The sequence below is a fragment of the Chelonia mydas genome, chromosome 8 (genome assembly GCF_015237465.2).
Source record: "Chelonia mydas isolate rCheMyd1 chromosome 8, rCheMyd1.pri.v2, whole genome shotgun sequence".
In the NCBI taxonomy this organism is placed as follows: Eukaryota; Metazoa; Chordata; order Testudines; family Cheloniidae; genus Chelonia; species Chelonia mydas.
In genome coordinates this window covers 42,220,523-42,292,611 of record NC_057854.1, presented here as the reverse complement: position 1 = coordinate 42,292,611, position 72,089 = coordinate 42,220,523, and the positions used below count along the sequence as shown (strand labels likewise).

Genomic DNA, 72,089 nt, shown 5'->3' with positions numbered 1-72,089 from the left:
TGAGAGTCATTAGATAGAACTGTTGCAGATGGTCTTCCTAGCTTTGCTCATTTTAACATATAGGAATTATTAGAACTTGAAGAAATGCCTGTGGTCAGATGTGATACATTTCTTTTAGTAGCTGAACTTGTTTCTTGCCTGAATATCTTTGTTCAAGAATCTTTCAGCCCACAGGTTAAACCCACACATGCTTCAAAGTGTTTTAAGTGTGGACACAGCCTAAGGATGGCATTGGCTAGCACTCTGGAGCTTGCTGGAGTTCAGCTCACGAAAACAAATTTGTAAAGTATGACTCTTCCCAATTGAAATTGAAGCAAACTTAAGGCTCCTTTTCAGGGGTCTCCTGATATTCAAAGATGAGGCAAAAAAATTGCCCTTATACTTTAAACACAATCTGAGAGAAAAGTAGAGTTTTTTATAGCACTTGGAGAGGGAGAGATCAGTTGAAGCAGAGTAAAGAGCTGAGGGCACTATGGAGGCACTGGCTCTAGCTTAGTGTTTATGAGTTGAGTTTTGCCCTGAAAGCATGGAGTCAAGCTTTCTATTTTGATGAAAAATAAAATGTGTCCTCCTCAAACTTACAGCACTTAGTCTTTCAGTACAGATTGAATTTCCAGAGACTTTACAAGTAAATCTGTTCATTAGTTTATGGCTTAAAATTAGTTGTAAAGTGGAACTTTTAAGAGATTTAGCACTCAATGTCAGAACATTCTTTGTCCTGAATGCCCTCAGTGACAGAATGACATAGGCTCTCTGAACTTTCCCTGTAGTTAAACCCATTGAACTCTTGTGCATAAACTCCATTTGAAGAAATTATGTTGCAATTAAGCTAAATTATTAACAGTTGTTGAACCTAAATTATGATTCTAGACTAATAGAGAGAGCCAGGTCAATTGCTCAGGTCACTCTTAAGTGACACAGTAGCAGGGACCTATGTGATCTGGCTTTGGGCCCATCTGCTGCCCCAGTTTCCCTCTCTCAGATGAGGAGCTACTGGCTTCCAGCACTTCTTAACTCACTGTGTTGACTTAGCCCTCCATTTAAGTCATGAAAGTCCACCCCCTCCAGAGTTATCAAAGTCATAGGAAAGACATCAAAAATCAACATTTCACCTGACTCTGGCTGGGCACAGTCCTTCTTTCAAGGGTCTTTCCTGTTCACCAGCAATCCTTACTTCCAGCCCTTCTGGGCCTCAGTCTCACCCCCCCTCCTCCCCACTCCTTGTTGGTGGTGGGAAGGGGGTTACACCCCTCACAGAGTGACACCATAGGGGGAATCCACACCCACCTGCCACTATGTGTTCCAGCAATGGAGCCCTTAACAAGTGGGCTGTCTGCCCCCATAATCTATCCAGTCCTGTCTCTCACCTTCCTAGAGCCTCCTCACTGGTCCTTCCCTGGCTAGTTCCCCACTCTTTTCTGGAGCACTGCGCCCCACATCTGCTCTCCCTGGAGTCTCTCCCCTACATGACCACAATCAGGTCTGGTTTACAGTCCCATTCTCCCCATCACATGACTCCTGTACATGTACTCATTCCTACCACCTGGGGAAATGGGCTAAGCCTGGCACAGTGCAGCTGAACTCCATCCTCATTAAAGGAGCCATCTTGTGACAGGACCCATTGTGATATCAGAAGTAACTCAGCCAATCATCACCCTTCCTTGACAGCCACTTTGCATGCTGCAGTTCTGTTGGCTGACACGAGTCAGTGGGGCAAGGGGGACTGTACCCAGTGTCAAGTTCTCCTGTGGAGGGGACATAGCCTTGCAGTGGTCATGGAAAAGGTGCCAACTGACAGTGCTGTTAAAAGTCCCGTGGCTGCATCCTGGCAAATCAAAGGCCAGATTCAGCACTATGACTTGACTGTTTTGCACTGCTCCAGTGAGGCAGCACAATTGTCAGTCTGGCCTCACTGACTGGGCTGCTCCTGCCTCTTTGTGCTTGCTCCAGAGTTCTGCAAAGCAGCACACACTGGTGGATTGGGAGATGCCCTGTGATGATGTATGACAACTGAGCAAACACTTGAGAGTTGTTAAGGGCTATTGGAGAGGTCTGGAGGTGGGAGGGCTGGGTTCACTGTGCTCCAGCGAACCCTATTGATGTAACCATCACCTGGGGGCCATTTCTAGCTGGCACAAGCTATGAGGCAGTGCCTGGCAGCCTGAAGGTCAGGGGGCACAAAGATGGCCTTGTATTGACTGCTCCTCAGATGATCTGGGAGAACCTAGCCCTTGAGATTGCCCAATTAAAAGCGGTGATGACCAAGCTCTTGGTAGGGTATGGTGGTGTTGGTGATGATGTATTGTAATGCATTTGCACAAGCAGCCAAAGCTAAGGGTTCAGCCTAGACTCTGTCACTTCCTGATTTGTCAGGGTTTAACAGTGCAGCATGAATGTTATGTTGGGGTGGTTTGAAATAAGCAGGTAATTGGGGTCAACCCTGAACCAATTGGCCCTGTGGACTCTCCGGATCTGCCTTTTTTCCTCTATTTTGCATGTGATTTCAAATTATGGCACATTACTCTCCCCTTCTAAAGGGTTGTCTCATTACTATGGGCTCTTCCTGCAAAAATCTGTGCCTGTATTCTTCTATGTGTGAGACACAGTAACTTCAGGAATACAAATCCATTGGCTTCTCAAGGAATAAATAAACAGGCCCCGGCTGAGGGCGTTTCCCCAAGAAATCAAATAAACCAACAATATATGGAGATACTACATGCTTAAAAGGAAATCTTTGGAGCTGGTTAATTTGTGAATCCAGCCCTACTTAACTTTATTTAATTACTCACATAAAGCCAGCGGTTTCAAACAAATGCACAGTGAACAGATTCCAATCTAATTAGCCTGTGTTCACATTAATTAGATTCATTGTGTATTTGATGCTCTTCCTTCAAGCTTCATCTCAGAGCATGTGCTCACAGTTAACCCAAATTTAGTGAGCAGTTAAGAGAACTACCCGAGAAGCTCCTGTCTTCTTATGCATGTGAAGGAAAATCAATCTGATCTGACAACCTAGAGCCAATCAGAGGAATGGGATAAGGATCTCAGAACACTGAAAATATTGTAGCTTTCATGGTGGTGAGATTTTGGCTCCAGCAGCGAAGCCTGAAATGGCAGATAAAAAATGTCAGGCAAAATCAGAAAAGCCTGTGTGGCCCAGTGGAAATAACAAGTCTGCAAGGAGGGAAGCAAATGCTTCTGTGAATCACATTACTGGAAGAGACAGGGAGTTGATAATGGATAGCAAATTAGACGCGAGGTTTTCAATATGATGCCACAGCAAAAAAGGCCAGTGAGCTTTGGGCCACATTCACAGAGAGATCTCATCCCACAGCAGAGAGGTAACAGTCCCTGTATGGATCTGGTGCAGCTAACTAGGATCTCCCACATCTATTCAGTCGGGGGCAGTTAATTGCCAGAAAGGTCTTGACAAATTAATGAGCAATCTCCAATGGCAAATTGCCTAGCCATTTACAACAGGTGATTTCACATCATCACTATGGTAAAAGTAAGTCGGGAGGAGGGATTTGAAGGAGGACAGGGTAGCAGCTTTATGACTGAGTGCTAGGAGGAAAGCATGAAGATACCAGGGACAGAACTGAATAAGCATGAGGAGGAAGCTAGCATTGCTGGTGGAGGGTGATGACTCAAGAAGAGCAGATAAGTAGAGAGTGGCAGAGTTCAAAGGACCTGAAAGGTGAGGGGAACGTGATGCAATTGAGGAGGGTGAGCCAATAGCGGGATTCAAAGAGGTGTGAGGTGGGTGAAATGACAAAAGCAATGCCCAAGTTAGTCTGTCTTGGATGAATTGGAGAGTGTTGATGCAGAGAGGAGGTGGTTTCCAACTTGATTACACTACTGTGCTACTCACACCCACTTACCCCTGGTGTGTGAGGGAATCACCACTGAATTTGGGCAGAACCTTTCATGGCACGTCCACCCACTCATTCCAGGCTAAAATTGACTCCTTGTGCATGTGCGTGATTGTGATTGACTACAGTCCAAGAAACCAGAGACTGCTTCATACACCTTCAGCTCCATCCTGTTGACAGCATTATAGCCACAAGAGAAATGGCTCTGTGTTCTGCTGGTTCAGATGTCTCAATTAATTTGACAGAAGAAAAATGGTTCACAAACTGAATGTTGCTCCTGTGGTGCGCTTGCTTCCCCTCGGTGTGAAAGGAAAGCCTACTGCACGGCTTTGAGACAGCAACACAGAGACAAGCAGGCAGACGCAACTTGGAATATTGAAACTGGGACACTCGGGAGAGAGTGATCCAATTAACTATATACTGAGCTAAGAGTCCTTTAAGAGACTCTAATAGCAGGACTGTCTGGGGAAGTTGAGACATGCTCAATGTTCCTACCCAAAGCTTATGTTAGGGTTCCCTTCTAACTCTGAACTCTGGGGTACAGATGTGGGGACCCACATGAAAGACCCCCAAAGCTTATATTTCACCAGCTTAGGTTAAAAACTTCCCCAAGGCACAAATTCCTTTCCTTGTCCTTGGACAGTATTGATGCCACCACCAAGTGATTTAAACAAACATTCATGGAGGGGCCACTTGGAGCCCTATCTCCCCCCCAAATATTCCCCCAAACCCCTTCACCCCCTTTCCTGGGGAGGCTTGAGAATAATATACCAACCAAATAGGTTAACAAGGTGAGCACAGACCAGATCCTTGGGTTTTTAGGACACTAAAACCCAATCAGGTTCTTAAAAGAAGAACTTTATTATAAAAAAAAAAAAGTAAAAGAAGCACCTTTATAAAATCAGGATGGAAGGTAATTTTACAGGGTAATAAAAAGATTTAAAACACAGCGGATTCCCCTCTAGGCTTAACTGCAAAGTTACAAAACAGGAATAAACCTCCCTCTTGGCATAGGGAAAATTCACAAGCTAAAACAAAAGATAATTTAACACATTTTCTTGCTATTACTTACAATTTCTGTAATTTTAGATGTATTATTGTAGTAGGAGCTGGATTAACCTGCTTGGTCTCTCTTTTTGTCTTAAGAGGGAACACACACAAAAGAGCACAAACAAAACCTCTCCCCCCCACCACCAGATTTGAAAGTATCTTCTTTTCCCATTGGTTCTTCTGGTCAGGTGCCAACCAGGTTATTTGAGCTTTGTAACCCCTTACAGGTAAAGGAGGGATTTTATGCTACCCTTAGCTGTATGTTTCTGACAGCTTATTTAGAATGAAATAAATGGAAAGCCAAATGTCATTGCATTTGGGCCGGGTTCTGTGTTGCGGATGTATCTGCCACTTTGCTGGGAGGTACCTGAGTATGCTCTTGATCAGCTTTGACTGGCTCCCACTGACACTGCAATGCTTTTCTTGTTGGGGAATTTGGTACGGGTGAAAGCTATATGGATGAGGATACTCGAAAGCCCTGGAGACCAGAGACCTCTCTCCTGAGAGGAGATGCAGCCTGGTCAGCAGCAGCACAAGCATCTCTCAAAGCACCCCGAATGGACCTGTCAGTGTGAGAGCTATTTATGGTGCATTGAGAACCAATGGCTGCCTTTCACATCTTCTACCAGGGAGCCAAAATAGCTGAAGTTCCCTCTGGAATAAATGTGCTGAAGCTTGTGGTGTGAAAGGCATGCATTCTCATCCAGCTCCCTGGGTGAGTGACTCGTCCCTGGATTGGGGAGAATTAGCCCCGTGATGGGAGGTGGCAACAATGGATTTTCCCCCTGGAAGATCAGGTGACTTCTGGGTCCTGGGGACTCAGTAGCCTTGAGCAGAGTGGTGGGTCATTTTAGCAACACTCCAGCATGGGGGCGTGGTCAATGACCAAGCCCTGCAGTGGCATGGCGTGCGGGGATGAGGTAACTCCACGTGTGTAGTGAATGACATTGCTTCATTGGAGAAAAGTCATTTGTTTGAAGCTATTGCTGAAAAAGCATCCTGTGGGCTCTAGGGACCTTGTTAGGGATCTTTGGAAGCTGAGGATGGCTGCACTGGAAAGCCCCAGAGGCTGCTTTGCAGCACTTCTGTGAGAAAGACAATAGGATGGATGATCCCTTTCTGGGCTAGCAGAGTTCAGCCACAAGGAGAGGAGCATGTTACAGTTGTGACTGACACTCCCAGAGCTCAGGTACGCAGCCTATGAAAATGTTCCCTCTCCTGAGAGCAGGGAGCAAATAAGCAACAGGGAAAATAAATGCAAACAAATCTCTCTCCAGGAGCTCTGTTCTGCTTTTTGGCACCTTGGCATGTGCGCTCTCTCAGCCTGAGGTGAATCTGCCTCCTGAAGCCTGGATCTGCTGCTCCTGGCATTTCTTATTGTCCATGCCTGGGATGGGTGCATGGGTGCCTCAGCACATGAGAGACCACTGAGAAGTATGTATTACTAACCATACGGGGGGAGGGATAGCTCAGTGGTTTGAGCATTGGCCTGCTAAACCCAGGGTTGTGAGTTCAATCCTTGAGGGGGCCATTTAGAGATCTGGGGCAAAAATTGGGGATTGATCCTGCTTTGAGCAGGGGGTTGGACTAGATGACCTCCTGAGGTCCCTTCCAAACCTGAGATTCTATGATTCATAGCTCCAGCCCTAACCCTAATGTGCATATTAAACCTAAGACTAACATAAACCCTCATCCAAACTGTAAACTTAATCCTAATTCTAAACCAAACTCTAGCCCTAATGCTAAACCCAACACTAAAACTATTGCTAAATCTAACCTGAACCCTAATGGGAACTCTAATTCTGACATTAGCCTTAGGTCTAACCCTAAACCGAATGATAAATTAAAAGTGATTTGGCTGGAGGACACTTGTACAGGTGACCCTTGAAGCTCTCTTCACCACTCTCCCTCCCATGGAATTGGGATCTCTGGGATCTCCATCGGTTGGACACAACAGAGAATGCAGTTCTGAGACCCCAGGATGGGGTAGTGGACCTGGTCTCCAGGTGGAGAGATTTCCAATGAGCTGTATCCCCTTAGGTACCTAGACCAGGGTTTAAAAAGCCAACTGCTCACATGCTCCCTCCTTTCACCACCTGTCTCTGGACCTCAAGCAACAGCCTGAAGAGCAGACCTGCCACCCCATTTCCCCGAGGAAGCTGGAAAAGAAAGTGAGAGGACCTTGGTAACCCAGAAATCCCACAGTCACCAAAGCGAGAATAAGTGAATGGTACCACCCAGTCTGCCCCAAAAAGCTGGACACAGAATGGATAGGGTGAAAGTTCATGCTTGAAAGCTGTCATTTTATTTGGTTTTATTGAGCTATGCCTCCAAGTTATTTCACAGAATCTCGGAGTTCTTAAGGCCATACATTTGGGGGTCTACCAGAGACCTAGTCAGATACTGACCTGTCTCCTTTACGAGCCAGATAAACCCCAATGTGCCCGCAGCCCAGCAGCATTCCACGCCATCATCTGTCCTTATTCATTTTAATTACTCCCTCCATTCCTCTCATCTCCATGCCCACCTGGTACTTTTTAGTTTTAGTACTTTTTAGTTTTCACCAGCAGGGTCTACACGAGGCAGAGAGAGCACAAACCATTAGCTCTCTCTACAATTCACACCCTTGTAGTCCACACTGCACTGCCATACGGACAAGCATTAAGCCTCTGTGATGGTTTGGTGTGCTAGGGAGCTGTGGCAACATACCAGCGCTCCATGTACCCTGCTTGGCTCTCGTACTGGGCTCTTGCAATCTGCCTGTCATTGACCGGCCACCATGGACAAACTCTGTACCCGTGGCTGGTTGCCATCCTAGGCTATGCTCACTATTGACACACGTCTCTTGCCTTCTAGCATATCCCCGGCAATAGTATACACTGACTCCTTCTCAGATTGGATGCACTTTGGTGCAAAGGATGATTAGGAGCAATTTGCATTTAGTGTCCTTGCACATGTCATTCTTCATGTTTCACCATTACAGGTTTTGCACTAGTTGGGTGAAATGGAGGCATGAGGCTTTTCTCCAGCCTGAAAGGAATTTCCACTGTAATGGAGAGATCACTTAAGTCTGGTCTAGACTACAGCCCTATATAGATATAACTAAGTCACTCAAGGGTGTGAAAAATCCACCCCCCAAGTGATGTAGTTATACCAACCTGACCCCACCGTGTAGACAGCACTGTGTTGGCGGGAGAGCTTCTCCCATTACCTTGGGGAGGTGGATAAACTACACCAATGGGAGAGCTCTCTCCTGTGGGCCTAGAGCATCTTCATTAAAGTGCTACAGTAGCACAGCTGTGCCAGTGCAGCATTTTCAGTGTGGACCTGTCCTTCATCTGTACATGTCTCTGTATCTGCTCTCCCCACTGTCCTGTTCTGCTGCCTGCTCTTCCACTTTTTCCTCACTTGTTCTCTTGGAAGTCCCTGTCCCTGTGCTCTTGATATTTATTTCCTCTCTTTCATTCTTGTTGCTTTCTATTCCTGAACACCCACCCCCCCATGCGCACACACACACACCCCAGTCTCTCAACACTCAATCCCAATCATTTAATTGGCATGCCAAGGTATACATATGATGCATTCGGTCACAGAACCCCCCTTGGGACTGTGACCTGATGTGCTGACATTATCTTTGAGCCCATTTTCCCTGGCAGCTTGGGACTCCAGAACTCTGCCTTGTTGAGCCAGACACACAAGCCTGTTGCAACACAGACCCAGGGTCTGAACCATGCCCCCAAAGCTGCAGACTTAACTGAAAACAGCTTAACAGGTCACCTCCCTCCAGCACCCAGACACCCAGCTCCCAATGGGATCCAAACCCCAAATAAGTCTGTTTTACTCTGTATAAAGCTTATACAGGGTAAACTCATGAATTATCCACCCTCAATAACACTAATAGAGAGAGATGCACATCAGTTTGCTCCCCCAGGTATTAATCACTTACTCTGGATTAATTAATAAACAAAAGTGATTTTATTAACTATAAAAAGTAGGATTTTAAGTGGTTTCAAGTAATAACAGACAGAACAAAATAAGTTACCAAGAAAAATAAAACAAAACACACAAGTCTAAGCCTAATACATTTAAGAAACTGATTACAGGTAAATCTCACCCTCAGAGATGTTCCAATAAGCTTTTTTTACAGACTAGACTCCTTCTTAGTCTGGGCCCAATCCTTTCCCCTGGTACCATTCTTGTTAGTTCCAACTCAGGTGGTAACTAGGGGATTTCTCATGACTGCAGCTCCCTTTGTTCTGTTCCACCCCCTTTTATAGCTTTGGCACAAGGCGGGAATCCTTTGTTTCTCTCTGGGTACCCACCCTTCCTTCTAGATGGAAAAAGCACCAGGTTTAAAATGGATGCCAGTACCAGGTGACATGATCACGTCACTGTAAAACCTCATTCTCCATTTTTTCAGGGTTGGCCTGCAGGTACTCAGGACGGTTTGTGAGTAAACAGAGCCATTTACAACCAATTTTCCTGGTTAATGGAAGCCATCAAGATTCCAAACCATTATTAATGGCCCACATTTTGCATAGTTACAATAGGCCTTTAGAGTAATACTTCATATTTCTAGCTTTAGATACAAGAATGATACATACATACAAATAGGATGAACACACTCAATAGATTGTAAGCTTTGTAATGATACCTTACAAGAGACCTTTTGCATGAAGCATATCCAGTTACATTATATTCACGCTCATAAGCATATTTCCATAAACATATGGAGTGCAACATCACAATGCCAATGTTCCTAAAGTTCATATATCCAACTACAGTGTCACAGAAAGGGTTTCACAGTGGCAATGAGAGTCAATGGGTTTTATACAATGGTTTTTATACATTCTGCATTACTGGCCTTTTCTGAGTTGGTGGCAAGCTGTCACTTATTGCCAAGTTGTTTCGGCTCTCTTCCTTTCTCCTCTGTTTTTACTTTAACCTTTATTTCCAGCCTCCCATCTCTCTGTGCCAAGCAGGACCTCTGCACCATTGCTGGCCAGGCTGGCTATTGATCCTGAACTCAGCAGTGGGCGGGGACAGAAAACTCAAGCTACCAGGCAGCTCATAATTTCCACCAAGCTTTGTTTCTGCACCCCCAAGTAATACCCCGTAAAGCATCAGTTGTCTGAATTCCCATAATCCATGCTGCTCCATCCAGGAGGTGTGAGTGGGCTTTGGGAAGGCAGGCAGCATGGGCCCATGCTCAGAGGTACACATGGGAGCAGCCCCATGCCCTGGAAGCACTGAGCAGAAGCAGAGCACTGGGAAACGGAGAGGAGATGCCCGCCAGTGGGAAAAGCTAGTGCTGGGCTCTGACCCTCTGCAGTGCAGTGCAGGGAATTCCCTTGGAGAGTGGGGATCATTGGAAGCTAATAATAGGCAGGCAGACAAGACTCTCGACATGTAGAAACCCTGAACAGGGTTTGAGATGCAGCTGGAACAGCCTCTGGGGACCAGACACATTCCATAGCATAGCACAGGCTCCCAGAAAGCTGCTTGGATGACTGAAGAGAGAAATGCATACAGAATACAGATGTGTCTGAAATCCTGGAGCCAATCCCCACCCTTCCCCACTCTCCACCCTACCGTGGGGGAAGTCAGCTCCAGATTCAGATACAGGACCCCCAACTGGCCCTTTTCTCTATAAAAGCCCAGAGTCAAACACTCTGAATGTATGGAGGGAGGAATCTACCCAGACACATGTCCCCATAAACACCCATATTGGGCCCTTGTCTTCAGGTAAAGCCTTGCAGAGGAAGGGGAATCCAGTGGTTAGGAAACTAACCTGGGTTCTGTGAGACAAGGGTGCACTTCCAGCTCTCACACTGACTCTCTGAGCCTCAGTTCTCCACCTGTACAATGGGGATAATAGCACTGCCCTGCCTCCGGGAGTTGGGGTGGGGGGGTTGTGAGAATAGATACAGTAAAAATTGTGAGGTGTTCCAATACTATGGTAATAGATCACTCCCACCTTCCCATAGCACATCATCTCATGGTCAAACCATTGAACTGTACTATGCCGTTGACCACCCTGGGCAGATGGGGAAGGGTATGGCACTGTCCCAGCCCAGAGACAACTCCTCACCTTGATTTTTTCGGTAAAACTCCAGTGAAGCTCAGCTGCGGGGCACTGGTGTATACACGGAGCCTCGCTCACAGGAAGTTAATCCTCCTCCCAGCCAGGCACTGCACAGAACCTCCAATCAGGATGACCTAGGGGACTTGTCCTGTTGGTTTATAGCCCTCCACCTTGGTTAAGGCATCTCAGCATATCAAAGATGGCCAGTGATTATTACTATGGCCATTATTAATGTCTGGGTGGCTGCTCTTGCTGTACAGTAATTTATTTCTTATTGCAGGTGAAGCTGTCACTGACGAAGCCTTTGGGAAGAGAGCTCTTTGGTTTTTCTAACCCTTCTGAATTATGTGTGCCTGGTGTGAGGAGTGTCATTAACTCTAGCAGCAGGAGTAAATACCCTGCCAGTGTGTGGGGTGGGGAGGGTGTGAGCTATCCACCCACGTTACAATAAAACTTCATCATGGACAGTGCTTTTCATACACATGGTATCTGTCTGGGGGTTTTCACTAGCACCTGTCACCGCAGTAGCTCTTATCCCAAACTGCTTTGCAGAGTTAAATAATGAGAACCGCAGGTAGTATATGGAGTAATTACAGAGAAGAGTGGGATGGAGCTAGTGGATAAATTAAAGGATTCAGAAAAGGAGTACTTGTGGCACCTTAGAGACTAACCAATTTAACCTTAGTCTCTAAGGTGCCAAAAGTACTCCTTTTCTTTTTGCAAATACAGACTAACACGGCTGCTATTCTGAAACCTGTCATTAAAGGATTCAGTTAGATGGCCAAAGAATAAGGGAAAGAGAAATTCAGGGGCAAAGGCAGTGGGAGAATGTTTGCCAATGAGATTAGGAAAGAAATGGGAAATGGACATGTTGGAGAGCTGCATGAAGGCTGTTCCTGATGGCAGAAACTGTGAAGGAGACTGTCATGCTCTTGCGCTGTTGGTGGTTGAGGACTTCAATACCTCCCAAAGGAAGGGCTGTGTGCCAGCATTCCTCAAAGGATCAGCCATTAGGTTTTTGCTTTGGAAATTGTCTCTGATCTCATTATCAACCTGCCCCTAACAACACAAGGCGGGTAAGGAGAAGCATGTTGTTGGGCATGTCGGCTGCAAAGGTAGTAGTGGAATAATTTTGCTAGTCTGGTACCTGCAACTTTCTGTAATCCCTTGGTAAATCCACACCTAGAATACTCAGTGCAGTTCTGGCCACCCCATCTCAAAAAAGATATATTAGAATTGGAAAAGAGAAGGGCAACAAAAATGCTTAGCGATATAGAGCAGTTTCCATATGAGGAGAGATTAAAAAGACTGGGACTGTTCAACTTGGAAAAGAGATGACTAAGGGGTGATATGACAAAGGTCTATGGAATCGTGACTGGTGTGGAGAAAGTGAATAGGGAAGTGCTATTTGCTCCTTCTCATAGCACTGGAACTAGTGGTCATCAAATGAAATTAATAGGCAGCAGGTTTAGCACAAACAAAAGGAAATACTTTTCACATAACACACAGTCAACCTGTGGAACTCATTGCCAGAGGATATTGTAAATTATAACGGAGTTCAAAAAAGAATTAGATAATTTCCTGGAGGATAGGTCCATCAATGGCTATTAGCAAAGATTACCAGGGATGCAACCCCATGCTCTGGGTGTCCCTAAACCTCTGACTTGTAGAAGCTGGAGCTGGACAACAGGGGATGGATCACTCAATGATTGCCTGTTCTGTTCAGTCCTTGTGAAGCACCTGATATTGGCCACTGTCAGAAGACAGGATACTGGGCTAGATGGATCATTGGTCTCACCCAGTATGGCTGTTCTTATGTTCTTTGTGCTTCCAGATTGGAGACTCTTAGTGACACTCCTGCTTAAAGGAAAACCTGTTTGGGATGGGCTACAGTGAGATTTAGTCCTCAGAGGGCCAGGAGATGATATAGACCAATAGCGAGCCAGCAGGGCAGTTAAGAAGACTTGCTTGAGTCCTCTGAGGTAGTGTTAGGTAAGACTGGGGCAGAGGAGAAGATGTCAGTGCTAGTTTAGAACTCCAGGGCCTTGTCAGGTCAAGTCTTTGGTTTAAAGTGCTATGACCAAGCACTTGTCTTTTATGTTTGCTCCAAGCCAGAGACAGCCAGATTCTGCATTGGTTATTATTTAACTGTTTAAAGACTGTATGCTGTCAAGCTGACGTTATTGCATGGGTCGCCTTGCTCCAAACCAACTGCCACACCTTGTAAATGGAGGCTGGAAGTGCCTGCAACACCATACCCGGACACAAGGGGATGCAACAGTGCTGAGTGGAACTGCGTACAGTAAGGTGTGAAGAAGGGGTTGGTCATGTTTTAACTAATGACCTACTCCAAGTGGTGGATGAGGGTTAGCGTTTGCGATGCTGTAGACCATGAGGTTGGCTGAGTTGACTGCGCATCATAGTAGGGGTGGACGAGCTCACACTTGTGTGTTTCCATTCTCCCTTTCAGATTGCAGAATTTGCCCATCCGTCCCAGGCGATCTGATGGGGTATGGATCTCCCATGCCTCCTGTTCCAGTCTCTGATTTCCTCCCACAGTAGGGAGATAATGAGGCAGGTTGGGCTGTGGATGCAGATGATCAACATGAGCCTGCCCACAGCAGTGTAAAAGGGCTGTAGCAGAAGAGATAATCCTTTATTCTTATCAAGTACAAAGACCTGAATATTTCATCACATAGCCACGGAACTCTAACCCATTTTAAAATGAGGTTTTTTGGCTAATATGATTTCAGTTTCTAAATATTTTCTTGGAAGGGACACTGCTAAGTGGGAAATATCAGTTGATATACTTATGAATTGACACAACTGGGGTTTTTTTTGTTCAAGTACTTCAAATTCCTGTTTTACAGTTAGAACAATGTCAGACATGTAGTTTAACAGAATAAATAAGATGTATAACAAATTTAGATACATATATGAACTTGTATTTGAAGCTACTCGATGCATATCACTAATGTGTGCCTCTATCATCTCAGTGCTTCCTTTCCAGAAGGGTTTTGACTTGGGTTCATATTTTGAGACAACTGATGGGAGAAGAGCATTTATTTTGGGCCCGAGTTAAAACTGTTGTGTAGCAGCACTTTGGATTTCTTTGCCAGAAGCTGGGAATGGGTGATGGGATGGATCACTCGATGATTACCTGCTCTGTTCCTTCCCTCCGGGGCACCTGGCATTGGCCACTGTCGGAAGACAGGATACTGGGCTAGATGGATCTTTGGTCTGACGCAGTAGGGCTGTTCTTATGTTCTTATGTAACTGACATGAATGTTTATCGTGAGAGCAGAGTAAGATTTATGATCCTCAGCCTTTTGCACAGATGTGTCAACAAATCTGGCTCTGCTTTAGCTGCGCTGTCTCAGTCACTCTGAGACATCGTGAAATCCAGCTTGTGGTAGGTTGAGTTAAATATTCAGAGGGCTCTAAGGGCTGTGTGTATTAGTGAGAAAGAGACACAGCACATGGCTACATTGGACACAGCTCATTTCAGCAGGCAGCATCAAGCATTGCCTCTCTGGAATAGTGTCCTAAAATGTCTTGCTCTTCTCCAGCCATAAGTAGAGCACAGTTTGCCCTTCCTGTAAAAATTTTCAGCATGCTGTACAATATTCTTGTCCCGAATAGGGACAGAAAGTTGAAATCTCAAAAACTTTCATGAACCATAAGTCCCTTTCCCCTCCATTCCCCCCAAAATCTATTCAGGTCAATCAAATGTTGTTTTAATTTTGGCCACTTTTTATTCTACTACAATTTTTTCCTCCCTAATTAGCTTCAGTTTCTAAATGAAAGGTCATTCCAAACTGAAAAACTGGATATTTTTTCATTTAGACCATTTTGAAACTTTTTTCCAACACTTTTGTCAAGCTGAGTAAGGCTTCATCCTTTGGAACTCTTGGGTTTGACGGTGCTGCCACTTGCTAATCAGGGACCATGGCATGCTGGACTCTGCTGCATTGTGGCTTTGGGTTCATCTCTGGCCAGCCAAGTGCAGTCACGCAGTGCTCCCCAGTAGGCAGATTCAGATAAGTTCCCTGTGGTACCCAATCCAATACCTAGTGTTGAAAGTCCTTCCACTTCCAATGGGGCAATGCATTTAGAAACTAATGCAAATAGCCAGCCTTACAGTATGGCCAGGAGCTAATGGGATTCCATTACTGGCCTATGAGCTATCCAGCAATTCTTGGTGGTCACTACGTGGGATGTTACTGGGGTCACCCACAAAATCTGTCTTCCTGTCCCATTTGGATTCTGTGCTGAGGGAGCATCTGATTCTGTCATTTGCTTCCTGCTTCTCTCATTCCTTTAAAGAGGTTTTATTTCCTATTAAGCAGTGACAAGTCAGACCTTGAGCTCCTGTTTTCCCTGTGATAGGAACCGTGAAATACACAACAGCCTGGACGCCACCTCTCAGCGTTGGGCTGTTGTCTGCCATTCAGCACTACTGCAGCTGTGTTCCAGTGTGAATTAATCGATGCAAAGAAAGGATACAAATGTAAGTGCTGGAGGATGCCATTAAAACAAGGCCCAGAGTAGAAAGGAGAGAGGAGGAGGGACTGCACAGCAGCAGCATCTAGAGCAAAAATGGCTGACTCCGACAGAATTTCTCCTGGGACTTCTGCAGAGCTGATGCTGCGGGGGAGCTCTTGACATGGGTGGAACATGTGCGCCCCTCTGCAGCTGGCCGGCAATGCTGGCTGGTGTGGAGGGCGATGGGGAATGCTACTGGCAGTGCTGAGGTAAGGCAGTGCCTGTGCTCCCCACAAAGGGTTGAAAGGAGTGTGTTCTCTCCTTGCCTACCCAGCCAGGTCCAGTCGCATTTGGATCCCAAATGACATTGAAACAAAGCTGGTGAACATTCCCCACAGTCCTGTCTACCTCTCCTTCAAAACTGTGGATGTGCCCTTAGGGAAAATGCCACTGTCAGACCCTCATGGCGGATTCTGTGTTGGCTGCATCCTCCATTCTCCATGTGCGAAGAGCAGGATCTCAGCTCCCAGCCCCTCCATGTGGGGCTGAGAGGAGTTGCAGGCGGGCTGTACTGTCTGACCTCCAGGCACAAGGCATCCCCAGCCACACAGCGGAAGCCTTTCCTGATGCCAGTGTGTGTGCGCCAAGCTGGCTGTGCCAGTCCTCAGAGCAGAGACATGCCCCCACCCCCGGTAGCTGGTCTGGAAGTCCAGTACTTCGTGCACTGTCTACTTGCCGCTTTCTTGACTAAACAAATAGTATTCACCTTTAAAGAGACAATCTTTGATGCTAGTTTTTCCAATTAGGCCTGTCAGAAGATCCTTGTTCTGCCATCCCATCTCTAATTTTACACCTAGAAATTTTATTGAATTAGTGTTTTCCTTTTAATGCTGAATTATTGCTTGTAGTTATTACAGCCAGGTTTCCCCCAGGGAGTCTTTGATCCAAATACCCTCCCTAGTGAGCCAGTTTTCAAAACATCAGCATGGAATAAAGATGATTCTTGTGTGGCTGGTTTGTGCGCATTGCTCAGAACCATGTGCCGGGGGCATCGTGGAGCCAATCCACTCCAGAAGGAGGTCTAGGAGAGATGATCCCCCAGGAGGGGCCCTCTCTCCCAGGGCTGCTTTGCACTCATGAGATTGGTGGCACACTCTGTGCTCTCCATTAGGATGGGGTAAGCTGCTCTGCAGCCCTGATCCAGGGGCTGGTGCTGGGCATAGCCCCTCCTGCCCTTCCCTGCTCCTTTCCATTGGGATTTGCTTCCTGGAGGGAGCAAGGATTTAGCAGACTCAGCTTGCAGGGATTGTGATTGTGCTCTGTCCTTGGGTGTGTTGTGTAGGGGATTGTTGTGTCACCCCTGTGCACTTGTGAAAGGGAAGATCACAGTCCAGCTCCAACCATTCATCCAGGCTCTGTCTTGCCACAGAGAGCCATCCGGAGGACAGCTCTCCTCTGAGACCTCCTTCTTCCTGGGGCACATGGTGGCGCTTGTGTCTGATATTCTGCTGAGACTAGGGTGAGCTCTGTGCAAGTAGAGTGGGCAGAATATGAAGTCCAGCTCTGTGCCCTACTCATGGACAGAGAAGAGGCTGCTGGAGGTGAGATCAGGGGCAGGTGCAACAGAGACAGTGGATTCTCTGTGCACATTAATGATCATCAGCCTTACTGGCCCCTGTATAGGGGCAGCTTGAGCAGTGACCTGTCTCAGCTGGAGACCTATGTCACCAGGACATCCAGGCTGCATAAGCAATGAATGAGGAAGTGTCCAGATTGTGAGAGGCCCTGATGGGGCCATGCAGGGGTGAACAAGAAGCCTCCCCCATTGCTGGGCCACACATGGCCCCCCCCCACTCCAGTAGGGCTCAGTGCTCTGGGAAATGCTTAGACTGCTCATTCTTGTTCTCTTCCCACCCCTCAGGAAGCAGAGACCAGCTGGGGAAAAGGGAGCAGGGGAGTGGAGGAAGTAGGGCATTGCCCTTGTCCCACTCCATCCTAATGAGTGAAAGGTATTGTCCACTCCCCATGGGTGAGAGCAGCACCAGAGAGATGGTGCCTGCCTGAGGGATGAGCTCTCTGGCCTCCTCCTGGGCAGCAGGGCTCTGCCCAAGCCCGCGCAGAGATTGTGGCTCATTGTGACACTGAAAACAGGAGACGTATTGGGGTGGAAGTCCATAATGCTGAACTCTTTGGTGTGACACGCGACACTCTTGAATGAACTCACACAGAAAAATGAGGAAAGCCAAAAACACCTATCATCCGTGGGCACGTTGCACCAAGTGATCTTATCTGGCCTCTCATTCCTCGTCCTGAAAGGAACCCCCGCACAACTGCTGCAAAAGACGAGCCTGGGAGCTTAAATTCATAACTCTGCTAGGCACTAAAAATCACAGACTGAAGAGAGATGCTGGATTTATGGTTTATTACAACAATCTATAACCCATTAGCCCCTCCCCCCACCCCTCTTTTTTTTTTTCCCCTATGACAGCAGAAGTGTTAACGGGCCACTTCACCTTGAATGTTCCCTTGAAATAGCTGTTAACTCTTTATGCTAAACAATCTGTCCCAGCTTGTATTAGCTGTGACACTGAGTGCATTTCCCAGACCTGAGGAAGAGCTTGGTGTAGCTCCAAAGCTTGTCTCTCACCCACTGAAGCTGGTCCAATAAAAGCTGTTACCTCTCCCAGCTTGTCTCACTCACGCCAGGACTACGCTACAGCTCTATATCAGTATAACTACTTCTCTCAGGGTGGGAAAATCCACACCCCTGAGCAATATAGTTATACTGACCTAACCTCCTGTGTACACAGCACTATGTCAGCAGGAGAGCTTCTCCCATCCATAGAGCTGCCCTCTCCTGGGGAGGTGGATTAACTACACTGATGGGAGAAGCTCTCCTGTCGGCATAGGAGCATCTATACTACGAAATTAGGTCAAATTTATAGAGGTCGATTTTTTAGAAATCAATTTTATACAGTCAATTGTATGTGTCCCCACTTAAGACCATTAAGAACATTAAGTCAGCGGAGTGCATCCACAATACCGAGGCTAGCATCGATTTCCGGAGCGTTGCACTGTAGGTAGCTATCCCACAGCTCCCGCAGTCTCCACCGTCCATTGGAATTCTGGGTTAAGATCCCAATGGGGCAAAAACATTATCGCGGGTGGTTCTGGGTACATGTCTTCAGGGCTCTCCCCCCCTGTGAAAGCAACGGCAGACAATCATTTCACGCCTTTTTTCCTGGGTTACCTGTGCAGACGCCATACCATGGCAAGCATGGAGCCCGCTCAGCTCACCATCACCGTATGTGTCCTGGGTGCTGGCAGACGAGGTACTGCATTGCTACACAGCAGCAGCTCATTGCCTTGTGGCAGCAGACAGTGCAGTACGACTGGTAGCCGCCGCCGCCATCGTCATCATCATCATCTCCTGGTTGTCTTGGCTGACCTCGGTGAGGTCTGTCAGGGGTGCCTGGACATAAATGGGAGTGACTCCAGGTCATTCTCTTCTTAAGTTTTGTCTCATAGAGATTCAGTCTGCCTGGAAACGATGATGGCTAGCAGTCATACTGCACTGTCTGCTGCCAGCCTACCCCTTGCTCCCCCTCCCTCCCTCCATGAAAGCAACGGCCGATAATAGTTTTGTACCTTTTTTTCATTGCAGGCGAGATATTGCTGTCAGCATTGTCATCCACCCACTGCTTCCGCTGCCACTCTGCTTTCCTGCTCTTCTGCAGGCGCCATACCACAGCAAGCATGGAGCCCGCTCAGATCACCGCGGCAGTTATGAGTGTTGTAAACACCACGCACATTATCCAGCAGTATATGCAGAACCAGAACCTGCAAAAGCAGGTGAGGAGGCGATGGCAGCGCGGTGACGAGAGTGATGAGGACATGGACACAAACTTCTCTCAAAGTACGGGCCCCGGCAATTTGGACATCATGATGGTAATGGGGCAAGTTCATGCCATGGAACGCCGATTCTGGGCCCGGGAAACAAGCAGAGACTGGTGGGACTGCATAGTGTTGCAGGACTGGGATGATTCCCAGTGGCTGCGAAACTTTCGCATGCGTAAGGGCATTGTCATGGAACTTTGTGACTTTTCTTCCCCTGCCCTGAAGTGCCAGAATACCAAGATGAGAGCAGCCCTCAGAGTTCACAAGCGAGTGGCGATAGCCCTCTGGAAGCTTGCAACGCCAGACAGCTACCGGTCAGTTAGGAATCAATTTGGAGTGGGCAAATCTACTTCTGTCTGGGAAGGACAAGGCCACACTTCACTTTAAAACTTATTGAATGCCAGCTTTCTGTTGCTTGGGTAGTCCTCTGGGGTGGAGTGCTTGGGTGCCCGGAGGCCCCCCCATCGTGTTCTTGGGCGTCTGGGTGAGGAGGCTATGGAACTTGGGGAGGAGGGCAGTTGTTTACACAGGGGCTGTAGCGGTGGTCTGAGCTCCTGCCTTTCATGCAGCTCAACCATACACCGGAGCATATTAGTTTGATCCTCCAGTAGCCTCAGCATTGCCTCCTGCCTTCTGTCAGCTGACGCCACCTATCATCTTCAACCCGCCACATGTCCTCACATTCATATTCTGCTTTCCTGGACTCTGACATTGCTTGCCTCCACGCATTCTGCTGGGATCTTTCAGTGTGGGAGGACTGCATGAGCTCAGAGAACATTTCATCGCGAGTGCGTTTTTTTCACCTTCTAACCTTCGCTAGCCTCTGGGACAGAGATGATAGTGTGAGCATTGAAACATTTCCAGCTGTGGGAGGGAAAAAAAGGGAGAGTAGCAGTTAAAAGACACATTTTAGAGAACAATGGGTAGACTCTTTCACGGTGAACCTTGCTGTTAACATTACATAGCACATGTGCTTTCGGTACAAGGTCGCATTTTGCCTCTTATATTGAAGGCCTGCCGGTTTGGTGTGAGAGATCACACACGCAGGGCCGGTCAACAGAATTCAGCTTGCAGGCAGCCATAGTAAGCCACAGTCTTTTGGCTTCTTTAACCTTCATAACATGTGGGAATGGTTTCAAACAGCAGCGCCCTCATTTCCCATAGCAAGCAGCCATTGGGTTGGCCCTTTAAAATGGGTTGGCCATTTAAAAGGAGGGGCTGCAGTTTTCGGGTTAACGTGCAGCACAAAACCAACTAACCCCCCCCCCCACACCCAATTCTCTGGGATGATCGCTTCACCCCTCCCCCCACCATGTGGATAACAGCTGGGAAGATTTCTGTTCAGCCACAGTCACACAGCCTAGCAGGAACAGAATGTTCCTCTGAATGTCCCCTTAATAAAATTATCCTATTTCAACCAGGTGACCATGAGGAGTGACCATCCAAGAGAGCTTTATGGAGATGTTCCTGGAGGATTGCCGCTCCATCCCCAGACACGTTAATAGACTTTTCCAGTAGCTGTATTGGCCGTGAATGCATGCCAAGTCTTCAGGGAAAATTAATCATTAAACACACTTGCTTTTAAACCATGTATTATATTTACAAAGGTACACTCACCAGAGGTCCCTTCTCCGCCTGGCAGGTCCGGGAGCCCATCTTGGGTGGGTTTGGGGGGTACTGGCTCCAGGTCCAGGGTGAGAAACAGTTCCTGGCTCTTGGGGAAAACTTTTTCTCTGCTTGCTTGCTGTGCTCTATCTTCAACCTCCTCCTCCTCATCATCACCTTCCTCGCCCCAAAATGCGCATCCCTGTTGCGTGATAATCCATGGACGGCATCAAAGCACAGGGGTGCGGCAGTGGTGGCTGCACCCCCTAGAATGGCATGCAGCTCATCATAGAAGCGGCATGTCTGGGGCTCTGACCCCAAGCGGCCATTTGCCTCTCTGGTTTTTTGGAAGGCTTGCCTGAGCTCCTTAAGTTTCAAGTGGCACTGCTATGGGACCCTGTTATAGCCTCTGTCCTTCATGCCCTTGGAGATTTTTTCAAATGTCTGGCATTTTGTCTTTTGGAACAGAGTTCTGAAAGCACGGATTCGTCTCCCCATACAACTATCAGATCCCGTGCTTCCCGTTTGGTCCATGCTGGAGCTCTTTTGTGATTCTGGGACTCCATCATGGTCACCTCTGCTGACGAGATCCACACTCACCAGCAGCTTGCCATGCTGGCCAAACAGGAAATTAAATTCAAAAGTTCCCGGTGCTTTTCCTGTCTACCTGGCCAGTGCATCTGAGTTGAGAGCACTGTCCAGAACGGTCACAATGGAGCACTCTGGGATAGCTCCTGGAGGCCAGTACCATCGAATTGCAACCACACTACCCCAAATTCGACCAGGCAAGGTCGATTTCAGCACTAATCCCCTCATCAGGGGAGGAGTACAGAAGTTGATTTTAAGAGCCCTTTAAGTCGAAAAAAATGGCTTTGTCGTGTGGACGGGTGCAGTGTTGAATTGATCTAACTCTGCTAAATTCGACCTAAACTTGTAGTGTAGACCAGGGCTAAGGCTTTGTCTACACTGGCACTTGTGTCATTAAAACTTTTGTCACTGAGAGGTGTGAAATACACCCCTGAATGACAAACGTTTCAACAATGAAAAGCACTGGTGTGGACACCGCTTCGTCGTCGAGAGCCACACCCCCAGCAACAAAGCTACAGCCCTTCATTATGGGTGACTTTATATTTTTGCCGGGAGAGCTACACTGTGCACCTTACACCAGCCTTTGTAAGGTGCATAGTGTATACATAGCACTGGTACAGCTGCACTGCTGTAGAGCGGTACATGAAGCCAAGCCCTAGAGAACACCACATTCATGAATGCACCTTAGGAAGTCCACCAGTGAGAAAGTCTCTGCAGCTTACACTTTACAAGATGCATAGTTAGGCCCAGATCCTCAAGAGTATGTAAGGAGGATCTGGGCCTTGAGCCCTGATCCTGCAAAGGCGGGAGCATGTGGTTAACTTTGCACATGTGAGTAATCCCATGGAACTCAACGGGACTAATCATGTGTTACTAGCATGTGTGAATGGCAGCAGAACCTTCATGAGGCAAGAGCTTCTGAGCAACAGAGAGCAGGGACCTAGAATGGAAATGGGGTGCAGCTCCTTGCAGAGGCAGGCTGGGCAGTGGAGAGTAGCCCTTGGAGAAGATGTGCCTCCAGTCTCACCACAGGAAGAACCTCCACTGCTGTAGCCTCTAATGAATCTGTTAAGGGGCCTGATCCAAAGCCCAGCCAAGTCAATGGGAGTCTCATATTGCTCTCATCACTACAGTAACTGAGCACCTCCTCTTCCACCCATCTTCAAAGAGCCCCGTGACTCGGGCCTTCAGAGGCACTGCAGCAATGACAGAGCCATTGGCTTTGACATACAGGGGGGCATCTCTACAGAAATGTCCTTGCACAGTGCCATGGGTTCCGGTGGGTCATGGCTGAAACAGCTCCATGGAAATGTGGAAATTAATGGAGAAGTGATTTGTTATATAAATAGGGAATAAGCATTTGTGGCATGAAAAATTCTCTGCTCCAATGACGCACTGAGATGTGCACTGCAGTGTTACTGGGGATGTCCTTGTCCTAGATACGCCAAACACAATTACCTCACTTGAGGCAAAAAACATCCTGGCGGCTCTGAGGGTCACTTCATTTTGATCTTTCCTAGCCATGGAAACCCATCTGGGTAACTGCACGTCAGCTGTCAAGAAAGGAGGACTCATTTCCTACAGACATACGTCCACACTCTGCAAATATAAATATCAGCTGTTTGTAAATAGAGCAGCTGTGCAAGATTTATGACCCATTTCAAAGCTTTGCAAAAGCTGAGGGTTTGTTTACGTTAAAAAATTAGTTGTCTTGAATGCCACTAAGGGGTTTGCTGCCAACTGACTTTTTTCACTATCCACTAATATCAAAGCCCAGTCAGTTCTTGCTGGAACCTGTTGACAAGCTAATAACAAGGGGTACATTTTTCCAAAGCTCCTAGGTCCTGTTTTCAAAAGTGATTTAGGCACTTTAAAGCCTGCATTCCATTGAAAGTCAGTGGGATTTAGGCTCAGAAGCATTTAGTGCATGTCTGAAATTATTACTTAGGCTCCAAAGTCACTTAGGCCCTTCTGAAAATTCCATGCAAGATGGCCATTTACTGCAATGATTTAGGAGCAGAGTGAGGTGCCATTGATGTGCTAGTTGTGTCTGAGAGTGCTCTTTCATTCCAAGTCTCAAGCTCCTCCCTCCCCTCCCCCAGAACCCACCTTTTTATTTTTAGTCATCTTTTGGTTTGAAAATATTCAGGTTTTGTCAGCCCATTTCTCAGACCTTCCATCAGCTCATTTTGCAGTGACCGAAACCAAAAAGATCCTGTATTTTCCACTCATTATGATATATTTCAGAAATTGCTTTTGTAGCTGGATTATCCAAATACAGTTTTTAAAAATTTCAGATATACTCTGTAGATTTAGCCTGTGCTTGACAACGAAACCTCTTGATCTAGTGAACTAAATATCATTCAGAAATAATAAACGTATAAGAATGTGTAAGGCATGTACTAAGGCAGGACTAGTTTGTCTTTCTACTAGATTTTTTTAACAATGTATGCCCTTCCAGATGTGTCTACAAATGTGGTTGTATATGGATCATCACACTTTGAAACAAACAATGCTGTCGCTGCATTCATTTCAGTGATTACACGTTGAGATGGTACATTTTGGAATGAGAATTCCCACATAGATGTTACAGCATTTGAAAGGTGTATTCACTGGAATCCAGGATAGCAGAGCCAAGTAAGTGATTTCCCATGGCACAGAGAATTATAACTTTGCATCAGAATGTGACATAAGTTTGTGCTTCCATGCAGCTGCTGCTGTTAGTCACCAAAAAAAAAAAGCGACTTTCAGTATTAGTTAAATTGCTCTTCTCAATAAACTAAACCATAACAAAGTCAGGAAATACAAAGTTAAGGATTTAAAAGGATTAAAAGGTTGTAGCCCAAGCACATTCCAGTTAGGAAATGCCAGAATGAGCATTGCCCATGTAATCTTAATTCGGCCACCTTGTGCATATGCATTAAGGTACGGTCTTTAATTAAATGCAGACGTGACTATCAGTGAAAAGTTTGGCTTACGTGACTTACCCAGCATCACATAGGAACTTGGTGGTAGAGGCAAGAAACCAAGCATCCAGGGTGGCATTCAATTGCCCTAACCATGAGACCATCCTTTCTTTTCCTGCAGTCCCCTGCCTCATTCACTATACACCTTCCAGGCTCTGTAACAAATCAGTCAGGGATCCTACAGACAACCAACTCCTTCAAGGCACAACCCTGATTCATTCACAGAGAAGATCCAGTTTGTGCCCTGAATGAACCACGGGCCTTGTGTAAAAAAGTAATAGGGGATATCATGTCATTAAAGGCTGTATTTCCTAATATTTTATAGTGTAGTTTATTGATGAGAGCAACCTTAACTAATGTCAAACCAAGCTTTTTGTTTGTGAATTTCCTTCATTTTTAATATAAAAAATCTTTTATATGTGTGATGTTTAAATAATAAGGCACATACACATTTGTTGTCTTCAAAGTATATTTGATTGCCATTGATATATTTGTGAAGTTCCTTATTTCACTACTTGGTGCTATAGAATCATAGAAATGTAGGGCTGGAAGGGATCGTGAGAGGTCATCTAGTCCACTGATTCTCAACCAAGGGTACATATACCCCTGGGGGTATGCAGAGGTCTTCCAGGGGATACATCAACTCATCTAGATATTTGCCTTGTTTTACAACAGGCTACACAAAAAGCACTAGCAAAGTCAGTACAAACTAAAATTTCATACAGACAATGACTTGTTTATACTGCTCTATATACTATACACAGAAATGTAAGTACAATATTTATATTCCAATTGATTTATTTTATAATTGTAAGATAAAAATGAGACAGTAAGCAATTTTTCAGTAATAGTGTGCTGTGACACTTTTGTATTTTTATTAGGGCTGTCAATTAATCACAGTTAATTCACACAATTAACTCAAAAAATTAAGTGTGATTAAAAAAATTAATCATGATTAATCGCACTGTTAATAGAATACCAATGGAAATTTATTAAATATTTTTGGTTGTTTTTCTACATTTTCAAATATATTGATTTCTATTACACAGAATCCAAAGTGTACAGTGCTCACTTTATTTTATTTTTTATTACAAATATTTGCACTGTAAAAATGATAAACAAAACAAATAATATTTTTCAATTCACCTCATACAAGTATTGTAGTGCAATCTCTAGCGTGAAAGCATAACTTACAAATGTAGATATTTTTGTTACAAAACTGCACTCAAACAAAACAATGTAAAACTTTAGAGCCTACAAGTCCACTCAGTCCTACTTCTTGTTCAGCCAGTCGCTAAGACAAACAAGTTTGGTTACCTTTATGGGAGATAATGCTGCCTGCTTCTTATTTACAATGTCACCAGAAAGTGAGAACAGGCATTCGCATGACACTTTTGTAGCCAGCATTGCAAGGTGTTTACGTGCCAGATGTGCTAAACATTCATATGCCCCTTCATGCTTCAGCCACCATTCTGGAGGACATGCATCCATGCTGATGCTGCTTGTTAAAAAAATAGTGTGTTAATTAAATTTGTGACTGAACTCCTTGGGGGCGAATTGTATGTCCCCTGCTCTCTTTTACCTGCATTTTGCCATATATTCCATGTTATAGCAGTCTTGGATGATGACCCAGCATGTGTTGTTTGATTTACGAATGCTGTCACTGCAGATCTGACAAAATGCAAAGAAGGTACAGATGTGAAATTTCTAAAAATAGCTACAGCATTCGACCTAAGGTTTAAGAATCTGAAGTGCTGTCCAAAATCTGAGAGGGACAAGGTGTGGAGCATGCTTTCGGAAGTCTTAAAAAAGCAACACTCAGATGCGGAAACTACAGAACCCAAACCACCAAAAAAGAAAATCAACCTTCTGCTGGTGACATCTGACTCAGATAATGAAAATGAACATACATTGGTCTGGTTTGCTTTGGATCGTTATTGAGCAGAACCCGTCATCGGCATGGATGCATGTCCTCTGGAATGGTGGTTGAAGCATGAAGGGACATATGAATCTTTAGTGCATCTGGGACGTAAATATCTTGCGACGCCAGTTACAACTGTGACGCCATGTGAACGCCTGTTCTCACTTTCAGGTGACATTGTAAACAAGAAGCAGGCGGCATTAACACCTGCAAATGTAACCAAACTTGTTTATCTGAGCGATTGGCTGAAGTAGGACTGAGCGGACTTCTAGGCTCTAAAGTTTTACATTGTTTTATTTTTGAATGCAGTTTTTGTTTTTGTATATAATTTGACATTTGTAAGTTCAACTTTCATGATAAAGAAATTGCACTACAGTAGTTATATTAAGTGAACTGAAAAATACTATTTCTTTTGTTTTTTACTGCGCAAATATTTGTAACCAAAAATAAATGTAAAGTGAGCACTGTCCACTTTGTATTCTGTGTTGTAATTGAAATCAATATACTTGAAAATATTTAAATAAATGGTATCCTATTATTGTTTACCGATGCGATTAATCATATGATTAATCACAATTAATTTTTTTAATCATACAATTAATCATGATTATTTTTTTAATCGCTTGACAGCCTTAATTTTTATGTCCGATTTTGTAAGCAAGTAGTTTTAAAGTCAGGTGAAACATGAGGGTACGCAAGACAAATCAGGCTCCTGAAAGGGGTATAGTAATCTGGAAAGGCTGAGAGCCACTGGGCTAGTCCAGTCTCCTGCACTGAGGCAGGACCAAGTATACCTGGACTATCCCTAACAGGTATTTGCCCTGTTCTTAAAAACCTCCAGTGATGGGGATTCCATGACCTCCCTTGAAAGCCTGTTCCAGTGTTTAACTTTCATTATAGTTACAAAGCTGTTCCTAATATCTAACCTAAATCTCCCTTGTTGCAGATTAAGCCCATTATTTGTTGTCCTACCTTCAGTGAACACGGAGAACAATTGATCACCATCCTCTTTATAACAGGAATTGACATTTTGGAAGACTGTTCTCAGGTCCCCCCTTCAGTTTTCTTTTCTCAAGACTGAACATGTCCAGTTTTTTTATCCTTTCCTCACAGGTCAGTTGCTCTCCTCTGGATTCTCTCCAATTTGTTCTCATCTTTTTTTTAAAGTGCAGCACCCAGAACTGGATACAGTACTCAAGCTGAGGCCTTATCAGCGCTGAGCAGATCAGGACAATTACCTCCCCATCTTACGTACGACACTCCTGTTAATACACCCTGTGATGGGGTGTATCAACTCTGCACTGTCGACGCAACGGTTCACCAATTGCTTTAGGCCCAGAAGGCCACATCCCCATGCTCTTGCTGAGCATGCTCCCAATGGAGGGAGCATATAAAAGGAAGCAGCTCCTCTTAGTCTGGGCTGGCTGAGGAGGAGAATGGATGTGCACTGCAGGTAGGGTGACCAGACAGCAAGTATGAAAAATCGGGACAGAGTGTGTGTGTGTGGGGGTAATAGGTAATATAAGAAATAATAGGTAATATAAGAAAATATAGGTAATAGGTAATATAAGAAAAAGTCCCGAATATCAGGACTGTCCCTACAAAATCGGGACATCGGGTCACCCTGTGCAGACTGCAGGCTCCTGCTAAGAAACTGCTAAAGCTCCAAACTGCTGAGGTCAAGCACCCCAACCATGCCGCAGGAACCCAGTCGACTGCGGAGACCAGAGGGGATGAGCAGCCGCTACCAATGGAGGTGCTACCAGAATCGGGACCAATGGTAGGAAGTGACCCAGGGAATGCGTTTGGACATACTGAAACTGGACCCTAAGCTAGTATATCTAGTTATCATAGGGCACTTGGTTGGAACCCGGTGGAGTAGAGTGGGACCTGGTTCCCCTCCCCTCCCCACACTTGCCAGTGGGCAACACTGCCGCTAGAAGAGGCGGCCCCTTTGAACTTGTGCCACTAGGCACTGCTACTGCCAGAGTAAGGGCAGACCCTTGGGATTTGTGCCACTGGGCACCACCACCTCTGAAGTAAGTGGCTTCTCATTGGACACTTGCTATAGGAGACCAAAGACGGGGTGGCTTCTCAGACCCCGGCTGACCCTTTGACATATCCCAGGATAATATTAGCCATTTTTCACAACTGCATCACATTGTTGACTCATATTCAATCTGTGATCCACTCTAACCACTGGATCCTTTTTAGCAGTGCTACCACCTAGCCAGTTATTCCCAATTTTGTAGCTGTCCATTTGATTTTTCCTTCCTAAGTGTAGTATTTTTCACTTGTCTTAATTGAATTGCATCTTGTTGATTTTAGACCATTTCTCCAATATGTCGAGATAGTTTTGAATTCTAATCTTGCCCTCCAAACTGCTTGCAACCCCTCCCAGCTTGGTGTCATCTACACATTTTATAAGCATACTCTCCATTCCATTATCCAAGCCATTATCGGTGTTGACAAATATACGGAAAGTAATTAGATTAGACTGTCTTCAAACAATTTGATTGGTTGATTAGTTTAAGCAGCTACAATTTGACAGCAACTTCTAAATGACATTTTTTAACAGAAAACTAAGAAGGGACCTAAAACTAGAATTTCCCACATTTTAAAAGGTAAATATCCAGAAAGCCATAGCTTTAAATTGGAATTTGCATCTAAATTAAATCCATTGCAAAGAACTGTAATTTTGTATTGTATTTTCCTGCAGCTCTTTTTGAGGAAAGTAACAAACAACTGCACTTAGGAAAGGAGCAGTGTCACTTACCTAGCACAAAACCAGAGGAGTTCAGCAGGAGCTATCTAAACCCAGCTGCTTTCATTGCATCGCCTTCTTGCACCCTTCTCCATGGCAAATCAGTATTCAAAGGCAGCTGTTGCCATGACAACTGGGGCAATAGTGATTCAGGTAGGCAAATGAACTGTACGAAGGGAGTGGCTGATTATCTCCGATGTAACAATATTTACTGCTCAACCAGCAGCTGGGGACAGCAAATGTACCAGGCATAGGAGAAACAATCAGGGTTTTCTAATGTTCCTGTCTTCCCAAGTTGCCTAAACACCCAATAATTAGGACTGTCAAGCGATTAAAAAAATTAATCGTGATTAATTGCACTGTTAAACAATAATTTATTTAAATATTTTTGGATGTTTTCTACATTTTCAAATATATTGATTTCAATTACTAGACAGAATACAAAATGTACTTTATATTTATTTTTGATTACAAGTATTTGCAATGTAAAAAAACAAGAGAGAGAATTTTTCAATTCACCTAATACAAGTACTGTAATGCAATCTCTGTAATGCAAGTATTGTAATGCAGTCTCTTTATCAGGAAGGTTGAACTTACAAATGTAAAAATTTTAGAGCCTGCAAGTCCATTCAGTCCTACTTCTTGTTCAGCCAATCACTCGGACTAACAAATTTGTTTACATTGCAGGAGATAATGCTGCCTGCTTCTTGTTTACAATGTCACCTGAAAGTGAGAACAAGTGTTCTTGTGGCACTGTTGTAGCTGGCATCGCGAGATATTTACATTCCAGATGTGCTAAAGATTCATACATCCCTTCATGCTTCAATCACCATTCCAGAGGACATACATCCATGCTGATGACAGGTTCTGCTCAATAACGATCCAAAGCAAACCAGACCAATGTATGTTCATTTTCATTATCTGAGTCAGATGTCACCAGCAGAAGGTTGATTTTCTTTTTTGGTGATTTGGGTTTTGTAGTTTCCGCATCTGAGTATTGCTCTTTTAAGATTTCTGAAAGCATGCTCCACACCTCATTCCTCTCAGATTTTGGAAGGCACTTCATATTCTTAAACCTTGGGTTGAGTGCTGTAGCTATCTTTAGAAATCTCACACTGGTACCTTCTTTGCGTTTTGTGAAACCTACAGTGAAAGTATTCTTAAAATGAACAACATGTGCTGGGTCATCATTGGAGACTGCTATAGCGTGAAATATATGGCAGAATGCAGGTAAAAGAGAGCAGGGAACATACAATTCTCCCCCAGAGAGTTCAGTCACAAATTTAATTAACACACTATTTTTAACGAGAGTCATCAGCATGGAAGCATGTCCTCTGGAATGGTGGCCGAAGCATGAAGAGGCATACGAATATTTAGCATATTTGGCACATAAATACCTTGCAATGCCTGCTACAAAAGTGCCAAGCAAATGCCTGTTCTCACTTTCTGGTGACATTGTAAATAAGAAGCAGGCAGCATTATCTCCCATAAAGGTAACCAAACTTGTTTGTCTTAGCGACTGGCTGAACAAGAAGTAGGACTGAGTGGACTTGTATGCTGTGAAGTTTTATATTGTTTTGTTTTTGAGTGCAGTTATGGAACAAAAAAATCTACTTTTGTAAGTTGCACTTTCATGCTAAAAGGTTTGGACTACTGTACTTGGATGAGGTAAATTGAAAATACTATGTCTAATGTTTTTACAGTACAAATATTTGTAATAAAAACTATATACACTTTGATTTCAATTACAACACAGAATACAATATATATGAAAATGTAGAAAAACATCCAAATATTTAATAAACTTCAATTGGTATTCTATTGTTTAGCAGTGCAATTAAAATTGCAATGAATCAAGATTAATTTTTTTAATCGCAATTTATTTTTTGAAGTTAATCGCATGAGTTAACTGTGATTAATCGACAGCCCTACCAATAATGCAAACACCATTGGAGGTCATTCCACACCTATTAAATAGTGACTCAGGTTTGGTTCCAATTCCCCATGGCATGTGTACAAAAAAAGGTTCCCAAAAAAGGCAAGACACTAAGGTACAGACCTTGCAAAACAGAAAGTCTGACGCAACTATAAGGGGCCTCGCCACAGCGAGACTGTAACACATATACAGAGCACGAATCATCACAATGCCTTTAGTTAAGAATTGCTCATATGTTAGTCACCTGTAGCAAGACACCCACCTGAAATGCATGCCATTTGAACAGTATTTCTTAGTATGTTAACACAGCTGAGAGAGCCCTGCAGCTAATGAGGCTAATTGAGCATCACTGGCTGAATGTTGGAGTCTTTCAGTGGGTTTGGATCAGGCTCACACATTGCTGGGGTGCACATTAATTGTAAATGCTCAGGAACAAAAGAGACGAACTTAAACGTGGACAGCTCAGAGAAAACCTGTCTTCAGTGTGCAGTGGCAGTCAAAGAACACACACTCCTTTCTGGTCATGACAAACCCCTTCCCCTTTCTCCCCCCTTGAAAACTGCCTTGTTCAAAACGCTGCTGCAAAAATCATTGTTCTAGCTTGTCACTTCGACCACATCACCTCCACTTGGCCACTTTTAAATCTCCGTCTGCTGTCATGCCATGTTGCCTACAGAGGTCTTGACACTGATGAGGCAGCTGCTGTGCTAGGTGCCAAAAAATTAAAAATTCTGTGCCAAAAATCATGAGAACAGTATTTTAAAATTCTGCAAAATTCTGCAAATTTTATTTGTCAAATAATTGTGGAGGCTCCAGCATGGCATTGAGGAGCACAGGCCTTTGGCTGCACAGAGGTGCAAAATCACTGTGCAGCTCCCCCTGGGACACGGACTTAACAGTGAGGCTGCACCCACCCCTGACACAGTGCAAGGACCTGGCCTGCCCCAGAAACACCCTGGGGCCCTGCCTCTCCATGCCAGGTGCAACAGGTGTAGGCAGTCAGGCTCAGCAAGGCAGAATCCAAGTGTGGAGGGGCTTAGTGTGTGGGGGGGTCAAAGTGTGGGTTGAGAGGGTTCTGTGTGGGGCAATCTGGGTGTGGGCAGCTCAGTGGGGGATCTGGGTGTGGGGGATCTGGATGCACAGGGGCTTGTTGGGGGGTTGTGGGTGCAACAGTAATAGGACTATGCAGGGGGGTCCAGATGAAGTTGGTTTGGGCTCAGCAGTGATGGGGGGAGAGAAAGTGTCTGTGTGTGTAAGGGATAGAGCTTGGCGGAGGGGTCTGGGTGTGGGGAGATCAGTGGAGGTTCCAGGTGCTGGGGGAGTGGGTCTCAGTGGGGTGGGGATCCAGGTGCAGCTGGATGGGGCTTGATAGGATGGGGATCTGGGTGCGGGTGGCTCATTGGGGTGGTCCAGGTGCAAGGGGGAATGTGGTTCATCATGAGGGAGTTCTGGGTGTGGGGGGTGGATGGGTGGAGGCTCAGCAGGAAGGTCTGAGGGGGTCTGGATGCACAGGGTTGGGTGGATGGGGGAACAGCTCCCTGTACAATGATCCTCCCCCTGCAACTGAGGAGCGATGGTTGCAGGAAGCATGGGCAGGCGGGGGGTGGGGGGGTCAGTTTACAGAACCTCCTACAGCCAGGGGAGAAATCTGGGGGTGGGTCTGACACAGCCCTGATGCTGTGCAGGGAAAGAGAAAGTCCTGTCCTCCCCAGCCCAGCCTGGACTAGCAGCTGAGCCCAGCGCAGGTTAGGAGCCACCAGCCGGGTCTTCCTCAGTCCTGCCCCTGCCACACAGTGATTTACTTTTCTGCTGGCTGCCCTTGTCACCCGAAATATACTGCTGGGGAGAGTAACATGACTGCTTTTGTGACTTCCCTTTGCTTCCCCATCAGAAAGTCATTTTTCTGCGGGGAAGCAAAGAAATATGTGGGGGACACAATTTCTGCACCTGCGCAGTGGTGCAGAATTCCCCCAGAAGTATCTGTATTGCAGCCTTTGACTTTGGTTCTGCCAGAGAAAGGGGGAGAAGCAGTGGGTAGGAGACATGGATTTTAGCTGGAACACTGTGTCTCTGCACAGGTGCGGAGGGCAGGACAGGGCAGTTCAGCCAGAAGGACTCACAAACACCCTGAAGTAGGGTCTGGCCAGCGGTTACTGGATGTCTTCCTTAGCAGTTTCTGAACCATCTAGGAAGTTTTCATTGTGGACAATGTGACCGGCAGGTCACACTCAGTCCCCTCTGACAGCTGAGCCAATGAGAGCACTGATGGGGTGGTTATAAATACAGGAGGTAAAGACAGCCCTTTGGATTCAGAAGCTGATCCACCTGGGTCTGAGGGCTGTGTCTGCTTTAATGGCTGGGTCCCAATCCCTTCACCACTTTGGATACTGGGGAGTGCTATTCTGTTCAGACTTTGCTTACTAGGGAAGCCCTGCATTAGGACCAGGTTTGCTCCACCGCGGTATCTTCTGGACTTATAAATGAAGAGCTGGGAGGGGACAATTGTCCGTCGAGGCTACACAGCCTGTGGAGTTTACACTTAGCTATCAGCTAACTGCTTTAAACTGGGATTCTGTTTCAGTTACAGAGAGAATGGGGCACAGCTGGGTGACTTACTGGGCTTAAGGTGAGAAGATAATGCCCTAGAGTGAGAGCCTTTGAGAGAGATCCAGGGATGGGTGTTTTATATGTGGATACCAGTTCCTGAACTGCTCTGGGTACAGGCTAGAGATCTGTTTCACCAGCAGCTGAGAGGATCAGGAACCTATTAGCCCAAGTAGATGACTGGTGCTTCCCCACACTGCGGGGGGGGGGGGGGGGACACCATCTAAAGGGGAAGACACGTGACCTCCCCTTGTGACCTGCCCACATAAATCCTCTCCGCCCCACACCTACCCTGAGGCCCATGCGCTCTCCCTGTCTCCTCCCTACCCCACATTACCTTGGCAGGGGCTCTGTCCTCCCACTGTGCCAGCTCCCCCTGGCATGTTCAGCTGCTCTTTGCTCTGCTCTCCCTAGCATCCAAGCTCCAGAGCCACTCCTGGATGCTGCCTGGTGCAGCACAGCAGCTGCCTGGGAGAATGCCTGGCTGCAGCGTGCATCCCCCCTGGGCTTGGATTCTGGGACAGCAGCTGAGCGAGTTGGAGCTCCCCTGCCACTCCCAGCATGCTCTGTGCACAGTGGTAGCTGGCTGTGAGAGAGCCTGGCTGTGGAGGGGGCAGTGGTAGCCTGCTCCCTGCCCAGGCTTGACATCTGGGGACAAGAGCCGACTCTGAGCATGCTGGAGGGGCTCTGACTCACTCAGCTGCTGTCCCCAGAAGCTGAGCCTGGACGGGGGGCAGCTTGCTACTGCTGCAGCCAGTCACTCTCCCAGTCAGCCAGGATGCTGCACCAGGCAGCATCCCAGGCAGTGTGGCTGGAAGAGGCTCTGGTCCCGCCTCATCTCTTCTGGCTCTTCCCCTTCTTCTCCCTGCCCAGGCTGGCTGCTGGAGGGGTGCTTGACCCTTCATGCCCCTCCCATGAGTCGCTGCGTTTACTGGCAAGGTTCTGAAGTATTTGAAAGGACTGAAACACTGATTGAGAAATTATCTCTGCAACAAAGTCACTGGAATACATTTTAATTTGCATGTGCTAAAGTATAGAGAATGTTATGTCCATTCAAATATGTTGAATAGTGTGACATTGCACACCATATGATTTTATGAAAATATGCTAATAAGTGTGAATATAATGTAACTGGAATATGCTTCATGCAAAAGGTCTCTTGTAAGGTATCATTACAAAGCTTATAAGCTACTGAGTGTGGTCATCCTATTTGTATGAATGTATCATTCTTGTATCTGAAACTAGAAATATAACTCTGAGGTCCTATTGTCATTATGCAAAGTGTGGGCCATTAATGGTGGTTTGGAATCGTGATAGCTCCCATTAACCAGGACAATTGACTGTAGATGGCTCTATTACTTGTGAGACTTCCTGTGAGTCAGGCTGGGAAGAATGAAGGCTTGGGGTCTCATAGGCCATGTGACCATGTCACCTGGTACTTAAATCCATCTTAAACCTGGTGCTTTTCCATTTAGAAAGAGGGGTGGGGCCCAGAGAGACAAAAGATTCCCTCCTTATGCCAAAGCTATAAAAGGGGGTGGAACAGAAAAAAGGGGGCTGCAGTCATGAGAAATCCCCTAGCTACCAGCTGAGCTGGAACAAGGACTGAATCAGGGGAAAGGATTGGTCCCAGACTAGAAAGGAGTCTAGTCTGTGAAAGAAGCTCCGAGGGTGAGATTGTATCTGTATTCAGCTTCCCACTGTATTAGGCTTAGACTTGCATGTTTTGTTTTATTTTTCTTGGTAACTTACTTTGTTCTGTCTGTTATTACTTGGAACCACTTAAATCCTACTTTTTATACTTAATAAAATCACTTTTGTTTATTAATTAACCCAGAGTAAGACATTAATTCCTGGGGGGAGCAAACAGCTGTGCATATCTCTCTATCAGTGTTATAGAGGGCAGACAATTTATGAGTTTACCCTCTGTACGCTCTATACAGAGTAAAATGGATTTATTTGGGGTTTGGATCCCATTGGGAACTGGGGTACCTGGGTGCTAGAGACAGGAGCACTTCTTAAGCTGTTTTCAGTTAAGTCAGCAGCTTGTGTGGGACATGGTTCAGACCTGGGTCTGTTTTTGTAGCAGGCTAGCATGTCTCGCTCAGCAAGACAGGGTACTGAAGTCCCAAGCTCCCAGGGAAAATGGGCTCAGACGTAGTGTCAGTTCATCAGGTGGCAGTCCCAAGGGGGTTCCTGTGACCCAACCCGTCACAAATAGTAACAAAGTCAGCAAGCCTGTACCAGGATCACCAGTAGATTTATTGTCTAGTAGCTTTTATTTAAAAGTCATTCAGAGAGTTCCAAATACTATTGACAAGGCTTTATAATATTTTATTATGTTTTCTGTGTGCATTAAATGTTTGTTTAACTAAGGACATGTCTCCACTACAAACTTTTGCCAATACAAGTTACATCAGCATAAAGCCACTGCAGTTATATATTGCTTGTACGCGTACATACTTAGCTCCTTGCATCAGCATTATGCATACTCACCAGGAATGCTTGTCTTGATGCATGGCACGGTGCCCTATGGGTAGGTATCCTAGTGTGAAACCCACCACCATCCAGCATACTGTCTTTTGGGAAGTTTTCGCAAGTTGTGGTGGGGCAGAAACAAGTTACACAAGGGTGATTAGAATGGCGGGGTCAAGTTCCCATCATGCAACTTTCTCCACTCCATAATGCCATCTCTATCCCATAATTTTTGCACCTATTTTGAAAACCCCACAAATCCATGTGGGACTTGTCACTGTCAGCCATCTCTGACAGACGCATGGAGCCTGCTCCGCTCTGCACTATTATCATGAGCATTGCAAGCATAGGACACATGATTCCCCAGTATTTGCAGAGCCCCAAGAAGAGCTGTGGGGAACATGGTGATTTTCTGGACCTCAGATTGCTGTGGGACATACTGAGAACCAATTGAAGATTGTTGGCGGCATTCACAGAGCAACTGCAAATGGTGGAGTGCCACTTCTGGGCATGAGAAATGAGCACTGATTGGTCAGATTGCATCATAATGCAGGCTTGGGATGGCAAGCAGTGGCTGCCAAACTTTTGGATGTGCAAGGTCACATTCCTGGAGCAGTATCCTAAGCCTGCCTAAGCCCTCCAGTGCAGAGACACCAGAATGAGAGCTGCACTAACAGTAGGGAAGTGAGTGGCGATGGCACTGTGGAAACTTCCAACACCAGATTGCTACTGGTCAGTGGGAAATCATCATCCATTGCAAGGGGCATTGTCATACAAGTGTGCAGGGCCATTAATCATCTCTTGCTAAGCAGGACTGTGACTCTCAGTGATGTGCAGGACATAGTGGATGGATTTGCAGCAGTGGGGTTCCCAAAGGAAGGTGGAGCAATGGACGGCACGCATATCCCTATTTTGGCACCTGATCACCCTGCCACAGAGGACCTCAAAAGAAAGGGGCAATTTTTCTATGGTTATGCAAATGCTGGTGGATCACTGGGGATGCCTCACTGACATCAGGGTTGGATGGTCAGGGAAGGTGCATGTCGCTCGCATCTTCAAGAACACAGGACTGTCCAGAAAGGTACAGACAGGGACTTTCTTTCCCAACTGGCAGATTACCATCAGCGATGTTGAAATGCCAGTAGTGATCATGGGGGACTCAGCCTATCCTTTGCTCCCCTGGCTCATGAAGCCAACTCAGCAGCACCAAAGAAATATTTTGTTGCTGGCTCAGCAGGTGCAGAATGACAGTTGAAGAGGTGCTGGTGCTGTTTACTCACAAGATCGGATCTCAGTGAGAAAAATTTCCCAATGGTTAAAGCTGCCTGCTGTGTCCTGCATGATATCTGTGAAGCAAAGGGGGAAAAGTGTCCGCCAGGATGGAGGGCAGAGGTGCCGACTCCATGGGTGCTCTGGGGCTGGAGAACTCATGGAAAAAAATAATGGGTGCTCAGCACCCACTGGAAGCCCCATGGATCAACGTTCCCCCTTCCTGCCAGTGCCTCCCGCTCACCACAATCAGCTGTTCAGCATCATGCAGGAGGCACTCGGGGGGAGGGGGAGGAGCAGGGGAAGAAAGAGGCTGGAGAGGAGGCAGAACAGGATGGGAAGAGGCAGTGTGGGGCAGGGGGAGTAGCAGGGGCCAGAAGAGGTGGGGTGGGGGTGGGAAGAGACAGGGCTGGGGTGGGCACTTGGGGAAGGGTTGGAGTGGGGGAGGTGGGGTGACATTGAACTCTATGATTTTATGAAAATATGCTAATGAGTATGAATATAATGTAACTGGAATATGCTTCATGCAAAAGGTCTCTTGTAAGGGATAATTACAAAGCCTATAATCCACTGAGTGTGGTCATTCTATTTGTATAAATATATCACTCTTGTATCTGAAACTACAAATATGAAATATAACTCTGAGGGCCTATTGTAATTATGCAAAGTGTGGGCCATTAATGGTGGTTTGGAATCTTAATGGCTCCCTTTAACTAGGACAATTGACTGTAGATGGCTCTGTTTTACTTAAAAAGAAAAGGAGTACTTGTGGCACCTTAGAGACTAACGAATTTATTTGAGCATAAGCTTTCATGAGCTACAGCTCACTTCATCGGATGCATTCAGTGGAAAACACTGAATGCATCCGATGAAGTGAGCTGTAGCTCACGAAAACTTATGTTCAAATAAATTGGTTAGTCTCTAAGGTGCCACAAGTACTTCTTTTCTTTTTGCAAATACAGACTAACATGGCTGCTACTCTGAAATCTGTTTTACTTGTAAGTCTTCCTGTATACCTGTGGGCTGGCAAGTGGGTAATGAAGTCTTACAGTGACATGTGAGCATGTCACCTGAACTGGAATCCATCTTTAACCTGGTGCTTTCCATTGAGAAGGAGGGGTGGGAACGCAGAGGGACAAAGGATTCCTGCCTTATGCAAAAAGATATATAAGTGGGTGGAACAGAACAAAGGGGGAGGCCATCATGAGAAATCCCCGAACTACCACCTGAGCTGGAACAAGGGCTGTACCAGAGGAAAGGATTGTGCCCAGACTAGGAAGGCGTACAGTCTGTGAAAGAAACTTATTGAAACTTCTCTAAGGGTGAGATTGTATCTGTATTCAGTTTTATTACTGTACTAGACTTAGACTTGCGTGTTTTATTTTATTTTGCTTGGTAATTCACTTTGTTCTGTCTGTTACTACATGGAATCACTTAAATCCTACAGTCTGTATTTAATAAAATCACTTTTTACTTAATAATTAACCCAGAGTATGTATTAATACTTGGGGGGGCAAACAGCTGTGCATATCTCTCTATCAGTGTTATAGAGGGTGAACAATTTATGAGTTTACCCTGTATACGCTCTATACAGGGTAAAATGGATTTATTTAGGGTTTGGACCCCACTGGGAGTTGGACATCTGAGGGTTAAAGGCAGGAACACTTCTGTAAGCTGCTTGCAGTTAAGCCCACAGCTGTTAGGGGATGTGGTTCAGACCTGGGTCTGGGTTTGCAGCAGGCTAGCGGGTCTGGCTCAAACCAGGCAGGGTGCTGGAATCCTAAGCTGGTAGGGCAGGAAAGCAGGAGCAGAAGTAGTCTTGGCACATCAGGTGGTAGTTCCCAGGGGGTTTCTTTGATCCAACTCATCACAGGGGGGGCATGGGGTGGAGCGAGGGTCCAGCACCCCCAGGGAAACCATGGCGCCTCTGGTGGAGGGTATGTCTGCTGAGTTTGAACAGCTGGACACAAAGGCTCAGCGCAGAGCTGTACGGTTCTGGGAGGCTTGAAAAAGCACTTCAACTGTGAGCCCCAGTAATGAGTTGTGATGTACTGTGCTCTAGCCTTCTGTTTGTGGGCCCGTTCGGAATTGTGGGGTGCTTGGTGTACATGGGCCACTGTCAATGCACCCCTTAATGTTGTGGTGCCTGCTGTATATATGTGATTATTACTGTGTTTGTCACTGATCCCATGAGTTGTGTCACAGTGTACAATAACAAGTGGGTGCTTTCACTACTGCCAGGCATTCTGCAGCATATGTTGAGAACTAATCAAGATGAATTATTTTCCAAACCATAGAGTTTTATTGAATAACAAAAACACTTATAATAAATTCTGTGCAAGTTAAAAGCAAATAAAGCAAATTAAAATCTTAATAAATGTATGGAGCAGAGCTTAAAGAAGGAAAAGGAGCATTTATGTCCATTTTAACTACACATATATCAATGGTGGCTCTCACAGGTCAGTGCATGTGAAGCTGTGGTTGTCCTTAATGTCCTCTAGTGTGGTGTGTTAAGGGTGGGGATGCGGCCCCTGGTGCCACATGGGGTGGGGATGGAGGGAGGTGCTATAAGAAAGTGTATGGTAGTCTCCCTGTAGTTAGCTGGGAATTGTTCACAGCTATTTATCAGGGTTGTACATACAATAGCCCTGAAATTTAACTTTGTGTAATACTTTCTGAAAAGTCTGGCTTCCACTTCAATAAAGAGTTAAGCAGCAATGCAGGCAGAAAGGGAGTGTAACCAAGTTCTACATAACATTGCTCAGCATCCCCATATCCTGTTACACTCTGGCTATGTCTACACTGCAGTTAAACATGCACAGCTGGTCCATGTCAACTGACTCAGGCTCCTGAGGCTTGGGCTGTGGGGCTGTTTAATTGGGGTGTAAACATTCAGGCTTGGGCTGGAGTCTGGGCTCTGGGACCTCATTTGAGGGGAGGGTACCAAAGCCCGGACTCCCGCTTGAGCCCGAATGTCTACACAGAAATTTTTAGCTCTGCAACCTGAGCCCCGTGAGCCTAAGTCATCTCACATGTGCCAGCCACGGCTCTGCTGCGGGTCTTTTATTTCAATGTAGACCTTCCCTCTGACACAAATCTGTATCTTTAATTATTTGTATTTAATTATTTTAATGAAATAATACTCTCACTGTAACTTTGTACTATCCCTGTCCATTCATCATACCAGCCTGAAGTCTTATAGATGGGCTTGGCAGAATTCAATTTTTATTTTTGTGTAATTTTGATAGAAAATATAGATTTTTTATGCATTTTTTCTATTTTAAATTATTTAAATTTTCTCAGTTGCACAAAACAATGGATTTTAGGCATTTTTAAAATTTTATCGATTTGAATTTTCACAGTTGTGGGAAATTAATTATTGCCTTCCCCCTCACTTAATAACAGTAGATGTTGAGATTCAAAAAGTTAAAGCTTGGTTTTTAACAAGCCTAATTCAAAAGCCTAAACCACAGAATGTTGCCCATAAAGTCTTCGGTTCCCACAGCTAAAAAGTTCAAATAAACAAAAAAATCTTGGGCCTTTTGTTACAGTTCCAGCAGGAGAGTGAGTTTGTGTGGGGGTGGGGGGAGGGGGTGAGAAAACCTGGATTTGTGCTGGAAATGGGCCACCTTGATTATCATGCACATTGTAGGGAGAGTGGTCACTTTGGATGAGCTATTACCAGCAGGAGAGTGAGTTTGTGTGTGTGTGGTTTTTTTTTGGGGGGGGACACCTGGATTTGTGCTGGAAATGGCCCACCTTGATTATCATACACATTGTAAAGAGAGTGGTCACTTTGGATGGGCTATTACCAGCAGGAGAGTGAGTTTGGGGGGGGGGGGGCGGGGGGGAGGGTGAGAAAACCTGGATTTGTGCTGGAAATGGCCCAACTTGATTATCATACACATTGTAAGGAGAGTGATTACTTTAGATAAGCTATTACCAGCAGGAGAGTGGGGTGGGAGGAGGTATTGTTTCATGGTCTCTGTGTATATAATGTCTTCTGCAGTTTCCACAGTATGCATCCGATGAAGTGAGCTGTAGCTCACGAAAGCTTATGCTCAAATAAATTGGTTAGTCGCTAAGGTGCCACAAGTACTCCTTTTCTTTTTGAGTTCCTGGTATGTGTAATTATTTTCTAGAGCCAGCAGACAATTCCTGATTTTGAAAGCTCTCCAAATTTGAGTTTAGGTTCTGTGATACAGGAGGGCCAGGGATCAGTGGGAGAGTGCTAGAGGGGAAATATATAAGCTCAAGGCTACTTAAGGCATGGTTCCCTGTAGACTAGGGAAGGTGGCGGCAGGTTAATTGGAGCACCTGCAGTCAATCAAGGCCCTGTTAGGAACCTAATAAAACCCCCTGCTTCAGGCAGACAGGATAGGGTAGGGTGGAAAGAAAGAAAGAAAGAAAGAAAGAAAGAAAGAAAGAAAGAAAGAAAGAAAGAAAGAAAGAAAGAAAGAAAGAAAGAAAGAAAGAAAGAAAGAAAGAAAGAAAGAAAGAAAGAAAGAAAGAAAGAAAGAAAGAAAGAAAGAAAGAAAGAGGACTGGAGTTTGGAGGTGTATAAAGAGATTTGGAAGACCTGAATACTGAAGTAAGGGAGACCCTGCCCCAGCAGGACAGGGAGACTCCCTTCCCCCCAGCATCTAAGGACTGAGGGTAACCCCACCTAAGGGGGATGAGGGTAAGAAACCCGCAGGGGTTGAGAGGGGCTGGGATTCAGAGCGAGGAGCAAACCCAGACCCCTCCTCGCTTCCCTCCTCTACTACCTTCCCGGGCTAGTAGCGGGGCCCTCAGCACCCAACATTGGCCATCTTGTCACAGTTCTTATAATATACAACATTGAGATGCCCACATCAGTCTTTGGAAAGGTGCCTGAGACACCTGTCTTGAACTTTTCTGAACAGACTGAATGATGTTCACACAACACTGAAGTTACTGCCTCTGTGAGTGCACATAATGCCTCACTGGACATGACGGGCCATGACTGGGTTTCACTTCTCCAGTATTCAACTCTTTTTATGCTGTCACCACAGGGCACTTCACATGCTATGTACAAATCATAATCTTGCTTGAACTCTTCTGCCTTGCAAGGGAAGATACAAAAAATATTTTTGTAGTCATTAAAATCCTGTGATAGCTGAGCCTTGACTAATGGCTCAAACACTTCAAAGTTGGCAAAAAAAGATCCTGATCTGTAGAGACCATCAGGTACGCTGCTGGATATGGTTGCCTTCAGTTTGCTTTGAAATTCTGATGGGAAAGCATGCATTGCAGATTAAAAGAATTGCCTTTTGAAGATCATTGAGTAGCGTTCCATTTCTTTTAAGGCATTATGTATGTCAGCTGCAACTTGTAAATCAAGTTAAGCAGCATATCAATGCGATGTATTAGAATGCATTTGTTTCCATTTGCAAAGGAATCCCATGGATTTTTCCCCCAAACACAAAGAAAATACCTCATGGCCTTCTTTAAGGTGACTGCATCCTTGTCTTTAATGAGAAAGTCTGTCACGCTCTCCCAATGTGTACGAATAAGTTTTATTGCCTTGAGCCAGGAAAACCAGCATGATGCCACAACACCAGGGGGCATGCACAAACCTGATGGGCTCACGTTGTTGCTCACACAGACTTTAAAAAACACTCGTCTTTGCCTTTTGGCATGTTTAAATATCATTGGCAAATGTACCACAAATTGGTTGATGTTGTGGAATATATCCATTTTGATTGAATAAATAAATACATGCAAAAGATGAGCAATACATGGCATGTGCAGCAGATGTGGATACATTTCTTTCAAGTTTCAGAGTAGCAGCCGTGTTAGTCTGTATTCGCAAAAAGAAAAGGAGTACTTGTGGCACCTTAGAGACTAACCAATTTATTTGAGCATAAGCTTTCGTGAGCTACAGCTCACTTCATAGGATGCATAACAGTGGAAAATGCAGTGAGGATGTTTTTATGTACACAGACCATGAAAAAATGGGTGTTTTTCACTTCAAAAGGTTTTCTCCCCCCACCCCACTCTCCTGCTGGTAGTAGCTTATCTAAAGTGATCACTCTCCTTGCAATGTGTATGATAATCAAGGTGGGCCATTTCCAGCACAAATCCAGGTTTTCTCTCCCCCCATGTTCACTGACCCAGAGTTTTCCCACATTTGGCCGTACTCCCCAAACACATCCTGAATCCAAATTGAAATGAGCCCTACATGGCACTGAAGAACAGCAGAAGATTTCAATAGAATAGTATTTATTGCTTTATTTTTGTCACTGTAGAACACTGCAAGGATGGTAATTTTTTGCTGTCTGCAACATTCTGGGGTTTCATCAATTTCTAAAGAGAATTTCTCACCACTCAAAAGACCCTTAATTACAGCTTCGTGGGGAATGAAAATTTCAGGGCAGGTAATTTTCTTCCAGCTGATGATGCACTGGGCCAATGTGTGCTGCTGGTGCATACTTTTTTTGTTTTTTTGAAGCAGAGCTAATAAAAAGCTGGAATCATGGATAGCATTCATCGGAATCACCTCAGAGCACAAAGTGCGTACCAGGTTGTGTGGAAAATCCACAGGTTTGTCTCATTCTTCCCAAGTCTGGGTTACCTTTGCTTGACTTTCTTGTGTTTTTCAAATGAGACTTACTGTTCAAATGTTCAGCAATACAGCTTGCCTGTCCGAAGATTTCTGTGTTACAAACTTTGCAGCATAAAATGTCCTTGTTTTCCTTTCCAGACTTTCTCACTGTTTGAATCTGAGGTCAGAACATTTACTCAGTATTCCTCTAGGGTTTCTCTTTTGCAATCCATTACTGGCATAACACGACAAACTTGGCCTCCCATACTGTACTAGTGCAGTAGAGCCCCTGCCACAAATATAATTGCATTCATGCTCTTCCTGAACTTTGACCTCAAAGCACTGTTGTGTTAATCAATCAGATCTGCTGCTCCAGCACTGCTTGACAGCAGCCATAGCCCTTTGTCAGATGATCGCCTGCTTCAGCTGAGTGTTCCTGGCCAGGACCTCATGGCCGACATGGCCAGGAAGGTGTCCTGGTCCCTCTGGGACCACAAAGAGAAGAAGGAGCCAGAGGGCTGGTGACACCAGATTCCTGAAGGTGCAAAATGTGGGGGAGGCTGTGGTCGTGGCAGGGCAGAGCAGAGATCCCCATCCAGGAACACGAAGAAGAGGATGAGCCCCTGGCTGTGGTGGATGTTACTCGGCTGCTGAACAGCTGCTGCCTGGGAATGGCCCCTGCACTCCCATCCGGTGAGTGAGCATGGCAGTGAGCACAGGGCTGCATGGCCAAGAGCCTGGGATACTGGAACCCTTTGGGTGTGAGATGTGGGGGAGGCTGTGCCCATCGACTACTGTTGATGGATATTTTTTTCTTCAAGTTCTGTGAGTTAGGTGAAATCAATGTTTACCGTTGAGTAATGATTTAGCTCAAATCCTGCCAAGCCTACCAAGATAAAGAGACTAGGAGGGTGGTGCAGCACTGGAATGGGTTACCTAGGGAGGTGCTGGAATCATCATCCTTAGAGATTTTTAAGGCCCGGCCTGAAAAATCCCTGGCTGGGATGATTTATTTGGGGTTGGTCCTGCTTTGAGCAGGGGGTTGGACTAGATGACATCCTGAGGTCTCTTCCAACCCTAATCTTCTATGATTCTATGATAGTGGATAGCACCTGGGACCCAGGCCACCTGGATTCTATTCCCAGCTCTGCTGGGTGACCTTGGGCCAGTCATGTCCCCTGTCTCTGCATCTCTGTTTACTCATTTGTAAAATGGAGATACTGACCTCCTTTGTAAAGTGCTTTGAAAGCAATGGAGGAAAAGTGCTTCCTAAGGGGTAGGAATTATTATTATACTTACATTGTAAGCTCCTTGGAGCAAGGGCTCTCTTTTTGTTATAGGTATGTGTGAGAGTCAGATGAATGATAAATGCTACCACTACAAATAAAAAAGTATAAAGAAAATGGAAAATAATACTGAAAATATAAAGCTGTTATCTACATCAATGGTTCATCTTCACCCAGAATCCGGGGTTCAGTTCTGATCACCCAATCTCCAAAAGGATATCTCAGACATAGAAATGTGCTTGGAGCTGAGTAATGGAAATGAGCAGTGGATTGAAAAGGCTGTGCTGATCAGCATGTAGAGGAGATGAATAGAACTGGACATAGCAGAGGTACAAAATAATTAATGGGGTAGAGAAGGTAAAATGGATGCTCCTATTTACCTTTTCTCATAATATAAAAACTGGGGGAGATTTGCTGTGTTAGTTTTGATGCATAAATGGGCCCAGAGAGTCGAAGGTGTTGCATGTCACTGCACAACCTTAAATAGTTTTAAACAAGGTTTGGAGTTTTGGAATACCTTGGCCTCCTTAATACCTGGCAAACACACCACTGAAAATCTCTATAACCTTTCATTAAAGATACAGAAAATAAGGGAAAACAGTTACAACATTTAAGATGTAAAATGTTAGGTAATTTAACAATATACTTGTGATGGGGCAGACATCCCCACCCATTCCTCATAGCTGGATGGGTATGGATCAGCTGCTAAAATGTATGGCCAAGCAGAATGATCAACAACAGCAACAGCAACTCTTCCAACAAGTGGCCAACCACCAGCAACAGTTAATCTGCAATCTGATGGCCCAAGAGTGGCAACAACAGCAGCAGCTGATACAACAGGTGGCCACTGTACTACGGCCACCTCCATGCCTTGGTCTGACAGTGGCCCCTGTTCCCATCAGGCTTACAAAGATGGGGCCTGACAACAGGCCTGAAGCTTTCCTTGAAACTTTGAGTGGGAGACCACAGCCACCCAGTGCCCGAGATTAGGTGCAGGTCGAAGCGGCCATCGTTGACGCTCTAGCTATCTTGGGAGAGGAGTTCTGGCAGTGTTTCCTGGAGGAGCAGCATTAGCCAGGAGCACGGCCCTTCCGGGTCACTCTGAGATTTGTGCTGGAGATGGCTCAGACATGAGAGGAGGACAGCAGCCCAGGGGAGAGATGATTTTACTCAAACAGACCACTCAGATACTCCCCCTGAGGGAAAGGGCTGGATCCTTCAGCATCAACCCAAAACCATGGCTGATGATGTTCACCTCTAGGAGAACCACCTCGTGTCTAAGGCACCCACTGGGGCCCACCAAGGGACCAGCACAGACATATTAGAAAGCTGGCTGTGGAGGCTGATGATTTGAGGGGCTTCACTGCAATCCCCCCTCACCAGGACTCAGGAGGTCCATGGGTTTCAAGGACCATGAACAGCCTGGACCCAATGTCTGGAGCTCCCAACCTGAGGCTCAGTTCAGAAACTGCTGATCTACTTTGTCTTAAGAAGAGAACAACCACTGAAACTGAACTAGGGAGACCCCATGCAGAGGGGAGGTCCCAAGAACCCAGGGGAGGCCCTGATCACAATGTCAAAGCCCAAGACATTTGCTTCTTGGGTGGCCATCCTGGACACAGGTTCCAAGATTGCTCTCTTATGAAGCATAGCTTTGGGCAAATCAGGATGGCAGTGGCCTGAGCGTAAAGCCCACAGTCTGCAAAGTTGACCATTCCCTTAAAAGGGTGAATGGCATAGAAGAGGTGGCTCCTGTGGACTTGGGATGTTCTCAACCCCTGGTGCAAAGCTCTGTGGTTCCAAATCCTGGATCACCCCAGTGCACCAGCCTTCCAGAATGTGTACACAGGATGCATACAGAGTCCCTGATGGTGAGCCAGGCCCCATCCCTCACCTATCCTGTTATTATCAGCTGTTATTGGGACTACTTCAGGGATCTGTTGAGGGAGTTCATGTGAGGGAGGGCAGAGCTTCCAAATGTGCTTTCTTGAGCAATAAGGCTTCCTTGCTGGAGTCCACACCCTCAGTTCCACTCCCTAGTGTGGGAGACATTACTGATCCTGGTGAGGAGCCCTCCAAGCAACCGAGCACAACCGAGCAAGGCAAAGTGCAGTCGCATCCCAACCGGGACACCCTTCCCCTACCTGTGTTGGAGTCCCTAACAAAGTTCTCCAGCTTTACTGAAGATCAGAAAGCTGACGATGCACTGAGCTGGGCCCATACCAAAGTAGCAGTTGTTGATGGGGAAATGGTGGAACCCTGACAAGCTGAAGTCTTGCCTGATTTTGAGATGCAGGTTGACCACCTTTATTGCTGTGAGAGAGACCCAAATCTTGGTGCCCAGAATCTGTTGGAGGGAGATCATGCGGCTGGCCCACATCATACACTTCACAGTGCTCTTGGGGAGGGAGAAAGCATTCGCTCAAATTTTAACAATTGTTTTGGCCCAAAGTCTTAAGGATGTTCCGAGCTTTTGTGCCTCATGACCAGAATGCCAGCTCATGGCAACCCAACCATCAGAGAAAGCTTCCCTGTTTCCCTTCCTGCTGGTGGGCAGACCCTTCAAATGAATTGGGATGGATATAGTTGCCCGCCTCAGAAAGAGCATCATGGGCTGCTAGTACATTTTGGAAGTTGTAGACTATGCCACCTGGTATCCTGAGGCCATACACCTGTGCTCAGTGAATGGCAAAGTGGTCACTTCTGAATTTATGAAGATCTTTGCCTGAATTGGGGTACCGTGGGAAATTATAAAGAACCAGGGGCCAAACTTTGTGCCCCAGATAATCAAGCAACTAAGTTGGCTGTTGAAAATAAAGACCTTCTGAACTTCTGTCCACCATCCCCAAATAGATGGGCTGGTGGAATGGTTCAACAGGACTCTAAAGGGAAGGCTAAAAAGATTCATCACTAGGAATATCTGCCACTGGGACCAATTATCCCCTCCCCTCTTGTTTTCTATATGAGAGGTGCCACAATCTTCCACTAGCTTCTTCCAATTTGAGCTATTACATGGAAGACAACCATGAGGAATTTTGGACCTCATTTGGGAGATGTGGGCAGAACAGTCACCTTGAGCCGATAACGGGGTACAATACATTCTGAACCTTTGAGAGAAGCTCAAAGCTTTAGGCTCATTCTCTGAGAGAATCTTTTACATGCCCAGAGTACCCAGGAAGCAGCTTATAATAAAGGTGCCCACCTTGGAGTCCCCCATCCTCCCTGTAGGCAGCTGGGAGCTCTGGGGCCCCCCTGACAGCTGACAGTTTCAGCTTTGCTGCCCCAGGGCACAGGGCAGCCTTCTCCTCCAGTTCTTTGGCCCTTGCCTCCATTTCTTTTTCCTTTGTCTCCATTGCTCTCCTGTGGGCAGCCATTTGGTGTTGTTCTGCCTCTTTCGCTGCCTCCCTTTCTTTGTCCTTTGCCTCCATTTCTCTCCTGTGGGCAGCTTCTAGGGCTTTTTCTGCTTCTTTCACTGCCTCCAGTCTGGCTAACTCCAATTTGTGTAGTGTCTTGGTTTCTGTCATCTTTACCTCTCTGTTTTTAACTAACTTTACACCCGAGAGTTAGAAATAAAACAAACAAACAAAAAACCAAACAAAACTTGGCTTGTAAAATTTTGCTGTGCTGTAATAGGATACCTATATTCTCTTATAGTGACTGTCAGCCTACAGAAAAATTAAAAAAAACCCCACCCAACAACAACAAATCCAACCCCCCCCCAAACCCTAACACCTTTGTCTCCAGGCAAATAGGCAGAAAACCCCTCTAGTTGCTCTTAGGTAAAAAAAACCTTCAGGTCTGTGAAGACTGGTGAATTTCCCTGCAGGAGGTTAACTACCCAGCCTTTAGGTAGAGAAAACTCCAGCTCACAAAAGACAATTCCCTTTTGTCTCTGCTCTGGCCCCAAAGCAGAGAAAAAACTAACTGCTTTCAGTTGGACCGGCTTTCCAGCAGCCCAAAAGAAAAAAAAATCCCTTTTAAAAATCTGTGCTTCTGGTTCAAAAAATCTCAAATTGATCTCAAAATGATTTCAAGTTAATCCCACCGCTCTGCCACCATGTCATGGTTCCTTCCCCACTTTGAACTCTAGGGTACAGATGTGGGGACATGCATGAAAACCTCCTAAGCTTACTTTTACCAGTTTAGGTTAAAACTTCCCCAAGGTACAAACTATTTTACCCTTTGCCCTTGGACTTCCACTGCCACCACCAAATGTCTAACCGGGTTTATTTTTGAAAAAGCGTTGTTTGGTAATGTCTTTCCCCCAAAATCCTCACCAAAACCTTGCACTCCCTTCCTGGTGAAGGTTTGATAAAAATCCTCACCAATTTGCATAGGTGACCACAGACCCAAACCCTTGGATCTTAAGAACAATAAAAAAAAGCATTCAGTTTCTTACAAGAAGAATTTTAATAGAAGAAACAGGAAAAAAGAATCACCTCTGTAAAATCAGGATGGTAAATATCTTACAGGGTAATTAGATTCAAAACATAGAGAATCCCTCTAGGCAAAACCTTAAGTTACAAAAAGACACACAGACAGGAATATCCATTCTATTCAGCACAGTTTATTTTCTCAGCCATTTAAAGAAATCATAATCTAACGCATATCTAGCTAGATTACTTACTAAGTTCTAAGACTCCATTCCTGTTCTGTCCCCAGCAAAAGCATCACACAGACAGACCCAGACCCTTTGTTTCTCCCCCGTCCAGCTTTGAAAGTATCTTGTCTCCTCATTGGTCATTGTGGTCAGATGTCAGCGAGGTTATCCTAGCTTCTGAACCCTTTACAGGTGAAAGGGTTTTTCCTCTGGCCAGGAGGGATTTTAAAGGTGTTTACCCTTCCCTTTATATTCATGACAGTCACAAAGGACTAGTTGACAGATTGCTATCAGCATTCTCATGTTTCATTTCAATGGCACACCTGGGAGACCCACGGCAGGCTTTTCGTGTCTCACACGTACTTCCCATTCCTGTAGATTCCTCAGGAAGAAACTGACAGGTTGCAGGCTCCGTTAGAGCCTATAGCAGCTGTATAGATGAGGGTGAATTTTATCTTTTTGATGGGTTTGCAGAACCTGGAAATAAAATCCATTAGGGCAACTTCTCAAATATTTACCATAGGCAAAGAATTTCTTGTGCTATGAACCACAGGCAACAGTTTCAAGTTGGCATTGAGTCATTTTGTTAGGGCAGGGACTGGACACAGCCCGCAGGAGTTCATCAGACCAGCTGCTCTCTGGTGGACACATCAATTCTGGAAGAATTTAAGCTTTCATATAAAAAGCCAAATTAAGTTCCTAGGCCTTATGTTTGCAAAGTAGCTGTTTTGAATGTGAGCCAATGCACGGCTGAGTCTGAAAACATATAGACTGAAGCAATAGCTCTCAGGATATGACTACATTGCAATTAAAATCCTGTGGCTGGCCCATGCCTGCTGACTCGGGCTCGCAGGCCTTGGGCTAAGGGGCTGTTTAATTGAGGTGTAGGTGTTTGGTTTTGGACTTCAGCCTCATAGGGTCCCAGAGCCCAGGTTCCAGCCCAAGTCCGAATGCCTACACAGCAATTAAACAAGCCCAAGTCAAATAATACAGACCAACTGTGGGTTTTTAATTGCAGTGTATACATACCCTAAATGACAAATGCTTCCCCTTCTCCATGACCATGGAGGGACCTTAATGCAGTACAACCATTGCAGTTCACTTTATACCGGGGCAGAATATGGAGGGACTCCACAAGGAAGAGACGTTTGATGGCGTGGCAGGGCCAGTGCAGGGGAGTGGATAGTTGGTCTACCCCGCCGCAAAAAGGGTTTGAGCTGCTTTGTAGCCAGGATTCTTTTTCACTCACCCTCCCTTAGACCTACTGCATCAAGGAGGCAGAATTTGGTCCTAACAAAGATTTGCTCTTCCTTAATTCAACTCAGTGGAGTTGCAATGGGGTCTACAAACCCCATACTGAGGATAGATGGGGTGGAGGGAGGAGAGTCTCTCCTGTTTACAGGCAAGCAGCTTAATCACACCCCAAGTAGTTGCCAGAGCTACCAGTCACGGAGGTAGGAGATCACAGTTGCAACCAATAGAGCAAACAAGGCCTGCTATAAAGGGGAAAGCACAGAGAAGGAAAGGGAGGCAGAAAGGCCTGGAATAGCAAAGGGGTGACAGCCCCACACCAAGCTGCCTCCAGGAAAACAGCCAGGAGATGGAAGGAGGCTGCAAGCCCAAAAGTAAAGGGCTGACAGACTAAATTGGAGGTGAGGGTCAGGAACTGACCTGCCTGAGAGAAAACTAAGGAGGGTCAGTCAGGAGAAGCTGAGACCCCTCGAGAGAGCACCCCAAGAGACGGTGACAATGTGGTACCAGAACTGGGGCTTAACTGCAGTTAACCATCCCTGCAGAAAAGGGAAGCAAATAAATAAATTCTTCCCTCCCTTTTTTTCCTATATACACAAGAGCACTATGGAGGTGAATCTGCTCCTGCAATGGCTGGCTGACTCACAAGCACAGCAACAGAGACAACAACAGCTGTTTGAACAGTTGGCAGCCGACCAGCAACTGTTGTTGCAATGGGTGGCAGAGCTAGTACTGACTGCTACCCCTCAGAGTTCTGCCTTCATAGGGAATGCGTCCCCCATAATTCAGGGAACCACTCCAGTCCTGATGCTCCCCAAGATGAAGACAGACAATGACCTGGAATCATTCCTGGTAACCTTTGAGAGAGCACCCATGGCTTCCCCCGGCCCCTGGCTCAGTGGACAATCCAGCTCACCCCACTACTCCTCAGGGAAGCCCAGGCATCATACTGGGGGCTTGATGATGCAGTGGCCCAGGGCTACAAGCAAGTGAAGGCAGCCATACTGGACATGCTAGGCCTAGATGTAGAGACCTACCTCGAGCTTTTTAGCCACGAGCACTACCATGGGTGATTGCCTAAAGACTTAAGGACTTCTGCTAGCACTGGTTAAAGCCAGAGTCCTGGGTGGGACCCCAGACAGCTGAACTCATAATTATGGAGAAGTTCATAAAGATTCTTCTACCTCCGGGTTGAGACTGTGTTTGTAGACACCAACCAGTAACTCTAGCTGAGGCCACCTGCCTCATGGAGGACTATATGGCTACTCAAGCTGTTTGGAGCAGTTATTTCCTCCATAGAGGGTCCCCAGATACACTGGAGAAGGAAATGGGCCGGGTTTCAAGAGTGGTGGCCCCTCTCATGAAAACCCCAAGAAAATGCAGACAGCTGACTGGTTGATGGACAGATTAGGGAGCAGGCAAACACTTCATTCAAAGTCTGTGGGTCAGATTTCCCTGCTACAGTAGGCCTGTGGCCTAAAGTGCCCTACCAGCACCTTGCCCCATGCCTGCATAGGAATGAGGTCCCAGTGAATCTCAGAAAGAGGGTAACCCAGACACTAGAAAACAAGGGACAGACACAATAGCCTGTTACTCCTGTGGACAACAGGGGCACAGATTTCATGACTGCCCCTACATAGAGTATAACTTCGGACAGGTCTGAACTGCAGAGAATAGGATCTGGAAAAAAATCCCAGAGAAACTAACAATCCTAGTCAAAGTAGAGAGTTAAAAGACCATGGCCCTTGTGGACAGAGGGTGTGACCAGACATTTGTCCAGGAACAGATAACCAAAGTGGGAGGGAAACTCAAGAAAAGGGAAATCCCTATTAAATGTATCTATGGAGATATTTTGTAGTATCCAAGCATGACAGTAGGACTGACTGTTCATGGGAACCAAGTCCAGATGAGTGTATGTGTGTCTCCGGACTTCCCCTACTCTGTGATATTAGGCCACGACCAGCTGTATTTCCCAGATGCCTTGCAGAGACATCCCTTAATCCTAGCAAGACACCCAGAGGAGTTGTTAGGGGCCTTTTATGGACACTAATCTTCTTGCCTCCCAGCCCAAGAAAAGAAAATCCTGAAAAGAGAAACACATAGAAAGGAGAGAGCAGAGGGAGGTGAGAGAGGTGCTCACTTCATAGACATAATAGAGACAACAGATGCTGGAGCTGACACCAGGAGGATGGAAGACCCTGGAGAAGGGCCGTCCATGGGCCCAAATATAGCACCTCTTCTGGAACTGAACCCGGAGAAGCTAATCAGACTCTCAGATTTCCATGTGGTACAAAGGAACAATGAGAACTTGAGTCGAGCCTTCAAAGAAGTAGCCATGATAGAAGATCATAGAATCATAGAATATCAGGGTTGGAAGGGACCTCAGGAGGTCATCTAGTCCAACCCCCTACTCAAAGCAGGACCAATCCCCAACTAAATCATCCCAGCCAGGGCTTTGTCAAGCCTGACCTTAAAAACCTCAAAGGAAGGAGATTCCACCACCTCCCTAGGTAATGCATTCCAGTGTTTCACCACCCTCCTAGTGAAAAAGTTTTTCCTAATATCCAACCTAAACCTCCCCCACTGCAACTTGAGACCACTACTCCTTGTTCTGTCATCTGCTACCACTGAGAACAGTCTATATCCATCCTCTTAGGAACCCCCTTTCAGGTAGTTGAAAGCAGCTATCAAATCCCCCCTCATTCTTCTCTTCCACAGACTAAACAATCCCAGTTCCCTCAGCCTCTCCTCATAAGTCATGTGTTCCAGTCCCCTAATCATTTTTGTTGCCCAACGCTGGACTCTTTCTAATTTTTCTACATCCTTCTTGTAGTGTGGGGCCCCAAACTGGACACAGTACTCCAGATGAGGCCTCACCAATGTCGAATAGAGAGGAATGATCACCTCCCTCGATCTGCTGGCAATGCCCCTACTTATACATCCCCAAATGCCATTGGCCTTCTTGGCAACAAGGACACACTGTTGACTCATATCCAGCTTCTCATCCACTGTAACCCCTAGGTCCTTTTCTGCAGAACTGCTGCCAAGCCATTCGGTCCCTAGTCTGTAGCGGTGCATGGGATTCTTCCGTCCTAAGTGCAGGACTCTGCACTTGTCCTTGTTGAACCTCATCAGATTTCTTTTGGCCCAATCCTCTAATTTGTCTAGGGTCCTCTGTATCCTATTCCTACCCTCCAGCGTATCTACCACTCCTCCCAGTTTAGTGTCATCTGCAAACTTGCTGAGGGTGCAATCCACACCATCCTCCAGATCATTTATGAAGATATTGAACAAAACCGGCCCAAGGACCGACCCTTGGGGCACTCCACTTGATACCAGCTGCCAACTAGACATGGAGCCATTGATCACTCACTACCCATTGAACCCGACAATCTAGCCAACTTTCTATCCACCTTATCGTCCATTCATCCAGCCCATACTTCTTTAACTTGCTGGCAAGAATACTGTGGGAGACTGTGTCAAAAGCTTTGCTAAAGTCAAGGAACAACACGTCCACTGCTTTCCCCTCATCTACAGAGCCAGTTATCTCGTCATAGAAGGCAACTAGATTAGTCAGGCACGACTTGCCCTTGATGAATCCATGCTGACTGTTCCTGATCACTTTCCTCTCCTCTAAGTGCTTCAGAATTGATTCCTTGAGGACCTGCTCCATGATTTTTCCAGGGACTGAGGTGAGGCTGACTGGCCTGTAGTTCCCAGGATCCGCCTTCTTCCCTTTTTTAAAGATGGGCACTACATTAGCCTTTTTCCAGTCGTATGGGACTTCCCCCAATCACCCTGAGTTTTCAAAGATAATGTCCAATGGCTCTGCAATCACATCCGCCAACTCCTTTAGCACTCTCAGATGCAGTGCATCCAGCCCCATGGACTTGTGCTCATCCAGCTTTTCTAAATAGTCCCTGTCAAGGTTCCTTCCTCATTCTGAACTCTAGGGTACAGATGTGGGGACCTGCATGAAAACCTCCTAAGCTTACTTTTACCAGCTTAGGTTAAAACTTCCCCAAGGTACAAACTATTTTACCCTTTGCCCTTGGACTTCCACTGCCACTACCAAATGTCTAACCGGGTTTATTTTTATTAGGAAAGCGTTGTTTGGAAACGTCTTTCCCCCAAAAATCCTCACCAAAACCTTGCACTCCCTTCCTGGTGAAGGTTTGATAAAAATCCTCACCAATTTGCATAGGTGACCACAGACCCAAACCCTTGGATCTTAAGAACAATAAAAAAAAGCATTCAGTTTCTTACAAGAAGAATTTTAATAGAAGTAACAGTAAAAAAGAAGTAACAATAAAAAGAATCATCTCTGTAAAATCAGGATGGTAAATACCTTACAGGGTAATTAGATTCAAAACATAGAGAATCCCTCTAGGCAAAACCTTAAGTTACAAAAAGACACACAGACAGGAATATCCATTCTATTCAGCACAATTTATTTTCTCAGCCATTTAAAGAAATCATAATCTAATGCATATCTAGCTAGATTACTTACTAAATTCTAAGACTCCATTCCTGTTCTGTCTCTGGCAAAAGCATCACACAGACAGACTCTTTGTTTCTCCCTCCCTCCAGCTTTTGAAAGTATCTTGTCTCCTCATTGGTCATTTTGGTCAGATGTCAGCGAGGTTATCCTAGCTTCTGAACCCTTTACAGGTGAAAGGGTTTTTCCTCTGGCCAGGAGCGATTTTAAAGGGGTTTACCCTTCCCTCTATATTTATGACAGTCCCAAACCACTTCTTTCTGCACAGAGGGTTGGTCACCTCCTCCCCATGCTGTGCTGCCCAGTGCAGCAGTCTGGGAGCTGACCTTGTTCGTGAAGACAGAGGCAAAAAAATCATTGAGTACATTAGCTTTTTCCACATCCTCTGTCACTAGGTTGCCTCCCTCATTCAGTAAGGGGCCCACACTTTCCTTGACTTTCTTCTTGTTGCTAACATATCTGAAGAAACCCTTCTTGTTACTCTTAACATCTCTTGCTAGCTGCAACTCTAGGTGTGATTTGGCTTTCCTGATTTCACTCCTGCATGCCTGAGCAATATTTTTATACTCTTCCCTGGTCATTTGTCCAATCTTCCACTTCTTATAAGCTTCTTTTATGAGAAGGTGGATCCCTTAAAGCCATGGCAGTACCTCCACTTTGCCCTTAAAACAGGTTTGTTATAATGCATAGACCAAGACTAACAGACCCCAAAAATATGGACACAACTTCTAGTACCCTCTGTATATCACTGCAAATTACTGAATCTGGCACATGCAACCCCATGTGCAGGCCATCTTGGGAAGAACAAGGTGCAGTCAAGGCTCTTGGCCCAATACTTTTGGCCAGGGTTCTTTAAGGAAGTCAAGAATTTCTGTGCTTTGTGTCTCAAATAGTAATTAACAGTTCCTAAGGGAATCCTGAGGACTCCACTAGTACCTCTCCCCTTGGTGGAGACTGACTCCCTTTGAAAGGTTAGGAACTGACCTTATAGGCCCCATAGGGAGGAGCACCTCTGGACATCAGCATATGCTTGTCATAGTGGATTATGCCACCAGATATCTGGAAGCCATACCACTCCAGTCTACGACTGCTAAGACTATTGCTAATGAGCTGCTGAAGGTCTTTGTATGGGTAGGGCTTTCCAAACAGGTTCTAACAGACCAGGGGACAAATTTCATATCCTGGCTAATGAACAAAGTATGAGAACTACTAAAAATCAAGGCATTATGCACATTTGTATACCACCTGCAGATGGATGACCTAGTGGAAAGATTCAATCAGACACTCAAGAGGATGCTCAAGAAATTCATTACCCAGGATCCTGACACTGGGACAAACTACGCGCAGTCTTACTCTTCAACATCAGAGAAGTGCCCCAAGCCTCAGCAGAGTTTTTGCCCTTCAAACTGCTATATGGATGACAACCAGGGGGTATACTAGACCTGGTATGGGAAACTTGGGAAAGCCAAGCTCCAGGAGCTGAAAACCTAGTGCGGTATGTTTTAAAGTTATATGAGAGACTGGAAGCTATGGGGGCATATGCTAAAGAAAATCTTGAGGAAGCACAGGAACAACAATGACAGCATAACAAAAGGGCACAGATGTGTGTCTTTCAGCTGGGTGACAGAGTCCTGTTACTTCTTCCAAGCTTGGAATCAAAGTTAATGGGCAAGTGGCAAGACTCTTATAAGGTGATAAAGCCATTGATGACTTAGTCAAACGACACAGAGAAGAATAAGAAAGAACAAGTTTATTGCATTTTCCTGGGAAGACATTCCTGGCAGAATATTGTCTTAATACAGAACCCAGTAAAGTAATACAGGAAAGGCTCAAACCAATCCCCAACAAGTTGAGAGGGGTCACTGAGAAAAAGATCAGGACCATTTTGGAACTGGAGTGATAGAGAATCCCAGAGTGACTGAAGGAGGCATACTGTGCTGGTCCCAAAGTCAGATGGCTCACTATGTTTGCATACAGATTTCAGAAAAGTGAGCACAATTTCTAAATTTGATGCTTACTCTATGCCATGAGTGGATGAACTCTTAGACCAACTGAAAGAAGCCCAATATCTCACCTGTGGATGTGACAAAGGGGTACTGGCAAATTCCTTAACAGTGGAGACGATGACTTTTTCTACGCTGCTTGGCCTATTTCATTTTAAGACCAAGCCCTTGGGTTTACATTGGGTGGCAGCCACTTTCCAACACTGATGGGCCGATTACTCCAAAAGCACAGTCACTATGCGGTGGCGTAGTTGGATGACCTAGTTATCTGTAGCAAGGATTGGGACTCACATCTGGACAACGTAGCTGGAGCTGGACACAATACCTATGCCCAATGCCTAATCAGCATGGAGTAAAATGGAAGAATTACTTCTTGTGTCTTGCTTACAACACTCTTGCTAATACATCCCAGAACGTGTCACAGCACATTATTACTGACAAATTACTTACTTTCTCATTTTTACCATATAATTATAAAATAAATATTATACTTATATTTCAGTGTATAGTTTATAGAACAGTATAAACAAGTCATTGTCTGTATGAAATTTTAGTTTGTACTGATTTCACTAGTGCTTTTTATGTAGCCCTGTTGTAAACTTGGCAAATATCTAGATGAGTTGATGTGCCCCAGAAGACCTCTGCGTACCTCAAGGGGAACACGTACCCCTGGTTGAGAACGACTGGTCTAAATCATTGATAAAGATGTTGAAGAGATCCAGACCTAGGACCAATACATGCAGGACCCCACTCAATATTCTCTTCCAGATTGACTGTGAACCACTCATAACTACTCTCCAGGAAAGGTTTTCCAGCCAGTTATGCACTTACCTTATAGTAGCTCCATCTAGGCTATATTTCCCTCGATTGGTTATGAGACGGTCAGGCAAGACAGTATCCAAAGTTTTATTAAAGTTAAGATATACCACATCTACCACTTTCCCCCCAACCACAAGGCCTGTTACCCTGTCAAAGAGACCCATGAAGTTGGTTTGACTTGATTTGTTCTTGACAAATCCATGCTGACTGTTATTTATCACCTTAGTATCTTCTAGGCATTTGCAAATTGATTGCTTATTATTTGTTCCATTATCTTTCTGGGTACTGAAGTTAATCTGACTGGTCTGTAATTCCCTGGGTTGTCCTTATTCCCCTTTTTACAGATTGGCACCATATTTGCTGCAAACTAAACCCATGACTTCTAATCCTACCTTCAGTAGACATGGAGAACAACTGATCACTGTCCTCCTTGGCTATGTCTACATTTGGAGCTGGATGTGATTCCCAGCTGTTGTACACATACTTGTGATAGCTCTCATCAAGCTAGTGAGCTAACAATAGTTGTGTAGCCATGGTAGCAGAGGCGGGGCAGTGGCAAGTGGCAGCATGGGCTAGCTGCCTTAAGTACAAACTTGCCTACACTCTGTGGGTACGTACACAGTGCAGCTAGCCCGTGCCAGCTTTTGCTGCTGCCTGTGCTATGTGGAAGGTTTTAGTGCACTCGCTTGATGAAAGCTACCATAGGGATATCTACGTACATCCCTAGTTCCAAATGTAGACATAGCCTTTACAACAGCCTTTTATATATTTGAAGACTGTTGTCATGTTCTTCCTCAGCCTTCTTTTCTCTGGACTAAACATGCCCAATTCTTTCAACCTTTCCTCAGAGGTCAGGTTTTCTAAACTTCTTGTCATTTTTGTTGCTCTCCTGTGGACTCTCTTCAATTTGTTCACATCTTTCTTAAAGTGTGGTGCCCAAAACTGGACACAGTATTCCAGCTGAGGCCTCACCACTTCCAAGTAGAGTGAAACAATTACCTCCTGTGAGGTATGACACTCTTGTTAATACATCTGTGGTGGGAGCTACTTGCCTCTTGTGAGCGCTTCCTGCTGACCAGGTGCGTGCCTGCATTTTTTTCTCAGTTCATGGTATCTCATGTCTGCTATTCCCCTCTTTAGGTGGATCTTCAGTGACTCAGCTCTCCAGCCGAGTCACACTCTGTCCGTGTGAACACAAATAGACCCCTTCTGGGGTAAACAGTCGAGCAGGGCCTATCACAGTATCCTCAGTTGGTATCAGCCTGCAGCCCGGTCCCTGTGCTCAAGTCCTTAATCAGTCGAACAGGGCCTTGATTGGTTGATCTGCAATACCCTTGGTTGGTTGATCTGTAGCCCTCCCTGGGCAAGCTTGCAAAGGTCCCTGCTCTGTTATGGAGCAGCACCCCCAGATCTTCTTCACTGGAGACTCTTTGCCTCCTGGCCTAGCTCTCCAGCGGTGTCAGTCTTTCAATTCGGTTCCCTTCCAGGTATATCAAAGTTCAGAAATGCGGTCCCTTTTCTGGGCCTGGTTAAACTCCCTTCACTCTGGGCTTAAGCCACTTCCCCACAGCTGTTGTGGGGAATCTGGGCCCACCTACTACTCTGGGTTCTGACCCAGGAACCCTATAAATAGCAGCTGTTTGCTGCATTGCTTTACCTACTCATTACGTTTCCCTGGGCCACTTCCCTGTGGCACCTTAACCTTCTTCACCCATGTTTGAGTCCCAGCAGCCTTGCTCCCTGGTCCCTGCCAGCAACTGCTCTTGAGTCCCAGCAGCCAGCCGGGAGCACCATCCCTACTCTTCTGGTTCCAGTCAGCAGATTACTCTTTTTTCTAGCCCTGCAGCCCCTTTCATGTGAGCCTGCTGGACCCTGATTGGCTGCTTCCCTCCAGCTTCTCTCTGGTTGGCTGCTTCCACACAGCCTTTCTGGGCAGCTAGGAGGACCCACCTTCCTTTCTCTTTTCTGGGGAGGGGTGTGGTAGGACTGCAAGCCTTCAGCAGGGGGGCTTAGGACCTGGTACACCCCATCACGACATCCCAGAATATTTGACATTTTCACAGCAGCATCACACTTTTGACTCACATTCAGTTTGTGATCCATTAAACCCCCCAGATCAAGTACTGCTGCCTAGCCAGTTATTTCCCATTTTCTAGTTGTGCATTTGATTTTTCCTTCCTAAATCAAATACTTTGCACTTGTCTGTACTGAGTTTCAGCTTATTGATTTCAGACCAATTCTCCAATCTATCAAATCATTTTGAATTCTAATCCTGTCCTCTAAAGTGCTTACTACCCATCTTGGAGTAACCTATAAGGAGAGCCTGTTTCACACAGTCTCTTTGCTCTTTCGTCTACTTAGCTCTGTGACAATCACAGTTAGGTCTGGTCAAAATTTTTCCATTGAAACTGGGGTTTGATGGAAAACTGGGGTTTTGACAAAATTAAATGTGATGTGAAAATGATGACTTTTCCTTAAAAAACTGAACACTTAAAAACAAAATTTTCAATTTGGGAATATTGAAACACTTTGTGTCAATGTTGTCAATCAAAATGAAACATTTCAATGTTCCCCATATCAATGTCTTTCAATTTGCCTCAGTTTGCCATTAAACAGAGCAGCCATGGTGCCTCATGGGAGTTGTTGTTTGGGTGTCTCAAGCTGCCACTTTCTATGGGCTGTCTGGCCAGACTACATTTCCCATAATGCACCAGAGCCACGTGATTTCTGTGACGCATTGAAATGTGTCAGCAAGAGGGGAGATCCTGGTACATCCTGACAGAGTAGTCTGGCCAGGGAACACTGCATTGCATATTACACAGTACACTAAACACACTATATTGCATAAAGCAAATAAACTCTTGAATTAATTCCCTCTATCCCCATGATTAGAAACTTCTCATCTCCACAGAACAAACTGGCAGTGGTTTTGCTCCAGCAAATATCTTACAATTACCAATCAAAAATCCAGCAGCAGAACACCGGAGGAGACCTCCCTTATAATTATCAGCTCTTTGTGCAGTTCCTCTCTCACTACCACCTGTCTGCTCCTCCTGCCTCCTATCTTGGTTTTTTGCATGCTCTGCAATCGAAGGAATCTTCTTCCCATACCCCCACCACATTTACAGGCAGACATTTTAGTCCCTCTTAGAATCATCCATTATGTCCAGCATCAACATTGCAAAACTAGATGTAAAAATAATGATGGGGGAATGTCAAAAGTCTGGAGTTTGGAGATAGTCACAAAGGCATCCATAGGTCCTATGACTAGAGCTGGTGAAAAATTTCCCATCGAATCATTTTCCAATAAAGTAAGAGCTTTTCACCAAAAGAATTCCATTTTCTTCAAAAAAAATATTGTGGTTTTGTCAAAATATGTGAAAACCAAAACATTTTTGGTTTTGGGGTTCTCAGTTTTTCAACAAAAACTAAAAATTGCTCAAGGAATGTCAGATCTCCATTTCACCTAACCCCTCCTCTGTTTCTCTCTCCTTCTAGTTCCCGCCTTCCTTGCTTTTCCTATTTATATATTGTGACACTCCATACCTCAGAGTAGCACCCTGCAATCCCCACATTCACCACTGTCATGTAATTATGATATGTTTTGTACAAAGTGTGCATTGTGAGGTATCATTTTAAAAGTCTTGATCTGTTGAACACTAATATCCTATTGGATTTTATGTGCTATCATTGTATGGGAAGTTATGAAGTTTTGCCACATGTGTGTTACTGAAATATGTTGTGAGGTTGGAAAAACCCACAACCAGCCTTTCAGATACAACAATGGAGTAGCCAGACGTGCTGAGGGTCCATTAAAGGGAATCCACTCCCCCAGAAGCTATCCCAGAAGACTTGTCTATGTGTTCTCTCTGAGAATGGAGACTGTTTGAGCAGTGGGGGCAGACACCTATGTCACAAGCATAGATCTTTTCAGCAAGCTGGAAGAAACTACAGAAGAGGGGAAGTGACATCATCACTTGACCTTTCTTTCTCCCCCTGCAACTCAACACCTGAAAGAAATGGGTCCCAGTTTGGAAAAGAGTCCCAGCCTGTGTATGAAGGATCTGTAACCTGCTTGTACCATCTGTCAAGGGGAGATACTGCTTGATTCAAATCCTGTTTAGTTTGTAGAACTCAGACTGCTAATTTATTTTGTTTCTTAAGTAACCAACTTTGATCTTTATACTTGATACTTATAATCACTTAAAATCTGTCTTTCTGTAGTTAATAAATCTCTTTTATATTTTACCTAAAATCCCCACCCTAATGTGTTATGTTGTGTAGTATTGACTGGCTTTGTACTATCGGGTTTGCAGCTTTGATAAGTGGTAAACTTGCATAATAATTCTACTGGGGATCCTGTGAAACACATGATTTTTGAAAACCTATACAAGGTGTAAGTCATTTACTCATTTGTATTTTCTATTGTTTATAAAAATCAATAAAAATTAAAAAACCCTGGAAAATTAAAAGAAAAGATTTGAGGAAAAATGAAAAAAATCAAAAATGTTCACAAGGAAAAAAATATTCCCAAGCAGCACAGCCTGCGACCCATTTATCCCACCTAGCACTGGCCTGCAACTCCACTAACACCTTTTAGCTTTGTCCCTTCTGGTGAACAGACAGCTCTGGGCTGCTCTATGCCTCTGCTGGCTAGGCTTGGGGGTACATCTTTCTGGAGCTTCCATTACTTCTGGTGCCCTGGTTCCAGTACTGATCTGGAATGCAAGCCCCGAACGCTCCATTTCCTGGAGAGGAGGAGAGCTGAACTCCTGCTGGTGGAACTGTCCCTTGGGGGCTGCTCCCAGGCAATATCAGAACTCCCTCCAGTAGCCCTGGAGGTTGGGGGAGTGAAAAGGTAGCTTAGAGCCACCTTTGCAGCACTTCTCACACATCTCCTGCATGGAGTGCAGCTGGGGTGGAACCCTGAGGGCAAAGGGCAGCTGGTTTAACTCTGGAGTAATTCCCTCAGGGGACCTATTGAATATTGCACCAATGAATGAGAGCAGCATGGGCACCAGGGCCTCTCATTTTTCCAGGATCACTTTCCTCTTAAATTCTGAGAGTTGTTCAATAATGTAGTAAAAACAATAGTGCCTAAGAAATACTTCCATTTTATTACCAGCCACCTTGGCCACTGGCTAAGCTGAATATTCACGCAGGTTTTAGATCTGCATATCTTGGGTAAACCTGACACTCAAGGCTAAATTGCACCCTAGGAGTTCCACTCTTATTCACTTTGCACCCATTTAGCCCAGGGCTGAATTGAATTGGTTTTGGTAGCTGTCCTCCTCAGAATGAGAGAGAGAGTGGGAATGTTGTGAAGCAAGAATGCTGTTTGTCAGTACATGTGAGGTTATTCCATCTCTAAAAGGTCTCTGTCTCTGCAGTATGTGAGCACCTTGCAGCCTTTAATGTATTTATCCTCAGAACACCCCTGTGAGGCAGGGCAATGCTGTTATCCCCATTGTACAGAGGGGGAAACTGAGACACAGAAAGCATAAGTGTCTTGCCCAAGGAAATACAGGAAAGTCTGTGGAAGAGCAGATGATTAACCAGGGTCTTCTGAATTCCAGGCACACATCCTAACCAATGAATTGTCTTTCCTCTTCTTGAACTGCTCCCAACATGTTGTGAACTGTAAATAGTACAAGTTGGGTGAACACCCTGTGTAGCGGGCCAGTGCCAGGCGCATACTCCACTCATGCCCTATTTGGAGGGGTGATGTGAAAGCTAAGTGCATAGGCTCTCTGCACAGGGATGAATTTCACTCTTGGGTCAGCAGTTGCTCCAGATGCATGCACACCCCCTGACAACACAATGCCTAGTAGTGTATACATCTACACTCCTGACAGACTCCCGTATAGTGGGGGTTGAAATCTCTTCAAAGTTCCCAGCAGCATCCTGTGAAGAATATTCCTCGAATGAGGAATGTTTAGGGTCACAGGTGATTAGCATATGGGTTTCATTCAATCAAGCCACAACAGTCTGAGTTCTGCAGCAGCAGCTACCCATTCTCCTGTCCCCAGCAGCGAGGATACACAATGATTTTTTATTAATGCGCCCAGGCTCCACAGTGGTCAACAATTTATCGGGTGCTTCCCAGCCCCAAGCAGCTGTCAGGGAGCTGAAGAGTTCTGAAAACACACACAGAAACAGACATCATGCTGATCTGAGAAAGCCAGCACTTAACAGCCACTCATTTTTTCTAATGTGATCCTGGACAATATCTGTAGTGGGAATACGGAAAAGAAATCAGCCGAGCGCCTCAGCCTCCTACTGTCTCATTCATTTTTCACCTTAGAAATATGGTGTTGATGATGCTATGGGAAATAGTTTGCTTGGGCGTTGGTCTCTCATAAGTTTAAATCAGGATTTCAGCCCCTGCAACCGTTGTACCAAACACATGCTGTGTAGAGTCTAGTATAATGCCCGGAGTAGCAAATAACAAGTTGAGAGTTCTGTTTCAGCTCTCAGTGAGGGCTCTGATTGGTTCCTTATTGTTCAGAACTCTAATAAGTTCTATGAGTGGAAATGTAGTGCTGTCATATAGCCTTATATACAGAATGATTATGCAGCTATGTAAGTGGCTCTACAGCTGACATTCATTTTATATCGACTTCATAACTGTGCTCCAGAAACTGAGCATCCAGTTAACAACAACATCAAAACAGCTCTAGCCTTGGGACAGCAGAAAGATCCTTCCAAATGGGAACTGAGTATAATCCAGTGTCTGCCTGAGTGTGCAGAGAGCCTGAAATCGCTGTGAATTTCTCCCACCCATCACAGTGGTGAAACTTAATCATGGCAATCAAAATGTAAACATAGTTAAGTATGTCACAGCTGATCATTTTACCAGCAACACCAAGCTCATGCGCTTATTCATTCTTGCTGGATGTAGTATAGATATAAGAGCAGGGGAAAATGAGGGCAGCTAGTTGCTCTCAAGGGTTGCTGGGGTAAAGAAGTGATTAAGCCCCTTCCTCCATCATGTAAAGTCCCCCTTGCCAAGAAGCTGCTCTGAAGTTACTTGGTTCAACTGGCACATCTACTGTGTGGAATGAGGTTGCTTTTTGTGCCCTTTCTGGTGGTTTGGGGGTGATTTTTTCTTGACTTGGAACAAGATGCACAGTGCTTGACATATGAAAGAGAGACTCTCAAAGCCTGATTCCAGGATAATGAGATTTTTAAAAATTCTTCAGTCTATGTTGCTCTCAGAAAGTTGCCTAGAGATGAAACTCTTGTTATGGGGAGAATAATAGATTGAAGGTGCTGGAAATTCATCCCCGGATTCATGAACCATTTCAGGGCCTGTGTGAGAGAGAATGGGCTTAGCACAGGGGGAAAAGAAAATACACTGGACTATTCTACAGTGAAACTTTATTCCCCTGCTGCTGAGAGATCATTTGAGCTGGTTTCCATCTCTCCCTCCAGGCAAAAAGCAGATATAGATCGAGCAGTTTCTCCTCAATTATACACATAGGAACAGTTACATAGGCTATGAATACAACAGAAAAGCCAGGTGCATATTAATAATGAGTAGCCAGTATCCTCTCCTGAGAATGGCAGCAGAAATACACCTACATGTGGCTAAATTTGGAGACTATTCAGCTCAGCTTTTGCATGGTGAGATAATGACAGTTCTGAGGAAGGGCAGCACATTGTTACAGTACCCCTGGAGCAGCCCAGGAGGGAGGCTGTGATTCAATCTCTCTCCTGTTTCACTTGCTGCCCATTAGAGCAAGTAAGTTGTGCTGGTTCTATACCCAGTGCATTGTATGTGCTGCCTGATATGCTAGCACAGCTTGGCTGCTGGGTGTGTTGAACAGCTTCTCACATTGCCTGGCCCTTTACATCCCTGCACTGCTGCACTAGCCAGGTCACAATCTGGCCCTGAGAGAGCAGTTTCCAATGCAATGAAATCACAAGACAGAGGACAGATCATGATTGCTAAAATCTCTGGTCACCATGCACACACTCCACATGCAGTGAAGGGGGTGTAGTGGGGAAAACACTGCAATGGGATGTTAGGGACTTGAGTTCAATCCACCTTTCTCAGGGTACGTCTACACAGCGGCGGGGAGCAAGCTTCCCTGCTTGGGTAGACAGAGGCTCTAGCTCTGCTTGAGCAAGCATGCTAAAAATAGCAGTGTAGCTGGGGGTAGCACCACCGGCAGCAGCTGGGGCTAGCCCACCAAGTACAAACCCAAGGGGTCTTGAGCAGAGCTAGTACATGTCTGTCTACCCAGGCTGTTAAACAACTCCCAGCTGCAGTGTAGACATATCCTGGGTGCCTCTGGGCCGCAGTTTCCCATCTGTAAAACGGGGATAATAGCACTCATTCGCAGGGCTGTGGTGAGGATTACGTCACTAGTGTTGGTGCGGCACTCAGACAGACTGCACAAAGTTGCAGGAATCTCACAGTGGACTGTGACTTTCACATATTTCAGAAGCTGAGCTGGGTCAGGGTAGTTGAGTATATCGATGGGAAATCTCCACAGTGCAAAAGTATGTGGATCAGAGGAAGCTAGCTGCCCTATGAGGGAGGCCAGGGGAAACGGGATAGACATTGCTGTCCTTCAGATGAAATGTACCAAGATCCTGACTGCTTTGGGATTTTAAAAACCCATCGGTTATTTTCATAAGAACGTGGTCTTAACCCTGGTGTCCTGGCCAAATTCCAATTTGGATAATTACATTAGGCTCCTTAAAATTCTCCCTGAAGTTTCAACTGGATATAATATTCTCCTGTCCTCCTCCAGAGTTTCACAGCCTGTGGAATGGCTATTGCTACAGAATGGCTATTCTGGCCCACCCCAGAGGTGTGTGCATTCAGCAGTGCATGAAACGATTTGTAAAGCATTTTGTGATCCTTTGCGGGGAACGGCGACAGAGAAATGCTAGTCGTCTCTTTCTGTTTTGGGGGGGTAGTTTGTCATTTGAAAGTTCAATCATTACTCTAGGCAATCAGAGGAGATGGAGTAAGAAATGTCAGACTGGAATTCCTAAGGGTGGTTCTTTTCAGTCTTTGGACCTGAACATGGATGACAAAGTGCAGGCTGCAATGGCATGCCAGCCAAGCCATAGAAACGTCCCTGGTGTAGTGTGATATCTCACCCCAGGAGGGGACAGTGGCGTAAATGTGGGACAGGTGTGACGGGTTAGATCACAGAAACCCCCTTGGAAACTGCCAAATGATGTGCCAAGACTACTTCTGCCCCTGCTTTCCATGCCAGTTTGGGACTCCAGCACCCTGTCTTGCTGAGCCAGACAAGCCAGTCTGCTCCAACACAGACCCAGGGTCTGAACCATGTGCCCCAAAGCTGCAGACTTAACTGAAAGCAACTTAAAAGTATTCCTGTCTTTAACACTTGGATACCCAACTCCCAATGGGATCCAAACCCCAAATAAATCCGTTTTACTCTGTATAAAGCTTATACAGAGTAAACTCATAAATTGTTCGCCCTCTATAATACTGACAGAGAGATATCCACAGCTGTTTGCCATCCCCCCCACCCCAGGAATTAATACATACTCTGAATTAATTAATAAGTAAAAAGTGATTTTATTAAATACAGAAAGTAGGATTTAAGTGGTTCCAAGTAGTAGCAGACAGAACAAAGTGAATTACCAAGCAAAACAAAACAAAACCCGCAAATCTATGCTAATACAGTAAGAAGATGAATACAGATAAAATCTCACCCTCAGAGATGTTCCAATAAGCCTCTTTTACAGACTAGTCTCCTTCTAGTCTGGGTCCAGCAAGCACTCACACCCCCTGTAGTTACTATCCTTTGTTCCAATTTCTTTCAGGTACTCTTGGGGGTGGAGAGGCTCTCTCTTGAGCAAGCTGAAGACAAAATGGAGGGGTCTCCCAGGGGTTTAAATAGACTTTCTCCTGTTGGTGGACTTCCCTCCCTCCCCTGTGAAGAATCCAGCTACAAAATGGAGTTTTGGAGTCACATGGGCAAGTCACATATCCATGTATGACTGAGTTTCTTATCAGCCAAGCCACATTCCTGGGAAAGCTCAGATGTGGATTGGCTTCTTCAGGATCCATTATCTGTTAAGTGCTTCTTGATTGGGCATTTAACTTGCACATTCCTTTCTCAAGAAGCTGACCAAACGCTTACAAAGGCTACTTAAAAATCAAACCAGTACACAGCCAATATTCATAACTTCGAACACAAAAATGATACATGCATACAAATAGGATGAATAGATTCAGTAGATCATAACCTTTACAGAGATATGTTGCATGGCATATGTAGCATAAAACATATTCTAGTTATGTCATATATACATTCATAAGCATATTTCCATAAAGCCTTATGGGGGGCAGCGTCACAACTGGGTCATTTCAAAATTCACAGGACTCCAAAAGGTTTGCAGATTGTCTCAGTCCATGGAGATTATAACTGCATTGACGCATGGCCTATGTGTGTGTGAAATCTGTCTCACTGGAAAAAATGGTAAGCCACATACGAAAGGACAAGCTCTTGGAAGCTGTGTGGGTTTCTCTCATTTATAAAGTCTCATGCAGAAGCATAAGGAACCAGTCTGTGGTCTCTGCAGGGAGCCAGAGAGACACAGAGCAGTTGCTTTCTCTTTGAAGATATCTCTGCAGTTCTACCCCTGTAAAAGCTTTATGGGCTTGTTCTAGGAGTGGGTGAGAGGAGGGGAAGGTAGGATGTATTCAAGCTAGGACATGGAAACTATCTCTATAAAAGTCTATAGTAAGACTTGCACAAGAGGCCTCTTAGGCCTCCCACTGTTCCAAGGTAGAGCCCACTGCAGTGGGAGTGACAGGTGCACTGAGATAATACATTCATGTTCAATGAGTCACTCTTCAGCCACCCTCTCCTCTCCTGTGCAGTGGCTTAACTGATGCTATTTCAGGGCAGGAGCACTATTTTTGAAACAGCAGGTATGTGGGTGTGGGTGTGTTCCTCACAGCACAGAAGATTTTAAAGGTAAGGTAAAAGTTCAAGGGCTTCTTGTGGGGGGATAGGGGCGGCTGTAGGAATGGAAGAAGGCAGGGCAATGGGGTTTGACCTGCAGGTTTACACCAAATCCCAAAGGAATGGGATTCCTCACAGCTCTGTTTACCAGCCTGCTCCCCCTTGGAGTCACAAACAGGACAATTAAAGGTTATGGGTTAGGCACTGGTGAGGCCACATCTGGAATATTGTGTCCAGTTTTGGGTCCCCCACTACAGAAAGGATGTGGACAAATTGGAGAGAGTCCAGAGGAGGACAACAAAAATGATTAGTGGGCTGGGGCACATGACTTATGAGGAGAGGCTGAGGGAACTGGGGTAATATATTTAGTCTGCAGAAGAGAAAAGTGAGGGGGGATTTGATAGCAGTCTTCAACCACCTGAAAGAGGGGGGAATCCAAAGAGGATGGAGCTAGGCTGTTCTCAGTGGTAGAAGAGGACAGGACAAGGAGCATGGTCTCTTGCAGTGGGGGAGGTTTAGGTTGAATATTAGGAAACAATATTTCACTAGAAGGGTGGTGAAGCACTGGAATGGGTTACCTAGGGAGGTAGTGGAATCTCCATCCTGAGAGGTTTTTAAGGTCAGGCTTGACAAAGCCCTGGCTGGGATGATTTAGTTGGTGTTGGTCCTGCTTTGAGCAGGGGGTTGGACTAGATGACCTCCTGAGGTCCCTTCCTAATCTTCTATGATTCTATGATTGTGGGGCTAGGACTAGAAAATTACAATTAATCAAAGATCAAAGGGATTGTAATGATGGATACTTTTCCTCATTTCCAACTGCCAGGACTAACACATACAGCTGGTCTGAGCCATGCCATGGGCAGGCCTTGCTTTGCAGTTTATGAACACTATGACTGGAGAGTGGAATAAGGGGCTTGTTTGAAACATCCCCCTTTTAATGGCGAGAAAGCAGTCTGGGTTAAACAACTGAAGGAAGTTTCCAGTAAGCAAAATGTACTGGAATTCATCACTGTGGAATTAGCAAATGCCCTGGCACAGCCAGAAAGTGCAGAAAGTTCTCCATGACTGCCAGTGGTCAGGAGCTCACTTTCACCCCCTCCCCCATTTGATGGATCCCCCAGCAACCCCGCTGCCCATGGTGCTCAGCTGAGGCAGTGGCTCCATGGGAAGAGATATCCCCCACCAAAGCCGCAAACACCTTCTGCAGGACCTAGATCTTCTATGGTGATCTTCCATCAACAGCTGTCCTTTACAATAATACTCTGCCCTTCTCTATTGTCTTCCATCCAAAGATCCCAAAGTCCTCTGCAACGATGAATGAATGATTTCTTCCACACACCCATGGTAAGAGAGGGAAATGTTACTTTCCCACATTAACAGAGGTCTAAAACTGGAGCACAGGGAGACTAAGTGATGTCCCCTAGATCAGTGGTTCTCAACCAGAGGTACTTGTGCCTCTGGTGTACACAGAGGTCTTCTAGCGGGTACGTCAACTCATCTAGATATTTGCCTAGTTTTACAACAGGATACATAAAAAGCCCTAGAAAAGTCAGTACAAACTAAAATTTCATACAGACAATGATTTGTTTCTACTGCACTATATACTATACACTGAAATGTAAGTACAATATTTATATTCCAATTGATTTATTTTAAAATTATATGATAAAAAATGAGAAAGTCAGCAATTGTTCGGTAATAGTGTACTGTGACACTTCTGTATTTTTATGTCTGGTTTTGTAAGCAAATAGTTTTTAAGTGAGGTGAAACTTGGGGGTATGCAAGACAAATCAGACTCCTGAAAGGAGTACAGTAGTCTGGAAAGGTTGAGAGCCACTGCCCTACGTCACACAAAAAGGCAATGATGGGGCCAGGCATGACCCTGCTTAGCGAATAAGATCAGTGAAGATTATGGGGCAGGGACTGTCTTTTTGTTCTGTGTTTGTACAGCCCTAACACAATGGGGTGCAAGTCCATGGCTAGGCCTCTGGCACTAGGATAATACAAATAAATAACAATTCCAATAATTATGGATAGAGGTGATTTGGCTGCAAGCCAAGTACTAGGTAGGTTTGCAAACCCACTGAGTATGTAAAGTCAGCATTTCAGGAATGTTACTAAACCAAGGGAAGGTTATTTTATTCCAAGTAGCTGGGAACTCAAAGATTCATAGAGTCTGAAGCCAGAAGGGAGCCTTAGATTCTCTAGTCTGACCGCCTGTGTTTCATGGGCCAGAGAATTTCAATGCATTGAGCCCAAGAAGGCGCCAGTCTTGACGACATCAAGCTACTATGAAGAACCTACCCCTTTCCTTGATACTTTGTGCCACAAGGTGGTTACATGGGGGTCCATGGGGCTGACAGCCCGAGCCCCCATTAAATTAGACCCCCCCATTTTTAATTTATAAGGGGTGTGTGCGTCACACTCAGAGGTTTGCTGTATGAAAGGGGTCACCAATATAAAAAGTTTGAAAATCATTGCTTTAGTACCTGGCATTTTCTCCTGGTGGAGCTGCTTATACACCACAATCAAGTCACTTCTCAGTCTTCTTTTTTATAAGCTAAATAGACAGAGCTCTTTAAGTCTCTC

General features: G+C 45.4%; 1 long non-coding RNA gene across 1 annotated transcript; it reads right to left on the bottom strand.

Moving 5' to 3' along the window:
* Positions 1-18,006: 18,006 nt before the first annotated feature.
* LOC122461411 lies at positions 18,007-37,616 on the bottom strand. The gene is made up of 3 exons (XR_006283278.1): positions 37,498-37,616; positions 33,169-33,175; positions 18,007-18,017 (listed from the first exon to the last, which is right to left on the bottom strand). It is a non-coding gene; the product is annotated as an uncharacterized LOC122461411 (long non-coding RNA).
* Positions 37,617-72,089: the final 34,473 nt, after the last annotated feature.